Source organism: Hippoglossus hippoglossus, chromosome 3 (genome assembly GCF_009819705.1).
Source record: "Hippoglossus hippoglossus isolate fHipHip1 chromosome 3, fHipHip1.pri, whole genome shotgun sequence".
NCBI lineage: Eukaryota > Metazoa > Chordata > Actinopteri > Pleuronectiformes > Pleuronectidae > Hippoglossus > Hippoglossus hippoglossus.
The window spans coordinates 14,498,362-14,561,048 of record NC_047153.1 but is presented as its reverse complement, the minus strand read 5'-3'; the positions used below and the strand labels follow the sequence as shown (position 1 = coordinate 14,561,048).

At 42.2% G+C, this 62,687-nt stretch overlaps 2 protein-coding genes and 1 non-coding gene across 7 annotated transcripts; 2 read left to right on the top strand and 1 right to left on the bottom strand.

Moving 5' to 3' along the window:
- The first annotated feature begins 2,547 nt into the window (after positions 1–2,547).
- crispld2 (cysteine-rich secretory protein LCCL domain containing 2) lies at positions 2,548–16,478 on the top strand. 4 transcript variants are annotated; one of them, XM_034581286.1, is made up of 15 exons: positions 2,548–2,946; positions 5,134–5,507; positions 6,604–6,722; positions 7,676–7,808; positions 9,680–9,795; positions 10,230–10,330; positions 10,418–10,597; positions 10,680–10,740; positions 10,847–10,913; positions 11,010–11,140; positions 11,244–11,287; positions 11,384–11,456; positions 11,561–11,636; positions 12,264–12,394; positions 14,414–16,478. In XM_034581286.1, exons 2-15 carry the CDS (start codon positions 5,229–5,231, stop codon positions 14,463–14,465), a joined length of 1,563 nt encoding a protein of 520 aa, XP_034437177.1. In that variant the 5' UTR covers positions 2,548–2,946; positions 5,134–5,228; the 3' UTR covers positions 14,466–16,478. The 4 variants fall into 4 exon arrangements, with proteins under 4 accessions (XP_034437177.1, XP_034437178.1, XP_034437179.1 ...); XM_034581287.1 differs by having other exon boundaries at positions 5,131–5,507; XM_034581288.1 differs by lacking the exon at positions 2,548–2,946 and adding an exon at positions 3,632–3,825.
- A 1,106-nt stretch (positions 16,479–17,584) lies between these two features.
- Positions 17,585–17,658, top strand: trnai-aau. Its single transcript has one exon. It is a non-coding gene; the product is annotated as a tRNA-Ile (tRNA).
- A 20,672-nt stretch (positions 17,659–38,330) lies between these two features.
- hnf4b (hepatic nuclear factor 4, beta) lies at positions 38,331–46,253 on the bottom strand. 2 transcript variants are annotated; one of them, XM_034581503.1, is made up of 10 exons: positions 45,911–46,253; positions 44,240–44,408; positions 43,382–43,476; positions 41,607–41,713; positions 40,599–40,832; positions 40,369–40,456; positions 40,104–40,256; positions 39,194–39,421; positions 38,970–39,043; positions 38,331–38,530 (listed from the first exon to the last, which is right to left on the bottom strand). In XM_034581503.1, exons 1-10 carry the CDS (start codon positions 46,014–46,016, stop codon positions 38,492–38,494), a joined length of 1,293 nt encoding a protein of 430 aa, XP_034437394.1. In that variant the 5' UTR covers positions 46,017–46,253; the 3' UTR covers positions 38,331–38,491. The 2 variants fall into 2 exon arrangements, with proteins under 2 accessions (XP_034437394.1, XP_034437395.1); XM_034581504.1 differs by having other exon boundaries at positions 39,164–39,421; positions 40,599–40,754.
- Between the last annotated feature and the right edge of the window lie 16,434 nt (positions 46,254–62,687).

Below are 62,687 nucleotides of genomic sequence, written 5' to 3'. Positions count from 1 at the left end.
ACACCTTTCAAAACCAGGTTACAACGTGCTTTACAATAACACAGATGGTGCAAGTGTATCTAAATAACAAATCTTTATAATTGATTAAAATAAAAAAATACAGGTGTAAGACAGTGTCTGATACTGACCAGACAAAAAGAAAAGGCCAAATTTGTGTTTGAAAAGGTCTGTGATCAGCCCCACTATGCCACCTCCTTTCAAATAACTACATGCAGATTTTATTTAGGTCTGCACCAAAATGCACACATACGTAAATATCAGCCCCCATCAAGATCCATGAATTATTCTCTGAGAAAATCTACGAATATTTTTTTAAATAAAAAATCTTGATTCACCCCCTGATCTGGATCTGTACCAAAATTTAATGGGTCTTCTTTTGCCCCACCCCTTCACAAAATTCCATGGAAATCTGTCAAGACGTTTTTGCATAGTCCTGCCAACAAAGGAACAGAAGTAGATGAAAACATGACCTCCTTGCAGGTAATAACAGGTGGGTGGTATTTATGAAGGGTCTCAGTTCAGTCACAAAGATAAAATGTGTGCTGGGGGGGGTGATTTAATAAAATATCAGGGCAACACAACTCAAGCTTTCCAGCGTTAAAAACACGTTTACAATCCTTTAACACCAGGACGCTCCAACGTTAAATATCATCTCTGAATTGAATCAGAGTCTCAGTCACACTCATTGCATCTCGTTATGAGTGGGTTTTTTGAGTATCCAGTGTTGTGCATGTAAACGTGGTTTCAGAAACCTTGAATACCAGTTTTTTTGGAGAAACCTGGATGTGCTAAATGGAATACTTCAACAGAACCAGATTGTGTAGGTGTGTCAAGTGCCAAGTTGATCAGGAAAAACAAAAAATGTTTGAGAAAATGATATAATGACGATCGTCACGTTAAAAAACAAAGGGACTAAATGTACTAACAGAGCAGGAGTTGGATGCTGTTGTGATCATCACATGTCCTGAGTGTGATCAGCACCAGGGTGAAGCCAGCGTGCAAATCTGCAGAGACAGAGGTTTGTCTTGGGAGTAAAATGATAATAAATAGTTTAATGCATCCTTGTGCAATCGCTAACCATAATGGCTCTGTGTCTGTTCTGATGGAGCAAACACGCACTCGCCAAATACTGTCCTCATATTGTTGGAGGAAAATGCCCCTGGTCTGCTTTAGACATCTGGATGCATCTAAATATCATCCACAGGTTTATAGAGTCTGTCGCGTAATATTAAAGGAATTGAAAAATTCCTGAATCCGCATCAAAATGTAATGGACACATGAAAGCAAAGACACGTTTCTGCCTCGACAAATGTAGATAAAGTATTTTCTATTCTACTCTATTCTATTCTCTTCTACTACATAAACAACATGTCTGACAGTCTAAACAGAGCAGAGAATGAGAGGACTCATGTGGTGTGGTGCTTCTCTCTTGAGGTCAGCCAAAATATGAAGGATTTCCAAGTAGTCTGCTTGCTAATGTAAATGGAGCCCATGAGGTCAAGCTGTGAGTCTGATCTTTAGGTTGTCTTATGTCTCCGAGATGTTATTTTCCTGTGAACATCTCGCTCTCGACCACAGCCACCCTCGCCAGCATCTCCGCAGGACGTTTAAGAAAGAGAGCAGATGCATGATGGGCCAGACTTCCTGTTAAACATGTATTTTGACTGAGTGCAAAGCACAAACTGGCAGAGTCCTTGTGGGAAGAGGAACTGTCTGAGGCCTCAGTTTGCTGGCATTCCTCCTGAGTGACCATGCTCTTGTAAATATCTGAAATCAAGCTGAAGCTGGAATAAAATGTGAACTATGTGGGTCACAACGCTGCAGGCTGTCTGTCCCAGTGAGGAGACAGGACCCTGACACATGATGAACCCCGGTTAGAAGCTGGGCTATTTCACTATGAAAACCAAAATGTCAAATTCATGCTCACCGGAATATGATTAGAAAAAAAAACATACAACAAACTAATTTGCTTCAGCTAACTTTATTTCTTGTGTAAAGTTGACCTCAATACACAATTTAAGTTGCCAAAACACTTTGCAACAGAATTCGCCCCAATTTAAGTTTCCCAGTTCATCTTTCCACTCAGTCTTTCCTGATCTCCTGAAGTGGATTATAACGTCCTAAAGGGGATTGTTTCAGGTTGTATCAGAAAGTTATATGGGCACAACTTTATGCAGCTATTTCATCAACTGTGATGAATGCAGGGTGGTAGAAATGTATATTGTTTTTAATTCTACGTATGTCCAATTCAAAATGAGTTTTGATAATTATGAAAGATAAGATAAGACAATAATTTGAGTTGAAGATAAAGAGTGGACACAACTTTTCTCAAATCTGAGATTTTTGGATTTTTTCTCTATCATTTAAACAATTTTAGAAGTTTTGAGTCAAAATAACTTAAAATGTTCATGAAGTCCAATATTATGAACTTTATTTAAGTTACTCCCAGTTGTTCTGGCTGCTGCTGTTCACTTTGTTGCAGGCTGCTGTTCGGAGCGTCTGTAGCCGTATGTGGAGATACATGTCCGGGTAATAACTGTCATCCAGAGGTGATCCAGAGAAGCTGAACCTCACTGGTTTCCCTCTCCGCTGATTTACTATATTTGCAGTTTTCCCGCTGACATTGGGCTGCGCGTCAGCGTGCGTACACACGCACGCGGAGCGCGTCGTGTGCCAAGAACTCAGGCTGCTTCAGGGAGGCAGGCTGGCGAGGGAGTGAGGAGAGACAGTCATTTTTTCCTCTGGTCATGAGGGGTCTCCTTCTCTATATAAGGCGCTGCGAGCGGAGCGGTGCAGGAGTTACACAGCTCTATGTGCTCCAGGAACACCGCCAACAAGCAGCAAGTCTCCTGCGCTCACAAGGGAATAAACCTGTGCGTCCTGCTGCTGCTGCTGCGCACTTAGGGGACTCACGCACCCAGCCCCCGGATACCCACTGGGAAATAGGTGAGTTACTATGACACATTTATTCACACGTTATTGGACTGTGGCTTCATGTAAAGCAGGGGGTCGAGATGTGATCTGTCTTTTCTATAATGCACACCACCTCGTTAGAATATGATGACGGTACCTGGTCAGACTGACTGACATCATTGTGTCACTTAGTGCTGTCAGACTCATTGGTTTACTCTGCGATCATATGAACTCAATGCCACCAACCATGTGTAGTGACATTTCATTGGTGGGTTACAAACCATGCCACTGTAGAGGAGGCGATTGGCAACACACAGCCATTCATTGTGAGCCTCTTTAATAAGGAAAATGTGAAAATACCATGTTTAGACATGTGTTTATTAGCAGTAGTTGCAAAAAAGAAAAGTATTTCAGAATATAATGGCACGTTTTAAGTTTTAAATACAATCAAATTTCAAATTTCACCATAAAATGCAAATCACTAAAGAACAGAGAAAATGTCCAATTATCAATTTTTTTAAATCTCATCAACAGGCAGAAGTTATCAAGCACATATGAGAATCAGACAATGTCTCCTGTGTCATGACTTGTGTTTACACTCAGCCTCATGCTGGGGTAGAGAGGAGGTCAGCCCCTCCTCAGATCAGAAGAGGCTCCACAGACGAGGCGTGGATATGTGCATGTGCCCGACTCTCCGGCTCCGTCTGTCACTTGGGTATAAAATTCATGAGAGCCGTGAGAAGGGCCCAGGCACAAGACGCTGATGGAGGTGCAGTGTGAAAAGAGGGGCAGCGGGAGAAGGGTGTGGTGCATCACGGGCTGCCCACATGGCTCTCGGTGCCCAGAGCTGGCACAGCATGTTGACTTGACACAGAGCCAGTGCCAGACCTCAAGCTGTCTCTGCAGCCAGAGGTGAAGGGATTCAAGGATAAGAGCAGCCAGCGCCGGAGCTGGGTTTGTTGTTTCTTCTCCGATCACACACTGACTGCTCCTCTGTCTCTGTAAGAGTTTGTGATAGTTGGTTTATCTTTAAACTCAGATGTCCTCCCTGTAGCGTGCTGCCTTCCAGTCGGAGGGTCAGATGCAGGGTCAGTTACAGAGTTTTACTCCTGCATGTGTCAGGAATGCAGTGGTTTTCTCGAATATGCTTTGTCAGGGAGAAGCGAGGTCAACGTGAACTCAGGTCTTCCTCCTCTGCATCCCACCCTGCTGCTCAGTTTGGTTAGAAAATAATCAGGAGATGAGGATGAAGCGGTGCACTTTCAGAATATTATACATCGTAATTTAGTGCAGCAGGAACAAAGCAAAGTCAGTCATATATCTTCTGCTTTATCATGGCTGTTTAGAAATGTTCTTAACAGGACTTCTAACTAAGTTTCTTCTTGTGAGACAGTGGGGGTTAAATAAAGTTTCCCTGATTCCTGAAAATCATTAAGTCAAATAACTTCAGTATCACGGTGCAGCTAAATGACGCACAGTATATTACAACACAGTCATCGTGACGTCAAACTCAATGGGGATAACATTTCAAAAAAGCTTATACTGTCAATACAGTCACCAGTTTATTCATTACACCAGTACAATCTGATGCAATCCAGTGTAACACCTCTGCAGGCTTTTAATCATCTGCTTGTGATGACATTGTATTCAACTCTATGGTCACTATTAAGGCTGTGGTTTCTGTAATGGGAAGTTGTGTTGGGTTGTTTTTACTATTTACTCACATGTGGAACATTATTAGCATCTTTCAGTAAAATGCATTCCAATGCAACACCACCTGTCGAGCCTCAGACACGATGGAGCTGTTCACACGTCAGGAGGACTTACTGCAGGGCAGTTGCATTGGATTGCATCAGATTCTATTAATAACATTCAATAACAGTTTTTGTGTAATTTGCAAAGACTCTATCAGCATCGGTCATATTGTGACATAATGCACACATGCGTTTCATATCAATATTTCATTCTGGTCTCGTCAGTAAAGCAACAGAGAGGCAGGTGACAGGAACATGATGGAACTTGTTGCTACTGAACAACATTTAGCGCTTTCATACATTTGGTCCTTTGTAAACCTGCATGTGTAAACTGACTGAACTTTTAGTCTCATAAACGTCCAGACTCTCCCACATTAGAGCCTCTGTGCTTGCATTTTGTAACATGTTCCCTCCTGTGTTGACTCACACAGTGGGAAAAGACTCATTAAACATTTCCTCCCAGCAGGTTGTGTCTAGGCCTTTGAGGAGCGGGCGTTCACCCAGAAACCCCCGTCTGTTCTGCAGCCCGCCAGTCCAACCCACACAGCCCAAGTTGTCAGAATGACCTGCACCGCCACCACCACCACCTCCTGGCTTCCTGTGCTCTCCCTCTTGCTGATGTGCGTATGGGACTCGGCTTCCCTCCACCTGCCTGACTCCAAGGAGCTCAGGCAGCTTCTGAGCCGCTACGAGGAGGATGCAGACCGGAACGGCACCAGCAACCCGGCCGGCGGTAGGACCCGACGAGCCATCCGCTGGTCAGACCGCGAGGAGATCCTCCAGCTGCACAACAAGCTGAGGGGGGGCGTCTACCCCACGGCCTCCAACATGGAGTACATGGTGAGGCATGTCCCGTAACCCACCGATCACTTATTCTTGCTTAATTCTTTATAAACAAAGGCTGTTGGCAAGACATTTTTTGGCTTTAGTTCCAATGTGTCAGCAACACTGAAACGAGTCTGGTAATTAGGGTTTAAGGTTTTATTTTGCTTAGAAAAAAAGGTGTTTTCCCTTAATAAAAACAACCTTTTCTCTCTGCTGGAAACATGCAGTCATGATGGTGATCTACTGCCAGTCTGCTGTGCTGCCCTTTAACAAGGCGGATAATAATGCTGAGTCTGTACTACCTGCGAGCAGCTCCTCGCCGGGGAGAAGACAGGGGAGCGAGGGAAGGCTGGGTGACAACAGGATGGAGAGAATAAGGCCAGAAAGGGAGAATTTGTGTGGCCCATCAATGGGTGAAGAAGGAGATGAGGGATTATTGTTGAGACACAGAAAATTATTGGAAACCACAATGTCCGTGAGGTTGAGAGACGCACTGGCGGCCTACGTGTCTGTGCACTGTGGTTGGGAGGAAAGTGTCTGTAGACTTACTCTGCCCAGTGCTCTCTCAAATTCCAGCGAACAGGCAGTGCGTGTGTGTGTGTGTTTGTGTTTGGGCTTACAGCAAAGTCTGTGTGTGTGTGCGTGTTGCAGCGACCACCGAAAGGCTGGAAATTTACTGAGGTACTGAGGAGATGTGCTTTCCTGTACGTATGCTGTCCTCCTTCCATTGACAGCGCCCCCTTCACGGTGGGAGTCAGGTGTCTTCTCTGCTTTCCAGCCTGCTCTCCGCCGCCGTGAAGAAACCCACTCAGGAAATGTGGATGATTCAGCTGTGATTGCTGGAGATTTGTAATGGAGCGGGGCCAGGCGCCAGCTGCTCTGCTCAAATGACACCGTCTAAGGTTAATGTTGTACTTATGTTCAGCTCGGTTTCAGCTCGCTGGGATGGAAGGAAGTGCAGGAGGCAGAGGCCTTGAACAGGTTGTGGTTTAATATCTACTGAGTCAGGACAAGATGTGAATTATACGGCTCCACATTGTTGTGGAGGCAGCAGGTGAATGTTAAAAAGTCTGCACCATTCGTATGAAAAAAGTAATTTCCTTGTGTGCAGGTTTGGGACGATGAGTTGGAGCGGTCTTCAACTCACTGGGCGGAGGAGTGTCAGTGGGACCACGGACCTCAGGACCTGCTCATGTCTATTGGACAAAACCTGGCTGTTCATTGGGGCAGGTGAGATGCAATGGCACACTTCTATCATGATACTATAGCATCTATAGTCCTACATGTAGCTTCTCAATCTAAAACTCTTTGAATCCTTGAATTGAAGAATATTATGTTTCTTTATTGTAGAAAACTTTTTTGAATTTATCATCAGTCAATTTATCATCAACTGTCAAGAACTGGCACAGAATAGAGCCATGTCCTGCAAACTAGAGACGAGTGTTCACCTTCAGCAGGAAAGACAACTTATCTTAGAATAAATTAGTTTGAACTGATCTGCTCCTTTAAAAAAGTCTCGGTCCATGTGAAGAGCAAGCTCGGGCAGTGGTCGTCAGTGGCAGCGTATTAAGGTCGATGTTTGTGTGTGAGTACACACCAGACACAGTGAGCCTCTGTGCATGACAGTGTGTAGCTATCGCAGCAGGTGCCCTTCCAGGAATCTGCTCTCATTCTCACAGCCCCTTTCCTCCCTCTCTCTCTCCCCTTCTTTTCTTCGCGTGCCAACAAACGTTTTTTTTTTCACTCCGCCCCTCTTACTCCCCATTTGTAAGATCAGCACTTTTCAATACCGTAAAAAGAGATGTTTATAATAGGAGCTACAACTGATTTGTTCGGCTGTGGAGCCATGTTTACTTGTGCTTTGATTCTTCTTCTTTTTTTTTTGGTATAACCTGATTTGATTTCCCTGTTATGGAGCATAACAGACTGCAGGTCTGTGTGCCAGCAGGTCATATTCAGACTCACCTCTGCAGGTCTGCAGGGAGGGGGAGGAGCAGGGAGTCAAGCCAAAGCACCTGGCAGCCCCCAAAAAATATTCCCCTTTTTGCCCCTGGTACCTGGATGGCCTGTGACTGAGCCTACTGTCTGTGTGTGTGTGTGTGTGTGTGTGTGTGTGTGTGTGTGTGTGTGTGTGTGTGTGTGTGTGTGTGTGTGTGTGTGTGTGTGTGAATGTGTGTGTGCAGACACCGCTCTCCTGCCTTCCACATCCAGGCCTGGTACGATGAGGTGAAAGACTACACTTATCCCTACCCCCAAGAGTGCAATCCCTGGTGTCCAGAACGCTGCTCCGGGCCCATGTGCACCCATTACACACAGGTGAGACATACAAAGAATAAATAAAGGCAGGAGGAGAGGAGGTGAAAGAGTTCAGCAGAGACATTTAGAGAGATACAAAAAAAAATAGGTGTAAAGAACTCACATCAAAGGCTCCAGAGGAAGCAGCATGAAGTCTGATAAATTGCATTGAGGATAACAGTCCAGTATTGCCAACCAAAGTTTTTGTGGTCGAGTTGCATTGTGGGTAACGTAGGCATCAGGTTTTGACAAGAAAGAAGACTGCATGGTGTCAAAAAAGCGGCAAAGCATGTCCCAGATTTAAAGGGAGAGTTCATCAAGTGTCAGAGTCCACAAAACACTTTTGGAGTTTCAGGGGTAAAAAGTGTAGCCGATAAGTGACCTATCTTCAGACGTAATAAAACAACAGAAAAAACATAACATGCCTCCATACTGCTCGTGTAGTTTCATCCAAGTGTCTGGAAGCCCCAACATTCACATTTGACTCGTAACGAGGTCATTTCCACCGTGTTTTAAGCCTAAAAGTCCATCAGAGGTGGCCAAGCTAGCGGACGTTAGCATTTCCGACGAACCCTGAATGCATTCATCAGAAGATATAAGCGGACGTTTAGGCTTAAAAAACGATGTAAATGACGCCGTTTCAAGTCGAAATTGAATGTCGGGGCTTCCTGACACTTCGATGACACCACACGAGCAGTATGGTGGCATGTTAGTGGCTGTTGTTTTATTACGTCTGAAGAAGGAATCACCATTGACTTCAATTGTATTGGATTGTGCTCTAACAAAGTTTACCCCTGAAACTCCAAAAGTGTTTTGTGGACTCAAACACTTCACCCACCATTGGCATAGTAGATAATGAGTGAGTTTTCATTTTTGGGCGAACTATCCCTTTAACAGAAACCCAGATGCTAGTGACAGAAAAAATAAGCGTTTGGGGACAGAGAGAAGAGTTGGCGATTTGATTGGAGAAAATCAATCAAAAGCAAACAGCAGTGGGTGAGCTGGCATCTTCTTCTCCTAGACTTTACTTTGTAGCTGCAGGGATGAGTTAACAGAAACATCCAGACTCCTCCCTCGGCCTTCACCCTGAAACCCGATCACTGCCATCTGGTAGTCATTTCCAGACACAGCAGACATCCCGCACTGCCTGACCTGGATTCTTGTGAGGATGCTGCAGTGTAAAGGGACAGTGCCCAATATGAGCATCATCCCCTTGTCTCTGTCTTTCATTCTCTGGATGCGCTATTGCATTTGTGATCCGGACAGATACGGCTGCTTTAGAGAGATCGTAGACCCTCTGGATCCAGAGGTCGTATAGTGCTGAACTACCAGCACTCAGCACACATCAGTCGATGTGCTGACTCACTGCTTCCAGTGGCCTGTAACTGCAGCAGGGGAAAAGATGAACATTCCTGAGGAGGGAGAGTGCACATGTTTGAGAGTTTGGGAGGAAAGTGAGGAGGAGTTATGGAACATGCTGCGTTGTATTCGCCGTCAAGTGGCACATCATTCATCTGTAACACCACCGCAGCAGCTTTCCGTTTAATAAGGTGTTTTATTTCGCCTTGGACCGTTTTGTGCCGACACTGACCTCTGTTTCTTCAGAGGGGTTTTTCCACCTCTAACGGGAGGATGAAAATGATTATGATTGCATCACAGAAGGCAAACTGGGTTTATAAATGATGTGCATCTGACAGAATAACAGGCCCGGCACTCCTGGATGTCCCAGTAGCCCTCATTAATCTAGTTTCTTCCTCTGGAGTAACACAGGCTGCTTGGAATGAGTGCTACGACCTCTCGGCTAAAAGCTCAGTAGTTTACCGTGCTATGTGTCTGTTCATTCAATAATTTTTGTGCTAACTTTGGCCCTTTTTTTATTTCCCTCTTCACAGCTGGCCTGGGCAACCACCAGCCGTGTGGGCTGTGCCGTGCACATGTGTCCAAGGATGAACGTGTGGGGGGAAGTATGGGAGAACGCCATTTACCTTGTGTGCAACTATTCCCCAAAGTAAGATCAGTATTCCTCCATGTGCCACTGTTCATCATCACCTCTGCTCTCTTGACTTAATCATGCATTCCCCCCCCCCCATACAGTGCTGACAAATAATATATTGCCTGTGCCTGATATAGATGTAAGTGTAGATATGGAGCTCTAATTGTTCCAGAGGTTTTGTGTGTGCCGTTAAAATTCCTCCAGGATTCAGAATAGAAAAATAATAATGAAGCACAGGGAAAGAAAAACAAGAGCAGAGCGGGCGTTTGTTTTCCAGACAGCCCACAGGATGTAACTGCCTGAGAGACACAGAGGAGTGTGGGGCTAATGTCTATTATAGGAGTGAGCAAAGAGTACTGAAGTAATTACAAGGCCTTGAGCCCAGTGATGCCTGACTGATGATTAATTTCCATTTTAGTCAAGCTGTTCATTGTGCACTACTTCTGCAGGGGTAACTGGATTGGAGAGGCCCCATACCAGCATGGCCGCCCCTGTTCCCAGTGCCCTCCCAGCTACGGAGGAGGATGCAGGAATAACCTCTGTTACAAAGGTGAGTCAATCTACTTTTTTATTTGTTTAGACATAATAAAATTAGAGATACTACCAACCTGAACTCCATCTGTTCATCCATTTATAGACACTCAGCGCTCAGAGACAGAGGACATGAACGAGGTGGAGAAGCCTCAGGTTGCACTGCCGCCTCGTACCACCACCGCCAAACCTGCCCCCAGACCCAAGAAACCGGCGACCAAACCCTCCACTCCTAAACCCACCACACCAAAGACACCATCTTCTAAGACCCCCAACACTAACTTAGGTATCTACAGGGATTGTTCTTAATAATATCCCCAAACTTTATATGTTTGTGTGCATCTCTAAGAAAATGTTTTGTCTTGCAGCTCAAAACATTAAGTGTGAGACCAGACTGCGAGATAAGTGCAGAGGAGCAACCTGCAACAGGTCAGGATATTTGAATGAATTTCACTATAAATATAAACTGCACATTCTGTATTACTGTGAATCTGTTTCTTCAGCTCACTTTTGTCTCCTCATTTTCTAACCACAGATATAATTGTCCGGCCAACTGCATGAATAAGAAAGGGAAAGTCTGGGGAACTCTCTTCTACGATGTGGTGAGTCCGTCCAGCGTAAACAACTAACACCACACGTCATTTATAGTATTTACTTTCAATGAATATTTATAAATGCGGGTTTTTCCATTGTTTTAGCAATCAAGTATTTGCAGAGCTGCTATTCATTTCGGCGTAATGGACAACAACGGTGGACTGGTCGACATCACGAGAATGGACAAGTTACCATTTTTTGTGAGAGCCACAAAGAACGGCATCGAGTCTCTCAGGTAGATAAATGAAACACAGATGGAATTCCCCTTTACCGATGCAGCTGTGACTCACACTCTATGCAATAATACTGGATTTCTCTGACATGATGTCTTTTTACAGTAAATATAAACCCAGTAACGCCTTTGTGATGGCCAAAGTGGAGGGTAAGTGAAGTATTCCCTTTACGAAAAGCTTTGCGTCGTGATCCTACAGATTCACACAGTCAGTATGTTAAGAGTTCTTCTCCTTCTCTGTGACAGAAACGACTGTGGACTGCTACACCACGGTGGCTGAAATCTGCCCCTTCAAAAAGCCCTACTCCCACTGCCCGAGGTGCCGTCTCCCATCCACCATCACGTTGTTCACTAAAGCACGAAACTGTTAAAGTTACGGTTTCTGATGAAAAACTTATTTCTGACGTCCGATTTCTTCCTCAGAGTTTTCTGCCCGACCAACTGCAAGAGTCAGCCTTCTTACTGGTCACCTGTGATTGGGAACAGCATCTACACAGATGTAAGTAATTCAAAGTTTCTTTGTGTATGTTCTGGATGAACTTTAGCAAATGTACCATGAGTCACACTGGGCCTATTATGGCCTATTATTGGAGACAGAAAGGGAAGGATACCTGGATGTGTTAAGGCTTTGTGATGCGCGGTAGCTATGGAAAGCCGTTGAATCACCATCTGAATTTGGGTCATGGAGAATGGGATTAATGGTGAGGTAAGCCAGCGACTGCCAGGGATGTGTGACCCTGCAGTCCGAGGGTAGGAGACGCAAACGTGCCCAAGGGCTGTGGCTGACGTCAGGCAGCGACTGTGTTTCTGCGGTGGCGTAGAAGCTGAAAACCGTCTGCTTAGAAATGTTGGAGGGGTGCATGGACAGTGTGATCCGTGTTTGGACTAGAAATGAATGTTTTCACTCCAGACTGTTGATAAGACCTTATGGTCTGTTGTGCCGCAGCCAGACTTCTGGCTCGGGCTGTGAATCAAACACTCGAGTGCGTCCGCGAGCTGCTGCAATGCATTTTGTATCGTGTTTGTGATGTGTCTGTGAAAGGCATTTACAACAAAGTGATAGTGATGAAGTTGTTTTTCCATCTTTTAAAAGCCCTTCCTCATCTGACACACTCTCGCCTCACAGAGCTCCAGTATTTGTAAAGCAGCCATCCACGCAGGAGCGACCGGCGCAGAGGGAGGTTTAGTGGACGTTCTGCCACTCGACAAGAGAAAGAGCTATGTTGGAGTCCTGAAAAATGGCATCCAGTCCGAAAGGTACTGCAAAGTTTTTTGAGGTCATCTACTTTTTGCAGAAATGATCTTCCCAGACTTTTGCGCAATAATAAAAGGTACAAAGATGGATGGATCAGGCACAGTGTCAAATGGTGGCAATTTATCATAGGGACATTAGAGATTGCCTGAAACCCATAAATCTATATTTTTAGATTTAGCTCCTTGAAGTCTCATTGTGGAGTATTTAAGAGACGTTATGTCGAAAAAAAGACGCGGTGTGTGACAGTTTCCATCAGCGAGTAACAATTTGTTTAAATGCTGTGAAACTCCAAACCTCCTTTTGTTGTAATAAGCTCCCAGTAATATGTTGTAATACAATACAATTGTAATACAATGTTCACCATTGTTGGACTGAAACACGAGCGTCTTAAATATTCCAGAAAAGGTTCTTTTACTCACTACACCCCATTGATTTATGCTTCCTGTAATACTGCGTGTAACGGGTTCCCTGCATGCACACCATGTTCCTCACATCACTCTCATGTCTTTGGCCGGCTCCAGCGCACTCGGCTCAGGCAAAGAAGCTGCTGCGGCCGCCTCAGCTGGCATGTGGGCTAGTAAGAGTGATGGTGTGGTTTGATGTGTGGATGGGCCACACGCGGGATCCGTGCTTACTTTACTCAGGCATTTCAATTGAGTGTGCAAAGTGCTGAATGGCCAAAAGCACTGCAAGTCTGAATGTACAAAACCTGAAGCGGAGCTGCGAAGGCCCCACTCAGGGCACTGGGATAGGAGGTCAGACCGCCGAGTCTGTGCCATGTGCCAGCAGCGTCAAGGCAGGGTGGGCAGTTTGGACCCGACTGGGGAAGTAATCACAGACTATCCAATTACTCGAGGATGGAAATGCTGTCGGCCACTTAGTCAGTGCTTCCCTATACGTATGTACAATTATCTGTGATCTGATACCAATCACTCCGGCCTATCACGATTATTGATCATGGCAGAACTTCAAGGTCTCTCCAATAATGAACTAATTACACAGTCATCAGGTTTAGCACATGTGGAAGCTGGGAAGGTCAGTTTCAGAACACGCCAACAATGAGTTATGCTGCCAGTGTCATTTGGCGGATGTGTGTTTTTTTTAAATTATTTAAATTTAATTTGGCTGATTGGAGGATTTTCCAAAGATGTGTTTTTATTTGACTTAAAGGGGCAGTCCACCTCTTTAACACTTGAAGTTCAGTTTAATCATCCCATTTCTACTCTTCCTCTGAACTCTGCTATAAGGTGACTTCTCTGGCTCCACAGGCAGAGTTCTGGGAATGTAACTGTGATGATGTCATGACGAGTGTTATCTCAGCTTGTGCTTGAGACTCACATTTCTTGAGCCTGTGTTACAAGCTGGGGCTGTGCAGTTTGAAGGAATCTGACATTTAGGAAGCAGAACAGAAGGTGTTATGAACAGAAAGGTTACTTCAAAGTGTTTTTGGACCGTCGTCCACACACATAGATTAAGATTCAGAATAAAAGGTTTGACCATTTTTCTCCAATCTCCCATTTAATTCTCACAGTTGAGTCAGAGTCTCCCCTGACTTTTCTGAAGTAACTACTAAACTACAGCATGTGCATCCTTAGTAGTGACCATAGACTTCTAGATGCACGCAAGATGGACGATGTGTCTCCACTTCCTCCCGATGATGCTAGAATATCCTGGATACAGGTGCCGCCATCTTGCGCTCTTGACGTAATTTGGAGCCAAGCTTTTTTTATAGCATCAAATAACTAATTAAAACCGAACTTACCGGAAATGAACACTTGAACGTACATCATTGTGATTCGATTTATATGAAATGACAGAAACCCTCATTGAGAAACTTTTATTTTACGTCAATGTCACATCTGTCAACATGGAGGAGGTGGGGTTTATGATCTATTCTCCAGCCAGCCACCAGGGGGGGGGCGATCAAGATTCACTTTCACTCTTCACTCTTCACTTTTAAGGAGACGTCATGTCGTCCACCTCACCAAATGTAACATGTTTTCTTTGTCATGTGTTTGCAGCAAGAGCAACACAGAGGGCGGCTCGTTCCGACTCTTTGCTGTGAGGGAGTGAGACGTGAGCTCAGACGTCCAAACACCAACAGAGTCACCTCAGCTGCTCTCGAAGAGCAGGAAGTGCCCACAGGTTGGAAACCATGGCTGTTCGTCTTTCTCCTCCATGTGCCTTCACTGGAAACAGATCGATTGCCACTTCTCCCTCTCAGATATCTAACAGTAGCCCCCCCAGTAAAAGTAATGGATTATGTTTTGTCAACTTTTAACTCCATAAGATAGAAGGATTTTTCTTAGACATACTAAATGTGTGAATACAGATGGTTTTTATATATAATGATGCATTGAACAGCTGGTGCTGAAAGTTTATAAGTTAGACATGTTTTACAGAAAGTACTATGTTTACATTGATGTTCTTATACAAATATATGTCGGTTTTCATACACAGGAATGTATACGGATCACACTGTATTTAATCAATGTGTACAGAATATATGATATTTTGTTTGTTTTAAAAATGGAGTACCATATATTAACATATTCATGTTTTTATTCTGAAATTTCTTTTTAATTTTATTGCCTTTGTCTTTGCTTTCCTGCTCCTGAGAGTTTAGACTGTGAAACCAGATCTCAGTCTAAATGGTATGTTTGAGTTAAGAGATGTGCTCGTTGTGAGTATGGAGGTTTTGTTGGAGAGGAAACAGAGTCGTAAATGAAAGTGTACAGAGGCAGCAGGCACTGCAGCGGGGAAACAAGGTTTTCCTACAGGAGGCAAGTGTCACTTCAGTGGGATTAAGTCAAAGTGTTACACTGTTGTGTATATTTTACAGATCAGTTACAACGTTTTGATTGGTTTAAGTGGTAGTTGGTTGAGGTGGGAATGGTGGCAATAGTGGCAGATATGTTTATAATAATGAGCAGTAATGTGTAATATACCAGTTTATATTTATTGTTGCTTTGTGCTATCCTTGTTTCTCTTTTTCTCTTGCTTCTCTAAGACATTTACACTTGGCATTCAAACGCATCTCGTATCCAGATTGTATCTAGATAAGATCACATTAACCCAGACAATACTTAGCAAAACCTTTATTTAAATGGAAATGCTATTCATTTAACACCCTGTTACGTTTTAATATGGCAGCTCAAACACGCCCACCAAAACCAGAGAAAATGTAACATTTCACACTGTTTCAAGGAAAGATTTTCAATCTGGAAACCGTAGCAAAACAGCACACAACATTTTGAGATTGAAAGTGCCCCTGGTAATAACATGTGTTTTAATGGAGTTCTGACTGGGAACTGTTTGCTCTGTCTAGCTCGTGTCACATCCTCTGGTTTGATGCATTAACACTTGTACTTTCATGTTCTCAAGCTCATTGCAATCCAATCACCCAAAACACATTTTAATCCAAGTATAAATGAGATCTGAGATATATGAACATTTTTAATTTCTCCTCCACACCAGACATATGAATGTTTCACAGTTTTCCCGTACAGAGAGTTCTGTTTTCTAAAGACCAAGCCATGATTTGAGGTATCCGCATCAAACTATAGTTTATGCCCTTTGGTAAATCCTTGATTTTATTACTATTTCTTTGTACATTTGTCTTAATTTAGGTCCTTAAAACATTTATTCAGTGTCAACAAAATGCACAGGAAAAAATGCTGCAGGGTCGGGGTTCCAGTTCAAATCATACCAGACTCATAATAGCACCATTATAAACCTTGTTATTGTACTAATTGAGGATTCAAAAGTCAAAGCCAAGATGAAATTAGATTTAACTTCTAAATCTTTTTCTTCCAGCATATTTAAACTTTATCTCTTTATTCTACCTCAGTCCTATTGCTGCGCTCAATATGTACGTCTTTTCTATATGGGAATGTTTATGGCAAAGATTTATGGGAACTGTAAATACTATGATATTTGTTTTTTGAATCATCCACTAAGCAGTAAGATTATAATTAAAATGTGTGAATTTATGTCATTTGTCTTGGTGGTATTGTTTTTATACAGGTGTGGGATGGGGTTTTATAATTTTGGCACAATTCAAAAATAAAAATTGCTTTACAAATACCACAGAACATGTTTTGTTTCATTGAAATATGGTAGTTAATGGTACTTTTTGCACACAAACAATCAAACCAATGGACAGTGATGAAAACATAACCTCCGGGGCTGAGGTCACCACAGCCTGTGAATTATCGTATCTCAAGGGCCGGAGTGAAAAGAGAAGAAGAAGAATAGATAGCTGTTGTAACAAGAGCTCATAACTTTATTAAACCTTCTTCGACCAGAGTTTTATCAGGCGAGAATCTGTGTGTCATGCATTACGGATGAAATTTAGACCCAGGCCGCCCAGGATTTGCCCGTTATCTTTGGACAAATATCACTGACCATGTTCATAACCTGGCTCTTCTCCCTGTGGTCAAACTCAAGCCAAACGAAACGGAACAATAAAGTAAAGCAATCGCTTTTTATTCAAGAACCACGTGCATGATCTGCCAATACTTAATATGTGGCTTTAGCTCATGGTGGAATTATTTCACAAGAAAGAAAGAAACAAAGAAGGAAAGAAACAAAGAAGGAAAGAAAGAAAGAAAAAGTCTTGGACTTGGCGAAAATTTCATCACCATGTAATACACCATTTCTGGGACAAGTTCACTCATATATATTCCAGTAATGAATTCCCAATCTACACAAACGGTGTAGAGAAGTGGGAAGCGGAAAGATGACTGGCAGGGAGGGAAGAGAAAGTGTGTGAGCACTAATAACTCTTCAAACCTCAGGTTCTTTTATGCGAGGCAGATGTTGATCCCAGGTTGGACGGGGCGCAGGCCGTCCCACTGATAAACAGCTGCAGCCGGCTCATGTGATGACTATTTTACTCCCATCGTCAATGGAGATAAAATGAAAATGTACTCGCACTGTAAATCCTCTGCTCAGAGAAAAGACCGTGGGGCTCAGTCCAGTTTTCACTTTTCTTGTCCTCAAATGCGCTTTGCAAAACAGATTGTATGATGATTGGCTTTATGACTTAAATGGGAATAGTGGTAATGTCTGTTTTGTTTTCTTTCTACTGTCATTAAAGTCTATTAAGGGGAGCTGAAGCCAACCCCAGCTGACATAGGGTGAGATATGTGGGCCAACATAGAGAGATATGTTGGCTCACCACTTCTCATGGCCGGTTAGCTCAGTTGGTTAGAGCGTGGTGCTAATAACGCCAAGGTCGCGGGTTCGATCCCCGTACTGGCCACTAACTTTTCGGACATCAGTGTGAAAGGTCACTGGTTCGAGGCCACGGACTGACAAAAACATCCAAGAGGACTCTCCCTACCCCACTGTCTAAGTGCCCCTGACCTTATTCCAACATCTGCTCCCCATGGCTGCCGTGTTGTGTTGTGTCCTGCTGTGTTCACATGGATGGGTCAAAAGCATGTAGTGTGTCTGTGCATGTGTGTGGGACCATTAAAGGAATCTTGAATCTTAGATGGAGTGTGGGAGTAAGCCGGAGTACCTGGAGAAAACACCCATACACATTCTCCTATTGGGAGAATAGGAGATTCAATGTGCTTTAAACAAAAACATGTGATCTCCGCAGTGGAATTACTACCTTATGTCTCAGCCACCTGTTGTGTCACCTCTCACCTGAACGCTCGGAGATGTTCTGATGTTAGTGTGAACCCGTCTGAGCGAAGAATCTCCTGCTGAGTGGACCAGATGTGGACCAGATGTGAAAGGTGAACACTTCAGTCCAGACCCAATCGTGTGGACATCCTCCTGAGTTCATGTATGAAAAAGGCTTTGGTCTGGCAGACATTGGTGAGTGATGGCTCTCAAAAAAGTAGCAGCCATATTTAGTGCTTTCAAATATTAAAAACCAGACTTAAATGAGTGTAATTTGCATGTAATGGATGAAATCATAATGTGGTGAACGTTTCCATTGTTCAAGTTCGAACCCTCCGTGAGGCCCGCTCTGTGCTCTCATGTGCAGTTGTGGGTGGTTGTACTGGGAGAGCCACGTGTGTGGCTGTGCAAACTGTATTATTACCAAAATGTAATATTCTGAATTGTATTAATGGGGTTTTGGAAGGGCGCACGAGAGCTTATTGCAGAAGAGTTCATATTCTCCAGCTAAGACCTCCAGGTAGAATCTCAGATAATAAGTAATGGAGTCCAGAGTAATAAAGGGTTGTGATGATATTGTTTTGGTCAGAGAGGCCTCACAGTGCAGCACATCTTCCAAAATAAAAGAACAGGAGGTGTGCTCATTACGACAGATTGTGTCAGACCTGCGTGTTTTTCTTAAAGACCTGGTGAGATTTGTAGCCTTTACTAAATCCATCAATCTGAAGGGAACATGTGGAATGTGTTATGAATCGAAAGGAGGAAAGTCGTCTGAGTCAAAGTGAAAAATGTCTTTTAGCGTAATTTCTCTCGATAAATGCTTTATCTTAAGGTTAAAGTGCAAACAGCGGTTACTGCAGCTCCCCGAACTCCCATTTTTGCTGTTAAAACGTTACATCATTTTCACTTTTCAGACAGAATATGTTTTCGTACAGTCTCCTCCTCAGCGTCTGCCACATTATGATGATCACAGTGAATACCAGGCTTCTCTATTACCGCTCTCTCTTTCCACATAGCAGGGACCTCTTTGTCTTTTTCTCTGTCCTCAGGAGAGTCACTGCAGTGAATCCCTTTGACTTCTGGCTAAGGAGGAGAAAACCCCCAGGCGAGAGAACAAAAGCTGTTTGGCAGAGAGATGATGAGGAATCTGTGCTGATGCTGCGTCAACCACTGATAACTGGAACACTTACACAGCCTGGATAGATCTATAGGCTCCATGCAACTGTCTGAAACGATGAGACCTGAAGGATCTCTCTGCTGTCAGCCTCACACACAGTTTTTCTTTCTCCCTCGTGACGCATGTCGGTTCTGGGAAGAGTTTAGCTGAAGAGTCAGAGCACATTGATCAGACATATTCACGTATGGCTCATTCGGCAGTCAGTGTTTTTGTGGTATAAACCACAATCCATGTTGTTCTGAACACATACACCAGTTTATCCCCTATTCAAGGACGGATTTATTTATATCGATGATGATTAAGAACAAGTCATTTTAAAATGATGAGGTGACTAAAAAAAACTAAACTCTCTTCCAACAGAAGGTCCTCAGTGAATAATCTTTGGACAGATGCTGTGTTTACTGCAGGTTTTCATAACTAGATCACGGATTCTGGACCCGATCGAAGGGATTTAACTTTTTCTGCATTTTACTTTGCGCATGAACTGATTCAAAGCTCAAGATTATGAATGAAACTTTACTCTTCAGTGTTTTAAAGGCATGAACTGTGGTCCTGTACCACGACACACAGAATTAAATGCATCAAGTCCAATACACCTTTATTTGTCGTTATTCATCTTAGAAAGTATTGGATTGAAAAAAATGATGTATCTCATGGACCAACGGACAACAATAGAGCAACATATAAACACACAACATTGAAACGCTGACATGCTGTCAATCACAATGTTAAAGGTGGGTTTGGTCATTGGGTTCTGAAACACTTCTTCTTCACGTCCTGACAGATATCGATAAATAAAGTCCTGTGACTAACTGACCTGCCTGAGTTGGCGTCTATCAGTGCACGTTTTTCTGTTTTGGGCACGTAGCTTTGAGAAGCGAGCTGATGGGAGGAAGTGGATGTGGCGACCTGCCCGGACTAAACTCTCACTTCCTGTTTTATTTTGTTTGTCATGCACTCTGCTCATGGACTCCAGCTTCACTTCCTTCCCATTATTCAGTTTCTTACCTATGCACTCACCTGCGTCTCATCAACACTCATTCATTCCTCGTGTTGCCTTCCTGTGTATGAACACCGCCTGTTTTGGTTTCCACCGAAAACCCTGTAAGTTTAGATTTTGTTGTTTTTGCCTGTGGATTTCCTGTAACTTTTGAATCGCTGACTACCTTCCTGTGTATGCACGGTTGCCGAGAGAGCTCAACGCACTGCAAATTAGGTATTGAACTACAGCCAGGTTCATCACTTTTTGGGGTCCCCTGGAAACAATTCCGTTGTCATTTTAGAAATTTGCAGCGCGTTTCTGTATTTGCACGTGTTTTTACTTTTTGCAACGCACTTGTCGTCAAATTGATGAAGTTGTTTTGTTCATTTGCACGTGTTTTTTTCTATTTGCATGTGTTTTCTTAATTTGCAGTGCAGTGCTTAATTGTCATGGACATCCATTCAGTGGTCAAAAAATGTTGTACCTGTTGTGACCAAGATGAAAAATCCAGAGACATGAAATGTGGCTATGATTTATCCTCTGGGCACCATGAGCATCTGCACAAAGGTCAGCCCGGATAATAGTGTTTTTTGTTTTACAACAAACAAAAAATGTCAACTTCACAGCGGCATTATCGGAAAAATCAGGGGACGACCACTAAATAATAAAACAGAAGCTGCATTCATTCAGTTTTTCCTGGGAACAGAATGAGAACCTGGAAGCTCACATTTTTTCCCCCCATTTCTTTTCACAACAAATGATGAGAATGATTCATCTGCTTCTTCCCTCAAAAGATTACCATCAGTCCGGTATTAGCCAAATGTCGGGTACATGAAACAGTGAGACACTGTTACATAAACCTGCTGTCAGAAAAGCCGTCTAAATATAGAGAACCTTGTTATAGACGTTATAACAAAGAGGACACTCATAGACCCGTTTGTTCTCCAGCATCAAACGGCGGGGCCGACGCCTAATCACATACTGCCAAATGGTTGACTGCTTCTTTTGTGCCCTCTGCCCGTCATTGCCCTGCTGGGTGAACATCTGAATCCAATGTGTGGCAGAGGAGTTTGTCATCACTTTGTTCTGACTGAAGTAGTGAAACGAGCTGAAAGTAAACAAGGCTTGAGGGACAAGCGTTAGTATCTGTTTAAATAGCTCTGAGCCACAGAAGAAAGAAAGAATAAACAGCCTTGGCAAAGCTCTACTTTGTTAAAGTTTGGTCTCTGTGAGAGGCTCTTAGAGTTTAGATGAAACTGACCCCGGCCTTCTATGGGGCTCTTAGTTTGTCCACTCAGGCTGAAGTCTTGACAGCGATGATCAAAACAAAGCACAAACATTTCTACCCTCAGCCACTAAAGAAGTGAGGCTGGATATAGCCATGGTGGTGCACGATTTAAATGGGAAAAATGCCTTTATGAAAAATCACTGACATTCTGAACGTAGAATTTATAAAGTGATAATATTCTGCAGCTGCATGATAGTGTTGAGGTATTAATAGCAGACAGATAACGGGGCGTATCTAAGGATATAACACATATGAGAAAAACCTGCTCCCTGAGATAAAGGCTGGAATTAGTTTAACTTGATATATTATATTTGTTTTTTGCGCTTTGCGTCTGTCTTCTTTTTCATCGAATAAATACATTAAAAACAACACAACAGGGACGTAATTAAAACAACTACTAGTTATTTCTTATTGATTCTTAAGTAAAAATAGTAGAATAACAAAATTAAACCAAAGAGTATTGTACTGCCGTGACAATATTCCTGTGAATATATAAAAAAACAATATAGGACAGAAATGTTGATAAAAAGAGAAAGAAATAGATTGAAGACATATTTCAGAAAGTAGCATATGAAGTAGAATAATACATTTCTTTGACTTTAACATTAAAAGGTCATTTTTTCCACATGTCCCTGCAGCATGTTGTCAGTGAACACATTGAGTGATTTTGTTTTGCTTCACCACCTCCCACTCAGAGTGTCACACACTGCAGCGTACAATATGTGTTGGAACCAGCAAGAGGTCATAAATCGCCTTCGTCTCTGCCAAGTTGTTTTCAAGAGTGGAAGACAAAAAGCCTTTGAAAATGAAGAGCTACAGTAGCTCTGGCTCCACCAGGTATGGAAACTGGCCCCACAAATCATGTGACCTTTCCCAGTTCGGAGAAAAAGGGATTCTCTACCTGTAACCGCTAATCTCAATTAAAAGACGTGGCCATTAATTGTTGGCACTTTGGAGCACACAGCACAGATGTGATGCATCCATCACACAATTTTGAATTATGACCATTTTACAGTATATAACAGATAGTGTAATGTCTTGTGCATACAGTACGCTGATCTAACCTCCTGCAATGGGTCTATGGAGGTCCGTGTTATTATTTTAAATCTGGTCATAAATTCAGACCAAGTTTCCACTCCAGATTTGGCTCGAACTTGTTAGACTTCCATCAAAATAATGGACTGTGCAGATTCTCATCAGTCTCTTTCGAAAAACCAACTTTGAGCTCTCCACTGTTTTGCACGTTATTAAATTGTGAAGTTTGATACAAGGTGAAGAGGTGAGAGGAGCTGAGACAGAGTTAATGTTTTAAACATTTACAATGAATGGATGGCTCTTTCTTCAGAGATGGTGCTGGGTGCGCAGACACCATTGTAATGGTAACTCTTGATGCCTTACGTCCACTTATGTAATGACTGACATACCTGTTATAACAGGCCGTTCACAGATTTATGACAAAAGTGTGATATTGATTGATATATCTTCCAGGTATACAGAGAATACAGTAGATGTTTCCAGAAGCATATTAGGATTTTTGTCCACCTTATGTTTAGGTTTTTCGCAAGTGTGTGGGCGCATGTGTGTGTGTGTGTGTGTGTGTGTGTGTGTGTGTGTGTGTGTGTGTGTGTGTGTGTGTGTGTGTGTGTGTGTGTGTGTGTGTGTGTGTGTGTTGGGTGTGTGTGGTTGGGCGTAGTTTCCAGACTTCATCTGTGCGCCTCAGATTCATTCTCTAATAAACTCAATAATCCTGCTGCAGTTCTTATTTTACCTCACTTCATCCCACCAGACTCTGACTGACCGTACAGTCACCCACAGTGGTAGGAACGCCACAGCCGCTCAGCCTTTTTTATCTTGTAATATTTAGTCTGCCTGTTCTTAGTCTCTGCTCGACTGACTCCCTGTCTGAGCCCTTTGGTTCCTCGTTCAACATTTGACTTTGATCCTGGATTCAAATCAGAACCGCACTTACCTGCCCTGCTCTCACTGAAATCTGACCTCTCACAGCTCGGACTCAGAATTAACCCCAACCCAAAATTGAATGGTTTTTTTCTTTGTCCATGTCACAACCTATCACCAAATTTCTGGGAAATTCGTTCAGTAATCAACCAACCAACCAACTGTTCAGAAATCCTACTGCCAACCAACCAACCAACCAACCGTTCAGTAATCCTGCTGCCAACCAACCAACCAACCAACCAACCAACCAACCAACCAACCAACCAAAGATAGGCAGGGGTGAAAACATAATCTGGAGGTAATAAAAATATATGTGCCTTTGAAGCAGGCTATACAGAATGAATTAAATTAACATATTTCAATTACAGAACCTTTTTTCAGTGCATATCTAATTCAGGTGTTTTTACATCTTTATAGCATAAATAGAAAAACACAGCCATGCAAGAAAATGTTATTACTTGTCATTGAGTGACTGAGAAATGACTGCTCTTCATCAGACTGAGTTTGACTTATGGTTCGGGATGAAAATGATTAAAAGCAGAGTCATCCAACAACACTCATCAATTTGTGGTCAGAATAAACAGTCTTTTTATTGGGCTGTTTGTTCCAGTTGAGTTTATTGTTTTGATTTATGCTGATATTTTCCTCAGCACCTGCTTTATATATTTTTGTATTTTTTATATAAGTTTTGTATTTCCAGTAGCAGAGCTAGTGATAATTAGAAACATTTGCTGATAGAGTCAGTCGGTTATGACAGAGTTGTAAAGGTCCATTCACACAAATCCTCCACAGCTGCTTTACATTATATATAAGACAAATGACCAGTTCTATATCATGATATAGCTTCTCATAGAGCCACATTGAATCAGCATCTCAATGAATACCCGTGAGGCCACTTTTCCCATTTCACTGATGTCATTGGTCTATCTGCACTACACGTTGGCACTCGCTACTCATGCCAAGACAAATGTCAGCCTGGGCCGCCCTGCGCTGCCCCAGCTTGGGGTCATGAGTTTATTTTACCAGACTATACTTGACTTGCTAGCTGCCTCCTGCACCATGGTACTGCAGGGGCTCTGGGAAAGGTTTTGGTTCCCAGACAGAACTGGGATTTCTAGACTTGTTGGTGACCTTTTTCCCGTAAGGGTTAGAACAGCTGACTTGTGGGAGCTGTAAAGACAATACTCTCAATTTTATTAACAATTTATTTGACGATTCCCACATTTTATCTCTTTATACATAAACTGTGAAAGACTCCAGAGCTTGTGAGCCCTTGTCAAATAATGTAACAGTCAGTTGTCCCATTAAAGGCTGATAGTGGCTTACGTGTAGCTTACACATACAGTTCAGACAGCTGTAATGGATGTATGTCTTGTTTGCTTTTGTGTGTGTAATTACGCACGATTTTGTACGAACAGCCTTCACTCTAAAGGAATGTTTCTCTAGCTCTATCTGCACTTTATTTGACACACACTGTTTCTAGTTAAGTCATCCAATATGTTATCATGGTTTAAAACACAAACCAGAAGGGTTTCTTTTTTCCTTGTGTAATTTATACTCACTAATTATGATAGTGGGTGGACGGCTGTATTTACAAGTGTAGTTATATTTGAAATCAGATTCAGACAACCAGGCTATAAGAAGGGAAGAGTAAAGACAAAAAAAACCTTCTTTCTCTCCCTCCGAGAACCGTAAATTATGTTTTGGGAGTGGTGGTTGGACTTTGACGTCTGAGCTAACCAACTTGTTCATTGTGGTGTTGTCTCTTTGGAGTGAGTAGTGAGGAGTAACAGGAGATCAGAGTGCTGACATGAGCGTGAAGCCATCCTGACGGCTGGCCTGCTGACGCACATCAATTTCAAGAGGACCAACATATGCTGCCTCAGCCTGGATGCTTTCTTGGAACTCGCGAGTTGTGTCTGACTGACGAGCTTCAAGGTCTCAAAACACTCCCGTCACAGCGGAGGACTCCATCCAGATCGCTGCATTCTTCAGCAAATGTTCCACCATATTTGACAGGTGACCAAGAGTACTCACTGTTTCTGATACAGGAATAATTCTCAGGTTACACGTAACTCTGGGCAGATTGAATTCTGGTTCGGCCGGGGTCTTTGTATGGATTTTGTATGTTTTCCCTGTGTGGGTGGGTTTTCTCCCACAGTCCTAATACATGGAGATTGGGGTTTGGTTGATGAAAATTTTAAATTGACCGTAGGAGTGAATGTGAGCGTGTATGGTTGTTTGATTCAGCTGCACTGGTGACACTGTTCAGGGTCTCGCCATCGAAGTGTCCCAGCTCTACCTCCAGTGCATAGACTATATAAATGTACAATCTAATGTCACTTCCACCCACTTTCCAGAAGTGAAGCTGAAATATCCCAGATACAAATTCTACCACCTTGTACATTTGCAGCCGAGTCTGCGTAGTAGCAATTGTGGGATGGAGCCACAGCAGTGAGGTCCCATCGATACACAATGCTCGACCAATCGTGACTCAAAAAAATGTGGATTTGAACATACATCAGTGTGATAAGAACGACCTAAAGTGAGAGAAAACATCTTTGAGAAAAAGAATGTATTTGGTGTATACTGTGAGATTTTAGTTTGGTCCATTTCCCATCCACTAACATGGAGGCTGGAATTATGACCCATAGTGCATCAAGCCTCCAGGTTGCAATTGAGACACTTTGGCTTCATTTTTGAGGAACAGTCATGTCATCCATCTCTATATACAGTCTATGCTCCACAGCCAAAACCGCCTGACAACAGATACCAGTTGTTTTTTTCTGTTTGGATATTTCCAAACTCTTTGTGGTATCATTTTGTTGAATGAAATCACCACTGTCACTTTCTCTACACCTTGATGAACTTGACAAGAATCAGATTCTTACAAAAAGGTTCCAAAATTATTTTTGACAGAATTTTGCCATTTGTGTGAACCTCTGGCTAAATGTAGTGGAAAGGGATCGTTTAAACGTTCAAATCGTCTCATACACACGATGAACACATTTTTCTGCTTGTGTCATCCCACCATGTCCCAGTTTTTTTTTTTTTTGTCCGTCATATTATTCCTGCGTTCATCTTTCCATTGCTCTGCAGTCTTTCCCAGAAAAACAGCATAACTTCCATTTAGCCCCGGCAGCTCCGGTGCTTTTGTGGATTTCGGTGTTCTGGATGTGCTCTATCACAGTACCATCTATCATCATCCCCCCATTTAGAATTAATGAGTCTCTGAAGCGATTATGTAACTCAGCGATGGAGGTGGTAAACAGTTTTGTGTGAGTTTGCTCATTCCAGATAACAAGTGGCTTTATCAGCCACCAAAACGTGCTTTTATTTTTCTGCCAAGCATAAATGAAGTGATACTGCATATCTGCTCTGTTCTACTCTGCACTCTTTAAAAGACCACTACAACTGTTTCTGCTCCCACTACAGCTAGTACTCCCACCACTTCATATTTCCTTCAGCTAATCCAGGTTCTGCTGCAGCCTGAGACGTTGATAACAAGCTAAAGGTCAAGAAAAATCAGAAACACAGTTAAATCCCTGAATGGAATTAAAAAAGAATTAAAACGGAATAATACATCCAATCCAAATACAGTAGTCATAAAACAAAAATGGTTTCACCACATAAACACACAACCTTAAAATGTGTTTGAAGATGAAGAGCTGGAATATGACTCATTCTGACAGCCTAAGCTCCTGGATGGTCCCGAGCCTTGACGTCCACGTGGAAAAACATCTGATTGACATTTAAAATTCGGCTACGTGGAAAGTTTTCTTCCACACTGGAGACTAGATGTCAAGTGAAGTTCTGTTTGGACCGACTTGAAAAAGACAGATGATGTACAGACATCTGTAACACAATCTATACCAAATTGTTAAATCTTGTATATTCCTATGACTACTATTACCACTGATTTAATCTAATGAGCCCAAACAGATGTCTCTTAGGAATATGAATTGTTTTTTTGTATCATTTGCGTGATTAGAAAACTCACCCACCTGCAAAAGGTCAGACACGTTTTCAGATCTTGGTCAGGTGTCGCTCCAAGTTTGAAAAAGTTCCAGACAGGGTTAAGGTGAGAAGAGAGCTGGAGCTAATAATGCCCTGTTTTCCTTCTATTTTCCTTGTTGAGTGTCCAAGAATTATGTGTTAACGTCTGGTGTTGCCATTGGCAAGTGTTGAGTGAAGGTGTGTTTTGTAATCGGATAATACCATGTGTAGGTTTGTTTAAGGACAGAGTTATCACAGTTGAGACAGATGTAAGATATGTTGAAATTGTTTGACTGTGGCTTAGAGGAACCAAGTGTAGGATTTAGTGGTATTTATTGACAGAAATTGAATTTAATATTCATAATTATGTTTTTCTTAGTGTATAATCATCTGGAACTAATATTTTTTGTTAGCTTAGAATGAGCTTATTATATTTAAGTTGGAAGCAGGTCCTCTTCCCACAAAGGCCACCATGTTGCACTGTTTTAACTTTACCCCAAGGCCCCTATAGGTTCTGTACACTTGGAAAGTGAAGGGTGAGGGAAAGGGTAATCTGTATCCTCACCACTAGGTGCCACTAAAACCTTATACACTGGTCCTTTAATAGTTATACAATTGTTTTTTTCCCTACATACTAACAGTCTTCTCAGTGGTTCTTCCTGTGAATTTATTTCCCTGTGAGTTTTTGACTTTGCTTTTTGCCTCTGTTTTTTCCACCACCTTCCCCGAATCAAATACCTACCTCTTCACCTAACCTGTGAGTCAAAATGAAGACACTTTCATTGGATCTGTCATTGTGTCGCTCTTCATTTGGGTCCTCACCTGCTCCTAGACGTAACACACCTTAAATTGTATGCACTTAAAAAATGAAGGGTGAGGGAGATGGGTATTCAGTTGGGTGCAATCTGAAACCTTACCACTAAAATCTTATATACTGGTCCTTTAATAGTTATGCGATGTAATTTTTGAACATGAATAGCAAATTTTATGAGCGCTATCAATGATCCTCACTCATATTTCCTAAACTGAGTAGCAAAAACTTTTAAAAAATGTGCTTAAAGGACAACTGTTAGTGAACCGTTCCTTTTTTGTTTATCTTTCCATAGACTTTTAATACTCAGTTTCAGTCTGAGACCAAAAACTCAGCTGCTTCTTCAACTCCAGCTGTGTTCCTGATGAGCCCCGACCACAAGATTTTAATAGTACTTAGTCTGTCATATCTGACATTTAAGAAATCCCCCACCAGTGACCAGAGTGAATGCCTTCTTAAACCATGATATAAATTCTTGTGACAGTTTGATTTGGTGAAAACTACTGGAAGACTTAACGCACCAAAGGACACATCCTGTGTCCTTAATTGCACTATTTATTGTACAGAAATAGTTTGTCTCATAGTGTGCTTCTGTCAAAGGATGTATGAGCGTGTGTGGTTTGTGGGTCTGCTCCTCCGCTCTATTGCCTGTGAGAATGTTCCTACTGGTTTGCTGCATAATGAGCAACACCTGTCCACTCTGCCAAGCAGAGACGTGATTGGTGCACTGCTTGGGTTCATGGCCGAGAGCTACGTACGTGTCCTAATTTGATTCCAGAAGTTGTGCTAGTCTCCTTTTAATATGGCTGCATATCTACAGTCACTTAGATTGACCTTATTTTTAGATGTGCAAATTGTGATTTGCTTTAGTTTGGTTTGGTTGTGGCCACTTTTTGTTTCTAAATCGCAAATTGTGTTTGAGCGAAATAACAGCTGTGAACTTAAGCTTTTATTTAATGCAAAGAGACACTTTTAAAGACTAAATGGAAATGGTTTGCTTTTATACAGCACTTTTTACTCTTATCGACCACTCAAAGCCCTTAGCAGTACAAGTCACACTCACACATTCACACGACAATACGATACAGTGCATTTTCTGTCACACACCAATCACACACCGTCGCCACAGCTGTCATGGTGAAATGTTGATGACACTTCTAACACGCAACAGACGCAAAAATATAGAAAACAAACATCTCCCGGTGAAAAATTGGTGCCACACACATAGAAGACACTGACGAAGATTTCAAGAGAGTTTGGTGTCGGTGTGTTGTAAACAAAAACACATGAGAGGAGCTAACACGTTACTTCCTGCCTCTGCCAGCTGTACCTGGCTGCACCACCCCTCACCTGAATAAGGATTTGGATGTTTTTGAACACATCTGTGCAAAGAACCTCCCGCTGCCTTGTGTGTGTGTGTGAAAGACAAACTCCGGATAAAGTCTGGATCCAATTCTCCGAACTTCATGCACAGGTCATGTCTGAAAACGTCGTACGACTACACTGCCCCTAACTGGGCCCCTCTACACATAGGGTCTTTCCATCTATCCATGCACCATCTATACTATGCTTTGATCCCAGGTTACCCTACATAGGGTCTTTGCAACCCTTAATTCCAGGATACGACCTGTCCTGGCCAGGCTCAACCACACAAGAGGAGGAGAGACCCTTCTCTGGACCGCCTCACCTTAATGTGCTGCTGATTATGACCTTTTGCAAAGACTTTCAAGTGAGTGCTGACCCATGTGAAACAGAAAAGGAAACAAACCGGAGGCTTCATCCCGTGTCACCTCTCTGCAGTGGAAAAACCCAAATTGTGAGGGCGTTGTGTTGAGGTTTGGTCTCACTGGAGAGAGTCTGTGTGTCTGTGTAAGCAGGTGCTCTCTGGGCATCATGGTGGCCAACAACTCCGTCCGCCGCCTCTCATCCAGTCTCCACTTGTTTGATGGCATCACACATCTCCAGTGTGTATATGTGTATCACCCAACTTTGTATGTGCAACTCATTCACAAGTGGAGCAACACGTCTGGCTAAAATGAAGCACCGTTGTGTTCTTCGAGGGTTTACAGGCCAGAAACTCAACACACATTTTTGCCTCGTCCACATAAACACAGCTGTTCTCGCATCCTCACGTCACCTCGCTGTGTCTGAACTGTTTTGGTTTTTTTCTTCCCAGAATTCCCTCTGCCAAACAAACCATGCAGGTCAACACAGCAGTGGCAAGTTTATGCTGAGCTGTGCTAAACAAGCATTGGTTTAGAGCTCAAAGGCTAAAGCGCTGGGTCTTCTGCAACGTGTGCGTCCGATATGGTTTTGTCGGGGATATCATCATACAATAAAATTCACTGCTCCCAACATAAACACACCTAGAATTATGAAATAGTGGTGACTCATGCATTGGCCTTGAATCACTATATAATTTAATCAATTTGATCAGGTTTCTGTGCAGTTTATGAGCAGTGAGGTCAGAATGAATAATGTCCTTGATTGTAATTGTTTGTTTTATGACTGTGTTTATGGCCATTTGTATTTGATGACATATCATTTACGTTGTTCTCAAACTGTTGCCTTAGATCTCATTATTATTATTATCTTTTTATATTTCCTTCAACCACAGTTTTAATGCTTGCTCATACCTCAGCAACTGTTATGGAAACAATTATGAGGAGGAATAAAACCAAGTGCTTCAAGGACACACCCGATTCACTGTCTACCGGGTGGACACACTGACGCAATGCATTCTCAAGTCCCTAAACCCAACCTAAAGTGTCAACCCTTAAAAAGAAACCTCTACCCATGGGAACCTCGATTAATTGTGCATTCAAGTGTTGTGGGAATATTCTGAAAAATCTGAAAACTTGCTGACATCACTTATAAACCAATTAACATAATTTCATAATCAGCTTTATATAATCGCTTCTAATGCGAGCTTGTCAAATTTTACTCTATTGTGATTTGCAAGCTGCACGTCCATCTATTACAAGCGCCTGACAACACTTTTTTCGCCAATACAGACATTTTTATTATTAATGTGCATTTTAAATGTACATGCCTGTCACTCCTGATCCTTTTTCTTCATTATTATGCAAATATTAGAAAGCATTGCGACTTCACAACACACTGAAGTCAGGGCAACGACTTCACATTTCGGGACAGGGGACCTTCTGAGGACCACACGATCAGTCCCCACACTGACACAAGTCCCCAGAGTCATGTTTACATCACTTCAGTTGATATTACATCGACCTCTGACCTCTAACCTCTAACCTGTAATCAAGTCTTTACCTTTAAATTCAGGGATTAGGTGATGAGGGAGGCTGAGTCTCCTCAACGGGACAGCAACAGATTTACGTCACAAAGAATGTGCGTCATTTACCACTGCTCTGTGGTCCGTGATCATCAATAGAATATCATCATCTTTTTTCCAGCTCGGCTTAGTGTCTCCTTTCACTGCAGCAGCAGGCCCTGATGAAAATTGCCCCAGTGACTCAAAACGCTGTTGTCTTGTCTCCTCCATTCAGTTGCATCTCTCTCCACCAAAAGCCAGACAGTCACAGACCCTGGTTTATTATGAAGAAAACAGTCTCCTGAAGCAGCCCTGCAGAAGACTGAGTGCTCTGTTTTCTGTTAGAGCAGCATCTCGCTCAATAAACACAATTCTGATTGTTTATGACACGATGCTATTATAAACTTACCCAGAAGCAGCTGCCTCTTAACGGCACTTTTGCTGAGGTAAATGAAATTAGATACAAAATGAGTTCCTCATCTCTCAAGTTTTTACTACTACACCAAGTGAGCATCACCATATATCCCAGATAGTGTCCTGCAGCTTTTGGAGAAAAACCAGGATGTGACCTTCACTTCAACAACACTTGACAGTTTAAAAAACAATTTAGGTTCCAATCATTGACTCCCTTCAAATATCAGATCACACCGATCAGACTGTCTGACTCTTTTGAGACATAAACTTATAACTCATCTTTAACTTTCAGTGACCTGTTACCATTCAGTACACAGCATTGTGCATACATATCAGTCTCCTAAATGTCCCTGATATAGATGTGTATTTGTATATATATACCAATATTCAATGGGTTCTAACCTGACTCATATCACATCCTTCCACCAACTTCTATAGTTATCTGTCCAGTGGTTTTGTGCAATGCTGCAAACTAACAGGCAAACAAACGAACACCAATGAAAACACAACCTCTCTGAGATAAAACGTATAGTAAAATTCATGTTGTCCTGCCGACCAGATAACTGAGCTTTCCAAGCGTGTAAACATCCAGGCCTCTTTCTCTCTCTGTTCCCAATGTTGTCCTCCCTGTCCTCATTTGTCTCTCAGCCTCTCTGTGCCGGACCGTCGGCCGCCCAGAGACCTCTCTTCCTCTCCTGGCCTTCGGGGGGGCCTCAATCCAGATGTTTTGGACCTGGATCTGCATCCTCCTGGAACAACAGCCTCCTCCTCGTCTCTCTCACTCCCTCTGCGAGTTTGTTTTCTTCTTCCAGATGTGTGAGTGATGAGCTTGTGTTTGGCCCTTGTATGTTTGTGTAATCTGTCCCTTCTCCAGGTCTTAATGGGGCGAGGAGGTGGCGTGGCTCGGGTCCTATCTGTTCGAAGTCCTCCCAGGTCACATTCATCAATGACATTTAAAGTTTATTTTGTTATTGTGGTAATTGTCCAAATCTACTTTGTTGCTCAATTCTGTGCACATGACATCTATTGCCCTCCTTTCCCTCCTCTGTTGCTCGTCCTGGAGTTTCTTCATGTCTCCGTGTCCGGTCCGAGCGTCTCAGGACAGTTGGTGTCCTAATGCTGCACAGATTGTTCTGCACCAAGAGGCAAATTTGTACTCTGTGATTTGGGGTTTTATAAACGCACTTTGACGTGACTCTTTTCTGCCTTCTACATTTATAAGAGCCCTGTGAAACTTTATACACCTAAAGCACAGGCCGGGACGTATCATAAAGAGCTGCTTCAAAGTTTGCTTGGGGCCATCTCATAAGTATCAGGACCACAGAGCTTTTGTAGCGTTAGTCAGCATCAGTTTATAGCTGCACTTTATAGCTGACTGATGTCAGAGCGGAGCCTCAATCTGCACTGGCATCTCCTGTTTGTGTCTGTCTCCATCCCTGTAGTGGTAGGATATTTATTGGGCTGTACAGTACACTTAAGTTTCGGCAAGTACTCAAAGCGGACATTCTTTCTCTTCTTGCCCTGGTTAAGTCCACAAGTCTGCAAACAATAAGGACCAGTTCCAGGGTGAATGCACCTTCTTTTTGTTTGCATTCGCTTCCAACAACGGAGGGTAAAAGATGGAGCTCATTTTCTCTTCAAGAGGATGAATTGTAGGGAACTGACAGCAGATCTTATCTTGCCCAGTTCTCTTCCACAGCATTTATTTGTACGTGAAGAAGCAGCTTCTTCTTCTTCTTCTTCTTTTTTTTCTTTTCTTTTGAAGGAGTTTGTTTTTCTTCCTGGATTAATTTAACTAATTCGCCCACGGTTGAGCGTTCAGGTCCGAACTTGAAGGTGCCACCTCTCCTTGCAGTGTCCCTGATTGAAATTCAGACCGTGGTGAGAGCAGCGCGCTGTGCACAGCTATATTTAGGTGGAGCGGTTTCCAGTCGTAAATCCCTGACACAATGAAGATGCTGTTTGTCTCTGCTACCTGAGAGCGCAGTGAAAACATCTGGACGGTGGAGCTCGCTGGCCGGACCGGGCATAAAGACACACACTGTCTTTCATTACCACCTAATAGTTTATTATCGGATGAATATTTATGACCATTAGCGACGCTGACTTCCTCACTTATCATCAGCTTCAATGCTTTTGGGTTTTCCTGCTGTCTCGATATGAGTCGCTCAGTCAGAGAGGGGCCGAGTTTTTTGAACTGGTGTCGGGGCAACTGTGGAAAAACCCCAGATTGAACTGAGCTGAACCTTTGTGTCGGTGCTGCAGCAGCGTCCGGCCTCCACCCACCGCTGAGAGCACTGACAGCAGTGGAGCCATCTCGTTCAGTCCTGACCTTCAATGGTGTCAGTCTCTCCAGGAGAGACGAGGCTGACCTACTGTTTCTGTTTCTTCTCTCTCCCAGGTTCAGTCTTCATATTCTCTAAGCCTCAATTTATGAATGTAGCAGAAAAGTAATTAAGTCATTTTTTAAATATTTGTCTTTTCAAATAGATCTGACTAATTTTTTTTTAATTGGTTGATCTTATTTAATGATCCTTATTTAATTGTAGTAAATTGCAATACGATTTCAAATGAAAATCAAATGTGATGAAATGCAAATATTGTACCGTTCAAACAAATATTCCTTTTTAAAATATTATTACTTCCACCAAGTGATGTTTTAACCTCTGTCTGTTTGTTTGTAAGCAAGATTACAAACAATTGTTGAAGGTTCAGTACGGGTGAAAGGTTTCACTCCAGGAACTTTTTAAAACTTTTTTTAACATTGTGAAATAGGTCATATTTTTAAAACAACATTTTCCCAGTTTTCCCAGGGAACAATTCATGGATTTTGATGAAAAAAGTCAGGCGTTGAAGTTTTGAGTCTTTGAAACGGCAACAGTCGTACTCAGCTGCTGTCTGTGAAGTATTTTCCATTGTTATTTTGAGCTGTGGCAGTGCATCTGCACATTTCTGCTTTGAAAATGTGAGTGACTGCAGAATTCTTCTATTCTGCTCTCAGTGCGCGGTATTTAGAGAGATGGGTTTCAAGTCATCCGTGCTGTTTACCGTTCACTTGCTTCATGTGGTGCATCGCCTTCGAGGATCAGACGTCCCTTTTGGCTCTAATGTACGATTTTCAAACTTGGACAGAAACAAATTTGATTTCAACAACCTCTAATTTGATGATGTCAGTGTTTCCCCCCACCCTCTCCACGCTGCCTCTCCGCAATAATCAAATCATAATGCGGCAGAGCTAAACCCCTCTCTTGCCCTTCAGCGGAGAGAATCGAGCAGGTCTGTGGGCAGCATTTGAGACGGCACATACTAAGAAATGTGCTCATCTCTGACTTCAACGATCAGAACAGACAGCAGGTCTGGGAATCTGCTTATCGTCAGTACAGACAGAATTCCTGTCTGTGGGCCTTCTCCGGCCCCAGGACGTGGAGAACGACACTGACGGCAGCAGAGAGCGAGTGTTCAGCTTTGAACAGCGATCACTGCGCTCTGTGCTGAGCCTGACAGATCAATAGAGTGTTCAGCACATCACAGCAGGCCCCTGGGAGGGAAACCAACATCACAGCAGCATCACTGTTCAACCTCTTAACAGCAACCAACAGTGAAACCTGAGTATGACAGGGAGGCCCATTTTCAACCATCTCGTGTCGCTGGTTAAAAGCCTATTTACTTGTGTGAGTCAATGCAAGAGTGAGCGGTGGGTGAGGAGCCAGGTTCTGTTCCGTGATCTGAGGAAGGTTTAGTGAGCTGGAGAGCAAAGACGTCTTTGATACACTTGATTTGCTCTGACCTTTGTTTAAAACTCAACTTTCAGCCCGTAATGAACAATATAAAGACATTTATTTGACAATGCGGAAAAAATGGAACAGTCCAAAACTTGACTCTTCACAACGACTACAATGAAAATGTCTTTCTGAAACTGTGTAAACATCTGGTTTATTCAGTACCTCAGCCAAGGAGGTTATGTTTTCATCGTTTGTTTGTCTGTTGGTTAATAGGGTGTTTTTCATCATTGTCCTTGATGTCTCAGAGAATATCTCTTGGATCTGGATGATACAAAATTTGACATGTTTCCGGGACTGATCAAGAAAACCCAGATATGGTGAATTTATATGTAGATTCATAAAGGAACTCTTGGGCCGTGTAGACTGCATTACATGAAGTAGTCTTACTGGGAATTCACTAAAAGGAACCCTGGATTTTCTTGAAATAACATCATTCTATGTGTTTTAGGTGGAAAGGAGAGATAGAAAATGCCCCTGAAAGGAGGAAACTCTGCTCATGAACCCTTTTCCAGTCCAGTTTTTCCTCCGACAGCATCTGACAGTGAAGGGATGTCACCTCTCAGTCCTCCCTGTCCTGCTTTGACTGCAGCTCAATGCAGATCACTTAACCTACATCTCAGACAAACCAAACCTAGAGTGGACAATCTGAAGATGAGCACATGACTGCGGTTGAACTTTAAAACCTGCGTCAGAGAGGGTGATGGGCAAGTTTTAACAATCCTAAATTTGACTTTTGTCATCCAGGAGAAGTTACTGGACAAAGGCAAGTTGTAATACACGTCAGTAAGGCCACACAGACACAGGAAAACAGACAGAGAAAGACGCAGCTCTTCAGTATTTCTGTATTTATAACTAAACTTGTTCATCATCGTAGTCCGGAGCCTATTCCCACGTACATGAGCACATTTAACAACTTTTGAGCTCTTCGGCCTTTATTGATACGGCAGAAGTTAAGCGGGGAAGGCGGGGAGAGAGAGCAGGGAAGACGTGCAGCTAAGGTCGGAATCGAACCTGCAGCCACTGCCTAACACTCAAGCCTCAGTTGTTTTGAGGACAATTAGGGGCGAATGTAAAATGTTCACTCACGCAACGAGGACGCAAAGAGGGATAACATCAACATAATACACTCTGAAAGGCTGAAAATACATCTTACTTCTCTAGATGTTTGTGTGTGCATGAAGAACTGATATCCCAGGAAATTATTGTTGCTGTACAGTGCAGCCTCATCAATCTCTCCCAAGCCGTCCTTCAGCAATGTGTCCCATTGTTTCGTCTTTCTCCAGCTGCAAGGAATCTGGCTGGTCCATATATAAATACTGCACATATGTAACTACAGTGTGTATGCTGTGTGTATGCTGGTGTAAGCTGGTGTAAGCCCAGCACATACTATGTATGAGGGAAATGTAAACTTTGAAAAAGACTTCCACGGTCTGCGGAGAATTGAACCACTTAGCTTTATGGGATTATATAATGTTATATAACGTACTTCACCGTCAGGGATCCTCATCTGATTGGGCAATGGGTAAATGCCACAGGCCTGATACTGAGTCAAATGGAAAGAGAACACGTCACCTTTCAGCAAAACTGATTACTGTGACGCATGAGTGTTTTTTAACAAACCCTGAACGCTCAGTCTTCAGAACAGAGGTATTCACTTCCAATATGTTGTTTAGATTATACACACTGGGCTGGGAATGGCAGCCAATGTCCTCAGGAAAGAATAAAAAGTTGGAATTAATTTTGTTTTTGTATGAAGTCAGTAATTAATTATGAAAACAGAGAAAGAGAGAGGGTTTCATTAAGCAGAGCACACTTTTGTCATTAGGTGATATTGAGTCATTGCAGTTCCTCCTGCACTGTTGAATGAAAGACGAATCACTCTGAGCATCCAGGTGGACGCTGTGCTCGAAGCTAAAGCTCCAGGTATCTAGCAGATAGTTTCTTCATTAGAATAGTTTCAGATCCTTGAGATCGATCTCACTTTTCATTAAATCAAAAATACTCTTTTTTTTTTTTTACTTAGATCCTAACCCTTGCAATATCAACTCCCACTTGGGCCAACAAATATGTTTCTGAACAGGCTTTTAGTGCCCTCTGCTGACAAGTGTTGGGTGTTGCACTTCAGCTCTAGATACAATGAATGCATAAACTGTAGAGTGAATTGTGCTTAGTTACAGTTCAGTGCAATGTATGTCAGACACGTTCATTGACAGTCATGAGCTAAATGTTGTTGATCCAGTGATTCACTTGAAACAGGTGGAACTTTATTTAAATCTTGTCTTAGATAAATGAACAATATTACACACAGAGACACAAGATGAAAGCTGTTGGGTTTTCTCTACAAACTCAAGGTCTCGACCTTAATATGTTATGATTTGGCTTTTAAATTAGACTGAACAGAATATGTTTTATTACAATGGATTCTTCATTTTTCCATGGACCTTTGTGTGAAGCACTTTGTAACCTCGTTTAGATAAGTGCTGTACAAATAAAGTTATTATTATTATTATTATTAAATTAGGAATGATTATAGCATCACTCCTGTGGATCCAAGTAAACAAAGCATTATTTAGACAGTAGTGGGTGACGGTACTAGTATGTGTATGTACAATGTGGCTGAGTGTGCATATTTTAGTATGTGTTGTCTCGAGCTCATAACAACCTTCCATTCCTTGGACAAGTTGTTGTTTTTTGACGTTTCTTGCAGACAGGTGCCACTGGTATATGTCGTGGGCCCGTTGGCAGCATTGATGTGTCCGTGCACCTCAGTTCAGTCTGCGTGGGCAGCAGGAGAACCACCTGCAAGAGACACACAGACATCAAGTACTTTCAACTCCCCCTCTTTCTGTCTCTCTGTCCCCATATTTATATATTTTAATACATGTCACATGTCTCTCTCTCTCTCTCTCTCTCTCTCTCTCTCTCTCTCTCTGACTCCAGAGTTGCAGGATTCAGACAACAACAACAATTATTATAAGTACTATTTTATGAATTGTTGCTGCTGTTGAAAATTAATTGAATCAGCAATGGCATCAGGCACATGAGGGTTCTGACTATTGGAAAAGGTCAACTGAATGAGAGCAGATGTCAGGAGAGACCGAGATGAGATGATAGGAAACAGTTTGACTCGAAAAGACGACTATATTAATAATAAGATTGAAAAATCAATGCTGCTTAAGATGTACAGTATTTTATGGAGAGATGCAAGTTCAGAACTGCTGTGATAGTTTGTTTTGTGAGTGCTCACATGTTGAGACGTGGGACATGGCAGAGGTGTGGTTTGTAGGTGAAGCTCTTTGCTGCTCCTGAGTCGCACCGTTGTCTGAAGGAAGAGGAGAAACTGGAGCACACGATCAAACTGAACAAGCTTCAGAGCTCAGCGCCAGTACATGATGGAAATGTCTTTTTAACACACTGTATGGTTGACGTCAGTGTCTCCTACCTGTGCTCATTTCATGCCCTGTCTTGGCTCCTTCTCCCAGCAGCATCTCCTGCAACAGGCTGTCCATTCTGGCTTCACCCAGCAGCTGTGCTAGGTGCAGAGTCTCCACCATCTGCCAGGCCACACTCTGCAGGGCGGGCAGGATCAGCAGGAGCTCCCCGAACCTTCCCCTCTGCTCACAGGTCGCCTCCTCCAGCAGCAGCTGGGCCTGGAACCGCAGATGTCGAACGAGGTGAGGACTCTCCAAACCTGGACAGTCTGCAGGGCCAAGGTAAGAGGATGTACGGTGTATTGAAGAGGAGAGAGGACACCATAACAGAAAAATACTATTAAATACAAATTCAATCAGTGATAGATAAATAATAAAGACACCAAGTTCACAGTGTACACAAGCTGTCAAAGGAGTTTCTCTGCTCACCCTGATATCAAATACATTTTAAAAATATATATTAGCAGGAAATCAACCTTGTCAGTGCATTTAATGCCAAATATCAGTGTATTTTGAGGTTTGTGTGCTTACAACATTGTGTAGACCAGTTAGTCACATAACAGCAGGTATGAGAACAGAAAATCTAGATAAGCATTTTCCCAGTTGGAGTAAAAAAACTATATAATTAGGATTAAATAAAAGATGTGTAATAATCACAAGTCAAGGTGACAGTGCCTTCATCTTTGCTTCGCTGTGGGGCAGAGTTGAATGAGTTATTCAGTCCTCTGGTCTCTCTGCCTCAACTGCCACTGACTCTGGTTAATGGGCCATTAGGTTCAGCAGCCGGACCTCAGACATCTTGATAATATCAGAGAATTTCCAGGAAACACTCTGAACCGAGACGACTCCGACCCAAACTACACATGCGGGTTCCAAGAAAATAAACAGATCTGAGGCAGAACATCTGGTGCAGTGGTGTGGTCACGTGACAGAGCAGGAAACACAACTGACCCGGGCTGAAGAAGACAATGGCTTTGAGGCAAGCAAACTCTGTGTCTGCGATGTCCAGCTCTCTGAGAGGTTTGACCAGCTCCTCTTGGATTCTGAAAGCCACTCTGGACACCTCTGTCTGGGCACCTCTCAGGGGGATCACAAAGTCGTTGCCTGCTCAATAAACCCAAACAGTAAGAGCGATTACAGTAGATACATGTGATAATTCAGGACACCACTGAATAATAAAACAAATAAAGAACACAACCAGTTTAACCTGTGCTACCTAGAAGAATGAGATTGTTGTAAGGTAAAGAGCGTCGTGCTGCCCCCAGAATAAGATGCTCTGCAGAGTGGGTTCGTAGCAAGGTCACCTGCAAACAGACACACGGGCTTCATGTCATATGCAGCTTTTAAAATGTAAATGAACAGTTGAAAGTGAGCATTGTTACTTTATCCTGCACAGGTATAGTGCAGCTATATAAGGTTCCTATAGATATTCTGGTCTTTTCTCACCCTATCGTCCAAAGGGAGGCTGCAGAACTCGGGGATGTGTTTTGCCCACTCCACCAGCAGGAGGAGTTGCTGCTTCATGGAGTGAAACACGTCACCCACGCAGGCCATCTTCTTGGTGTCGATGTCATGACTCATGGGTGAGACTGGAGCTGGAAACTGAGAGCAGCAAAAGCCAAATGTGTGAGTCCACTGTGGACGCAGGGGATGCTCGGAGGAGGAGGTGTGCGAGTGTGTCTGTGGGCAGGGAGATGAATAGGGGGGATGAGGATGGCGAGGGTGATGATGGTGATAGGTGTGTGTAGGTGCTCGGAGAAGAGATGTGAAGATTAAAGCAAGTCAAGGCAGGTAGAGGAGGATTTGGCAGATGGAGACCACACGATGACCGATATGGGAAAAACACCCCACATATATTTTAGTAACTTATTTTCCAATCATCTAATCCATTTCTGAGCATTTTCTTATACATGCAAAATTGAATATGTGGTTGTTATCATTCATTTGAAGGCACACAATCCCAGATCCTACGGTGCAATTTAATAGATTATTATTAGACGGGATCCCTACGGTGGCCGAGAGAGCTCAAATTAAGAAAACGCATGCAAATAGAAAAAACATGTGCAAATACGCTGCAAAAATATTGTAGCATTGAACTATAGCCAGGTTCATCACTCTTTTGTGTCCCCTGGAAACATTTCCGTTGTCATTTTCTATATTTGCATGTGTTGTGATTTGACGCGTGTGTCGTCAAATTGATGAAGTTGTTTTCTTAATTTGCACGTGTTTCTTCTTTTTGCCTGTGCGTTGATCTCTCTCGTCCACCATAGGTCCCTCTGCATTTCTAAGGAGCAACTAAATTCAGCCAATGGCTACAACTTTTGTAGAATTTAAATGTTGCCTGTCTAAAAAATAAATTATAACCTCTTTGTCTCTCATCAATTTCCAGAAACTGAGTAAGGGTCCCTTTAAAGTGTCCATTTCTGTTGCAGAACTACTTCATAGGTCAGTTACCTGTGTCACGCTGGCCTCTGCCCGCTGGAGCACAGTGATGGACAGAGTGCCCACTGTCTGTGCCTTGGCTCTGTGACTGTTGATGCAGTCTCTCTCATTCTGAACAGCTGGAGATTAAAGAAGGAAAAAAACCCATCAGAGAGGTTTCTTGGCTTCTGCAAGTCTCGTTTTCTTTACTCAGCTCAGCTGCAAACATGTTCTGAAAGAAAAGACCTTCTCTTTGCCTCCACAAGGTCCCTCTGTCCCCTGTGACATTTAAGTTGCTGTACACGCCAACCTTAGCCCAAATGTGGCCGAAATGAGAGGGAAGTAAAAGTCTCCTGTCCGCTGAAGTCTCCTTTTATTTGGTGATGTGAGTGTATCTGTTGCGGGATGTGAAATCGTATAGAAAAATGTAAATGTCACCACCTCAAAAGTTAACAAATTGGGGATGAAGTCGATGGAGGTGATGTGAACAGGTGAAAACTACATCTTGTAGAACAGGCCCCTTATGAAACCACATTTAAATTCTCTAGATCTAGATTTTTATTTGCACAAACTCATAAATATCCGGCCACTTAACATGTCCGACTTTTTTCATCAAGATCCAACAATTATTCTCTGAGAAATCAATGAAAACGCCCTATCTCATTAAAGATTCATGAATCCTCTTGGCCCTCGACCACAACCTTCCACCAAGTTTCATGGTAATCCGTCCAGAAGCTTTTGCATAATCATGCTCACAAGCAAACACGGAAGAAAACATAACCTCCTTTGCAAAGGTAATTAGGTTTAAATCTTGTCATGTACACCAGCGTATCTTGATTTAATATTCTGATGTTGACAACAGCCTCTTACATCTGCCGCTGACAATAAAAAAAAAGTGGGCGTGGACGCCTGGATGCTTGATGTTGTGGGTTATGCTCAGTGGAGGAGATGACATCACATGTTGATGATCCCTCCGTACAGGTAATAAGGAGCAGAGCAGTCGATGGCCTCCGGTGTTAGACAACAGAACGGAGTGTCGGAGTAATCAGTCATCAGAGCTGTCCTCTCAGCAACCAATCAGCAGGGTATTAATCAAACTATAGCGGAGCAGGAGCGGGAGGGTAACTGTGACATGGTGCTGCATGGCAATGACACAAATGATTCTTGGCTGCATCATCAGTTACACGTCTGGATTGGGGAGTGAACAGTTTCAGAGGTCAAGTATTAAAATGAAAATGCAGAGTCTGTTTCTTGTTTTATTTCTGCCACAGCTCTGCTGCTGGCCTGCAATGTGAAAGGGATCCTGCAGCATGTTATGCAAACCAGGCAAATTAGTGAAGTAAACTTTTAAATTTGTAGCCTTCCCTTCGGGGGATTGTGAGCAGCATCTCTTCAGGAAAAATGCAAAACAAATATTTACCCGTGCTCAGTTTGTGTTAATTATTCATGTGTGGGGACTATTCGTGGCTCCTCCGATCACATCTCTCTCTCTCCCCCGCTCAACTGTGCAAGTCAATGGGAGATAAGACTAAAGATTCACATAGTGCACATTAATACACATGAAAATCAGCACAGTTGCTCTCATTGTTTCCCAAGAAATAAACAGAAATATGTTTTTCTCTATTAAACCACCCCTGATCCCTCCTTTCGCCTTGCAAGAGGGGATGACAAATTCCTAAATGCAAATGGTATGCAGTGAATATAAGTTTAATTCTGAAACTTGTATGCAAGTTCTTGTAGTGTATTTTTTTTAGAGTTTAAGACACTGATAGTATTAAATTAAAGGAGATAGAAACGTTTCCTCTGACCTTCTTTTCTCATTCCAGCCTTGAAACACTTTTGCAGTCTGCAGTAACGACACTGGTTCCGTTTGTCTTTGTCCACCGTGCATTGGCTGTTGAACCTGAAAAGAAAAGTGCCGTAGTTCCAAGTCAAATCAAATAACATCACATTTTATTTGTTATTATTGGTGATGAAAACCACACAAAAAAAAAACATTTAAAATGCAGAAACAGAAGTGTAATGAATGTCATTTGTAAAAGAGCACATCAGGAAAATAACAAAATTTAAAACTTAGTCTTACATAAATGGAATCAATGTTTAAATCTTTTATGTAAAGAAAAAGTCTGACCTTCCTAAAACATTTGTCAGAAGAAGATATAGTTACAGTAAGATCGAATTGATGATATTTTGTACTTGAGCATTTCCTTGTAGTGACCTGACAATTCAATCTGCTCCCATGGACACTTTATTGTAAAAGCAAGTTAAGACATGACAGAATCTGTAGTTGTCAAACCATGCATCAATCAACACCTCACATGGGAAAAGAAAAAGAAGCTACAGCTATATCTCACCATTGATTTACAATTCGCTGTCATTAAATATATGTTATTGTTTCCATGCCCGGACTCGCCCCAGCCTCTGTAAGGTTGCTGTTCCATCGCAAGGTGAAGTTTCTATATGATACACGTCCCCCTGCTGTGTAATGTGATAACACCACAGTGAAACTTCTCACTTCACCTTGAATAACAACCTTTCTTTAAATTCTCCCTGTCACTCCCACTGTGTTCCTGGTGTGTGCATATTGATGTTGTTGGATATAGAGTGAATACCGTGTTATTGGTTAGTGATTTGTTGTAATGAGCAGGATGTATGACGGAGCTCACCTGCAGTTGTAAGTGTGGTTGTTGCGGATGCTCCTCCTGAAGAAGCCCTTGCAGCCGTCACAGCTGGAGGCACCGTAATGTTTCCCTGTGGCTCTGTCTGCACAGATCGAACACTGGGCCCGGCCTGTCTCCGGCTGTGGTGGTGGGGAGGGGGCTGACACTCCAGAATCTGACAGTTAAAAGATAGTAAACACTTAAAAAGATGTCTGAAGATGTCTTCTATTAATGGTATAGAAAAATACCTGATGAAAAGTTTGAATAGGAGACTTGTGATAGATTGATTCTCTTTGACCTTTAAGGCGGGCTTGTTTTATCTGGTTTGCATATGCATTTATAAATTGATCTGGGTCGAATCTAACTGACCCTACAAGCATCCGAGACAGATCACATCCCTTAAATTCAATCAAACTGCACCAAGTTTCACACCCTAATAGATATAAATCCCCTAAATGTGTCTGATTTTCATCATAAAACAGGAATTATTCTATTAGAAAATGGCGAAATGCTATTTGTCAACGTTGAACAAAGTGTCCTTATCTGCACCAATTTTGAATGGGCTCTTCCCGGACACACACTACATCCGTCCACCAAGTGTCGTTGTCATCCATCCGGTAGTTTTTGCGTAATCTTGCTTACAAACAAACCAGCCAACGCACAAACGTAAATAATGTGTCATATTCCACGTCTGTGAACAGAACACAGTTGCAGTGGGGTGATGATGAAAGACGGGTAGTACAGGTGGAGATATCACCACACTATGTGAGTACCGATATAGGCCCCCGAGGAAAACTGCTGGTTGTAACCCAAGAAGAAGAGAAAACTCCCCATGTAATTAAAGCAGTTGGAGGTCAGTGGTGGTGAGTCCACCATTCTCCTCTGGCTAATTTTACATCGGCTGCTCTGTTTAAATTCTCCCTCCATGTTTCTCTAAATTGCATCTGCAGCAGTGTTTGATTGCTGCAGGATTGTCTCCCTTTAAAAAGCACTGACCGTCAGAATACATGCTCTTGGAGCCGCGCGCCTGCACTGATGCCTGTACTGAACAGACCCCAGGCTATAATGTATGTAAATTGCATACTTAGTTTAGGGAGATGAAGCGGCTATAGGGATTACAGTTTAACAGGGAAAATGCTTGACTGTGGTCAAAGATCAGTTAGATTGAATTAAGAGATTAGAATACATTTGCCTCGCAGTTATCTGGATTTGATGAGCGGCCTGTTGGTAAAGCTTTTCCATTTAAAATGGCAGAGAGAGGGTCTGATTCAGCCCAGCGGAGCCCTAATTATAAGGATAACAGAGGATAAGACTATGAATATGAAGGAAATTAGATCAGACTGTAAACTTGTGTCCAATGCTGGAGCGATTAGTTGAAGGACAGAGGATTATTACACAGCAATTTTAATCATGGATTTATCTTTTAAATTATTATTTCCAAGAAAAAAAGAACAAACATTAGCAGTTTGCAGCTTCTCAGTTGAAATCATTCGCTGCTTAAATATTTGTAATATAAATAAATAATTGTTGGTTGCAGCCCTAAAACTCGTGTTTGTCTCTATCTGAGAAGAATAACTGCTTCAACTGTATCATTTTGTTCGGCAACAACCGAGGACCTCAAAGAAGCTTTTACTCGTGTGGTCCAGATTGATGTAGGCGACGTTGTTGTCATCTTACCTGTTGTGTTTGTTTGCAGTGGTGTCACCGTTGTGTTGTTTAAATGCTCGGTCTCTGTGCTGCAATGAGGGAACTCCAGTTTCAGGACGGTCCCTGTGAGCTTCATGCTCTCTGACGAGGCTCCAGGGTTTTTAAAAATCTAACTGATATGTGAAACTCCAGCAGAACCGACTGTAACTATAACTTCACACGCTCGCTCTTCGTCACGGGCGTCCCACGAGGGTGCCTGATCCTTTTCCTTCTTCCTCTCCCCTGTTTCTCGCAGCTTCAGTTTTTGTCTTCTCGACCCTTTCGATCTTCTCTACAGTGTCAGTCCTAATAATGTTGCGGCTGCTCTGGGATGGTTCACTCACAGCGCTGAAGTCTGGCCCGCTGTCTGTTTGCTTGTTTCTTATCAGTAAAGCATACAAAGGGGAGAGTTCAGAAACAGATAAACAAGACTCACTGTGAGGACTGAGAACAGATAAGACCTGTGAGAAACATGTGTGACACACATGTCAACATTACCAGTTCACTTTATTGGGAAATGAAAGGTCATCAAAGAGAAGGTCAATAAAGTCAAAGACACGTCCAAAGAATTGAATTGCTGGGATGTATTTTTATCGAACTTTAACTGAAAATTACATATATATATCTCAGAGCGTGAATAATCAATATGGGAAAGAAGAATAAATGTAGGACACACAAACATTAGGAGACTTTTGGGACAGTCCCCCTGATTAACCTTTGCTTTTAGTTTTAAGGTAAATGATACAAATTCCCATACAAAAAGAATAAAGAAAATAAATTGGCTATATTTACATTTGTTGACATCTGTATGGGGTTGTAGGCTGATAAGTCAGTGTGTGTTTCAGGACAGAGTTTTGAAAAAGTGAAAGACGGAGAAAAAAGGTGAACGTGGCCATACCTTTTTTTTTTTTTTTTTTTTCCACAAATTATAACAAATTATATGTCAGACCACATATGAGCTTTGCCAGTCCTGATATCCATCATACTTTGGTGTAATGGGATTTCCTGGGTGAGTAGCACTCCTTCCTTGAATGTCACGCTAGGCCGCAGGTCAGACCTCCCCTGGCAGTGGCTCACACACTCAAGCTTTGTGCAGGTGATTGATAGATCATAAAAAAAGCCCCGTGTTGTAGGATGACTGCAGAATAAGCTTCTCTGGTCTGTGAGATTCTGTCAGCGAAGAGTGACGGATGTATAATGGTTATAGTTGGTGAATTCAAAAACCTCAAAATAAACAACACATACACCAACCGCTGCATTATTTACTGCACTACACTCTAACTGCAAACCTTTTTGTCCAGTTAAACTCTGAACATTGCCTTTCGACTTAATATGACATTAATCGATTACAGCATAAAATGTTTGGATTTAATTTGGTCCAGCTTCATCGATGGACAAAGAAGTCAGTCGTACAGATGAGTGTCACTCAGGACAATATAGAAAGACAGGATTAATCTGTCCACTGGGGGGAGACACAGTACATCATATCCAGCCTCAATTTTAATCTGCTGTAGCAAAAAGCTGCCGCACGACTTCATCAGTTATAAAACACTTTTATAGGTTTTATCTACCTGATATTTATTTGTTTGTTGATGACCAGTCTTGTGTTTGTTTTGCCATAATATATTAAACCATCAGGAAGTTTCAACATCCACATGCATTTAGCCAAATGTGAGGAGTGTTTTGATATTATCATGACTCTTTGTCCTCAATCAGCCATTGTTAGATTTGATGCACTGCCAGCATGCTCTACATTTAGGTACAGACTCTTGGAAAACCCACTTTTCATTAATTTTGACAATTTTTTTTAATGATGTAGAGTTGCTACATATATTCATAAATTCACCAATAATTCAATAGATGTATATCTATACATCACCTTTCAAGAAGTCACAAAGTGCTTCAAACACAAAAACAAAGAGCGAGTACAGACCACGCACGAGCAGACAAGTTGCATTAAAAGCAAATGAAGATCAAACAGATGAGATTTAAGCCGCTTTTTAAAAATGTCTGATGAACGTGGGTTGAATGGAACAGACAGAGTGCTGAGAGAAATGTAGCACCAATCTCCTTTGGTCTAAGTTATGATGCTAATTACCTTGGAAAAAGACAGAAATCTGTTTTGATTTAAACTCACTATCTTACAGAACTGATGTCAGACTCTCTTCGAACTCATACACTTACTACCTGTGGTGAATTACAAACTATCGAAACATGGAGAATGATCATGGACAGAAAAAGAGGGACACCTTCACAAACACTGGATGAACTCCATTATGTAGCATTTTATTATACCTTAAGATTAAAACGGTTTCCCCTGTGGCCCTGTGCTCTGTCTGCCTGTCAGTCTCTTTATTCTGACCAACTCCATGTGTGTGACGCTCAGGCTCATAAATTATTTATATCTTTCCAGCAGTACAATAGACACATTCCTGCCTATTTGTCAAGTTACTTGTTGGTTAGAAAAGACGAGAGTGCTGCATAAACGATCGAGGTTAGGAAACAGTAAATGAATGAAATAATATATTCTGCAAGTTTTTTTCCCGTGTTAGACAAGAGCATCTCTCCCGTCCAAACAAAGTCTGACACATTTGTTTCAGTGAAGTCGACTAATATGGCCGGATCTCAGCTCGGCACCTGAATACCAATGCAGTGATAAAACCTAAAAGATTGATACGATGTACGCTGCAAAAAAAAAAAGAAAAAAAAAAGGAAAGATACCGGCCTTTGGAGTTTCATTCAACACAAAAATTGAAGAAGGTAAAACAAAGCAGCAAAAATTGGTCATAAAAGCATGGTAAGCACATGATTTAGTGGGGCGATAAAGAGTGGAAAGGTGGCCATTCATCATGGAGGCTAGCTCACCAGGAGAGGGCCTGTCACAGACACCAGCAGGTCTGGGAGGCATTTTGAAAAAGAGGGAGAGAGAGAGAGAGAGAGAAAGAGAGAGAGAGAGAGACTCCAGTTGCCCTTACAACCTGTTTGTTTCGATGTCTTTTCCAGATGGACACATGCAGCTCTCAGATGGGTGAGGAGTGCTCCGTCTCTGCCGCTCTGCAGCTCCATTGTCACAGCAGCGTTGAGGGATGGATGTTGTTAACTACAAAGTAGAGGAGCAGACTGCGGAAGGCTTTGAGCCTGGGACACACTTGATGGGAAGAAGTTTTATTGTGGTAACTTCAGATTTCACTGTAACAGTACAGGGTAAAGGAATGGAGACAGCGTGACCCTCGTGTTTGAATTGCAAATTACGCTAAGAGAGGATTTAAATTTGGCTTGTATCAAATGAGAAAAATATGAAACAGCAACAAAGAATAAAATCCTCAAACAATGGAGTTTTGGGGGCATTACATTTCCATTAATGAAACAGACAGCTCTTGTTTCTATTAACAGCTTGACTCAGGACTTCTGCATGTGTGTTATCAGGGAAACTATTAATTACAACAACAAAAGCTAAACTGTCACAATACATCAGAATTAGTTTATCTTTTATATATTTAATCCCTCAGGCACACATCAGGCGTGGGGACAGATTCCACTGGGTGACATCCTGGACAGAGGAGACAATGTCCCCCACACACTGAACCACTGGGGCCTGGTGTCCAGTGAGTGGGGACAGGTTCCACTGGGTGACATCCTGGACAGAGGAGACAATGTCCCCCACACACTGAACCACTGGTGCCTGGTGTCCAGTGAGTGGGGACAGGTTCCACTGGGTGACATCCTGGACAGAGGAGACAATGTCCCCCACACACTGAACCACTGGTGCCTGGTGTCCAGTGAGTGGGGACAGGTTCCGCTGGGTGACATCCTGGACAGAGGAGACAATGTCCCCCGCACACTGAACCACTGGTGCCTGGTGTCCAGTGAGTGGGGACAGGTTCCACTGGGTGACATCCTGGACAGAGGAGACAATGTCCCCCGCACACTGAACCACTGGGGCCTGGTGTCCAGTGAGTGGGGACAGGTTCCACTGGGTGACATCCTGGACAGAGGAGACAATGTCCCCCGCACACTGAACCACTGGGGCCTGGTGTCCAGTGAGTGGGGACAGGTTCCACTGGGTGACATCCTGGACAGAGGAGACAATGTCCCCCGCACACTGAACCACTGGGGCCTGGTGTCCAGTGAGTGGGGACAGGTTCCACTGGGTGACATCCTGGACAGAGGAGACAATGTCCCCCACACACTGAACCACTGGGGCCTGGTGTCCAGTGAGTGGGGACAGGTTCCACTGGGTGACATCCTGGACAGAGGAGACAATGTCCCCCGCACACTGAACCATTGGTGCCTGGTGTCCAGTGAGTGGGGACAGGTTCCACTGGGTGACATCCTGGACAGAGGAGACAATGTCCCCCGCACACTGAACCACTGGTGCCTGGTGTCCAGCACACAGGAAACTTGGAGCAGAATATTATACGTCTTGAGCAGAGAGAAAAAAGAGATTTCAGTGCAGCACAATGATTAATGATGATAATTAGTTTTACATTTTATAACTCTACACTGATTATTCAAGGTCACAGACAGGAGCTGTTCAAGGGTGCAGAAAGTACAAGGCAAACTCTTTTATTCATGTGGAACAGAAATGTTCAGAGGGATGCACACTGAGGATTTGTACACTTTATTAAAAGTTATATCAGATGTGGATATTAAATTAATTAATTCATTGATTATTTCATTGTATTATTCCGGTGTTGGACGCTGTTTTCCATTATGTTCATTTACAAATATATTTTTGATTACTTTTCTATAAATAAATGGTTCCGTGATTTCCTGCTGTCCTGTCAGTTTAAAGGGATAGTTCACCAGAAAAAAAGAAAATTCACTGACCACTATGTTTGAGTCTCTAAAACCCTTTTGGAGTTTCAGGGGTAAACAGCATTGCAGCCAAATCCAATACAATTGAAGTGACTGCTCCTGTGGTATCATCCAAGTGTCCGCCAGCCCTGATATTCATATTCGACTCGAAATGGCGTCGTACACAACATGTTTTTAGCCTCGATGTCCACAGTGATCCTCCTCCTGAGCTGCGTTCACATTCAAAAGGGTTTTGTGGACTCAAACACTTCACCCAACCCTCAATCAGCATAGTGGTGATTGAATGAGTGAAATTTAAATTTTTGGGTGAACTATCCCTCTAATAGCTCTTGAAGGTGTCGCACCTGTCGCAGCCTCGTGGGGAAACAGGTGGAGGCGGAACTGAGGGAAACAGGCACGTGTTGTTAAAACAGTTTGTAGTTCGAGTCGCGGGAGTTTGAAAGGTTTGCTTCATCCAAAAAATTTAAACTCTTCCACCATGAGTCGGTTCATCTGTGAAGAAGTTTACACCGGCGCATCAGAGAGGAACATCTGGACAACTCTGACTGAAGCAGGTAAACACTGCGGTGGATCTGTCACAGTTTGTTTACCAACAGAGTTAAAGAGCATGTTTGATAAGAACCTGCTGAATGAGCCTGTTCCTCCAGTCATCACATTGGCCACCAACCAAGTGGATGCTACTCTCACTATAGCTGTTCATGTTCATGTTGTGTCTCCGGGATTAAATCCTCATGTCTTGTTTTATGGGATCATTCAAATCCTGAATATGTTCAGTTCACTGTCGTCTGCAACAACAGAGAAGCAGCAGAGCATCACATCTGAGAAGTGGATGTATTTGTATATAAAATGGCTTAAATTATAATTTGAGTATTGAGTTGATACATTTTATTTAATCAAACATTTATTTTACAGCCATTTCTACAATGAGTGTCTAATATTATTATGAGTAAAGTGGGTGCCCTTCCGTCCAAGTGCTGTGGGGAAGTGTATTGTTTTAGAAAATTATTAAAGATGTATTCAGACAGTGATCATATTCGGCTACATGGGTAAAAATGTTTGCCAGGGGATGTTTCCATAATCATGGAATGTAGACCAATACAAAAGGCTGAGATTTACTTGTAATATTGCAAATGTCCCCATTGTGGGACTAATAAAAGATTATCTTATCTTCTCTCAACTAGCTGGTAGCCCCCATGCAGGGCTGCACAGGGAGGACTGCACAATCCCCAAATAAGTTTAAAAACACAAACAAAGCATTAATCAAACCACGTGTCTCACTTAGAGGTTTCAACACTGACAGTTTCACCAATGAGTGGATAATACAGCGAGCAGCTCAGTCTCAGTGTGAAAGGAGGCAAATGCTTTTATAGATGGTTTCCCTGCTTCAAAAAAAAAAGCTGTACTCCTAATTTTGGTGTCAAAAGGGTAAAACACATCATCATACATCCCAAAATGTCAAACTAGTTCTTTACTAGAGTCTGAAGTCAAGTCTGTCCTTCTCTTAAAATGCTTATTTAGTGCAAATGGTTGTTTTGTATATTCTTATATGAAACAGTGTTATTAAGTTTATGTGAATGAATATAAACCCCATAGAAATATTTATAGTTGCTTTTTTGTAATTCGGAGCAATTTGGTGACACCACAGCTCGTGGTCTGTTTCACTGTGACCTTGAGATTTTAATTTTAGGCTTCAAGTGATTTTGAGTTGAATAAGTAAGTTGAGATGTGGGTTGAACAGACTCCTGCTAACAGCAGTTCAAGAATGACTCAAGTAGACCCCCCCCCCCCCCCCCCCCCCCCTCCTCTGCATCTTTCCTTGTCAGAATCAATAAAGCAAATCTTTGTGTGGCCTTGGAAACATGCTTTCATATGCCACCCATCTGTTTTAAGGACTTTCTTTATTATCTAAACAGGAAACTCAACATCCTTAAAACTGTTGGTGCAAGGGTTTAATTACGCTTTGAAACTGTATCTTTAGCGTGTTTGCCGTTTCTGAAGTGCCAGTGCAGAAAATGTGATTTGATGACTGAACTGTGAATGAATCTGTATCACTTTCTTCCTGCTTTTAAATTCTTGTCTCTTTGAGGCTGGAGTGTGTCCGCTGCTGCCAATAAAAGAAAAACATGTGAAGAATGATTAACAAAAACTCCCTTTTCCAAGGTCCTCTGTGAAGCAGCATTTTAATTAAAACCACTTGTTCCCAGTACCTGTACTTACCATTAGTCATGTTTGAGGGATTACAGACAGTGCCACTGAAAGTCAGAGATTAAATGGAAAACGCAGATGTGTGAACAATGTGACTTATACGTTATAGCTATTGCAGACTTTTAGTTACTGTGAAAATTCAACCGGCATTGACAAGGTTTTCTTTAAGTCCACTTACAAATGAAGATGAACATTTTTAGTAAAGACAAATCTGGAAGGTTTTTTCTGAGGAGGAGAGAGATTTCTCATGAAGCATTGTAATAACTCCATAATAATGCGAGATGACATGATTTGCTTTTGTGATCATTTGTGTTGAAACATTTTAAGTAGAAACAGAATGAACAAAATTAGGTTTTTAACATAAAGAGTCCCCATGATCATACAGGCAGAGCTGTGCACTTTTCATGACCTGGTTAGAAAACCACTTAATCACCACTTAAAACCACTTAAAACCACCATAATGTTCCTGCTGTCAGGTGCAGTTTTCTTTAGCTTGACTGTACGATTAGGGCTGGGCAATAAAACAGTATCAACAATCACCAGAATCCTGATTTTCCTAAATAACAATATTGCAAAAGTCTCTTTATATATTGACGCAATGCTTACAGACTGTGGAAGAACAGTGATAATCTACTTCAGATCTGTGACATCCACTCAGGGGGCACAAATTTGTCTTTGTGATTAATTATTGATATAGACTGAAATAAAAAAATGTAATCTTCATATATCTTTTTGCCATATTGCCCAGCGCTATACTATGCATTGTGAATTTTTTGAATATCCTTGATCCAGGGTTAATATCCCTGTCAGTCAGTCCTGTGGTAGCTTCTTTCTCAAATGAACAGGAAAAAAGGAAAGACTGGAAAGTTGCCCTCTCCTGATTTTCTGCAGTGCCCTTCGCTCAAATATCATAATCCACACATGCATGGACCTGGCGGAGGGTCAGTGTTTTTAAGAAGTGTGCTTTCATTATGTGCTGCATGTACCTCAGGTATAAATCTTTTTAAATATGCACTCCTTATTGAAAATTTCACAGAAGTTTCTCTTTCAAACCCACCACCTACAGAGGTGTATCAGCAGCATGGTTCAGCATTTAAAATGGAGAAAAAGTTTCCTTCAAATAGAAAAGAGAAAAACCTGTTCTCTTGATGAGACTGGGAAAAAAGTGAGGGATTAAAGAACAGTTCCATTTCATACTGCACCCATCATTAGAGGAGAGGAAGGTCTGATCAGTTTATAGTTTGACCGTTGGCCCTCTGTGATCAATATGAATTGATAAAACAAATACTTCCTTTCCCTCTGTCTCCTTGTTTTTGAATTAGCACCCTGTCAGAGAAAAGAAGAGCAGGCAGAGAAAAAGAAGAGGAATGGTCCTGCAAGGATTTCAAAACCAGGTATGCAAGTTTTTATTCCTTTTTAAGATTCTGGCATATTTATGGAGCATTACTTTCGGAGCGGGCCATTTAATGTTATTTGCAGAAAGAACACATTGTTCACATCAGGCTTACAAAAGCCGAAGGCGCAGTCATGTGATCGTGACCTCGCAGCTGAAGGGGCCAAGCTGCATGAAGCAAATGGAATTCAGTGTTTGTGAAAGCTCCACACAAATTAATAATAGAACCAGGTTATGAAAACAGAAAGATGTAGGGACGTTACTTGTCCTAAAGCTCGGCGTTAAGCAGCCTAAGGCGCCCACACAATGCTGAACTGGAGAGGCCTGATATGATGCAATTGCTTCGTCTACGAAAAAACACTTGCTCAGTAAGTGGTGAGAGAATAGACCTCGGTAACTTGTGTGTAGGGATGATCAAAAAACTTAACGGTGATCCGTGCTGGGCTCCCTAAAGATGTTGTATGTGTGTGATTGTGAATGGGCAATACTGCCTGCATCATCACATTATCTTGAATCACATTATCCTCCGTCAATAGTGTGCTTGTTTGTTTTTTTTCCTGCAGCATTAAAACACTCCAGCACCAGTGTTTTAATGCTAAAAGCAACATGAAATATTCAAAGCATCATCAGGGAAACACCTCAAATGTTGTCTAAAAGGGCCCAAATAGCCCCCTGCTAAAATAAAGTAACAGTTACGGAACACTGTTAAACTTTGTAATACCAACATCATGTCCGATTATTCCCATCTGGTGAAATGATGCCATGTTATACAATATCTGTGTGAACCCTAAGACGGAAAGCTAGAGGCTTGCATTGTCCTGACTACAGACATCTAACCACTGACTCTTGGGGCTGAGTCAGACGAAAATGTGGTGCACTTTTACTCTGCTCGGCCAAATGTGAAATAAATAAGAAGAAAGGAAAATGGCTGCTCTCTTGGCTGTACCCTTAGTCCCTTGCTCTTTGTTAAAACCATATCTCTGCTGCTCCATTGCCCCCAGATACATTAAATCCCATTAAATTCACCTTCATTAAAGCAGTCCTCTCTGCTCCTCGCAGCAGCCCTGGTGCGGGCCTCTCAAGGACAGAGCAGTAATGAGGGTGGACTGGGTTTAACCTTGAAGAGTGCAGGTTTTCATTTCCAAATCAATAACTTATGGTTCAAAACTGCCACTAGATCCAGGCTATAATTTTCAAGCATTAATTGCGTGGATTATGTTTCTCCTGCAGTGAGAAGCTATTTGACTTTATGCTGCAGTGTAGATTGTGCATTTATCATTTCCCCCCCCTTTTTCGCGATAGGAATTGACAGCCTGGACATTTTTGTATATCTGTGAGTTTGTGTGCATGCGTGTGTATATGCCGCACAGATGGGATAACTTAGGGAGATTGTATTTCAAAGAGTCGGCATGTGCATAAGTTATTATACTGTTGGTGCAATTTTCGACAGCGAAACCAAGCAGTGGGCAGTTGGCTGGAGTTTCTCCTCGATCCTGTATTGCAGTCAAGTGTCGTCATTCACTCTAAAGAGGTAGAAATATAAGAAATCTCCCTCACAGCCGGGTAAGACAAGTTTTGGCTGTCACCTGCTGTCAGAAGAAGTAGGAGAATATGAATTATGAATGAACAAATTAACACGTGGATGATCGACAGACAGCAGGGACAAGGAGAAAGGAAAAAAAAGCCTGACCTACAGTTAAGGAGTGAAATTGTTCCCACTCCTGTCATTTTTCACATTTTACTGGGACATTCTCCATGTGGAGTTTGCTGTCATTGTCATATGATTGTATGGAAAACATTAACTTGTCCTGCGGTGCTAATTTCTGCCCGACATGTTCATAATATGAAATATTGGATCTTTTCATGAAACGGGGAGGGCTGAGGCTGGGGTGATCACTGGAGCTTAATTTTTTTTTTAATCAACTTCTCTCTTAAATGAAGCTTTATTAAATTACGAGGCTCACACAGTGGGAGGAGGACACAGGAAAAAAGAAAAAAAAGAAGCTTTGTGGGATAATTAAATAAAGTTAATAAAAAACCCTTCAGTAGCATAGACTGAGTAGAATGGGAAGCAGAGGAGACCCGGTAGCTGTTTTCATGCTACGCTTTTCTTTCACTCTCTCCCATTAGGGTCTCAGGAAATTTACCATGTGGAATTATGAATAGAAGAAAGGGATACAATATCTGCACAATGTTGATGGATTTCATGTGAGGACACAGTTACATTAGTTTATTCACATTTAGATTCATGCACAGTGCACACTGAAATAAAATGGGGCCTATTGTTGCTACTCTGTCGGGGAAAGTACATCTGATCGCAGTTAGTTAGGCTCGTCTATTACAACTTAAAAAAATCTTTGAGCTTGTGTTCTTTGAGGCTTCGGGAATAACCTGTCAGAGAAATTCATGCAGGTAGAGTCTGGGACATTTTGTGAATTGTCCTTTGTCTCTTAAAACACAAGTTAAAACATTAAATTGTATTTGTTATTGTCTCATCCACTAGCTTGCTCTGTAAATTCTTATCAATGGATTCTTTCAACATTCCTTCTGAACATGTATACGCTTCTCCTTTAGCCTGTATGCAGCTAACTGTAGCAGTGATATATTGCTGTCTATCTGTCTATTTTCAGCACCTTATCCAGGATCAGCTCACAGTGATGTTCCTCCTCTCAGCAACATTTTCCAGCTGCTTGCATCCATGATCTCATTGTTCTGGTCACTACCTAAAGCTCACGGCTGTAGGTAAGAGCCTTCCAGCTCACCACAATGGTCCAGTACAACACCTGTCTGCTTGTCAATCTTCTTTCTTCTATCAGGACTTGTGAACAAGACCCAAAGAAATTCTGTCTCTAAACAAAAATTTGAAAATCCACTGATTTCCAGCAGAAAACCAGTCTCAGAGTTGGCGGTTCTGACTCTCATCCCAGATGAAAACCTCACCAGTGCATACTGATGGTCACACACCAATGAAGCCATAAGGAACATGTCATCTGCAAAAAGCAGAGACAATTATAATGGTTTCAAACTGGAAATTCTCCTCTCTCCACTTGTGCCTTACATCCAGTCCATAGAACTCACAAACATGAGGTCAACACCCACTGAAAATGTGTCTAACTTCCTGCCGAGAACGTAGACACAACTCTTTCTCCTGTTATACCGGCACTTGAGACTGGAGGGCTCCAGGTCCCCTTATACTCCTGGTAACCTACACAAGATTCCTCAACAGACTGGTTCATAGGCCGACTCTAAGCCCATAAAGCACAGGTAAACCTAATGGCCAAACTCCCATGACTCCCATAAAGAGGTGGGACCCTGTATTGCAGCCAGTGTGGAAGCTGTGTTGCTTCTCCTGACTGAGATTTGAAGATCGGTCGGAGCCTCCGTTCCCATGAACAAAGGTTGAACTGACTGTTCAAACAAGAAATAATGATTTCAAAAACATTTAGAATCAGCATACGCCTTAGCTGTTCAGAGCTGACTGGTGACTTGGCTAATAGTGGGAGAAGCCTTTGCTCATTGCTAATACAAGCCTCTTTATAACTGGTTGATAATTCATAGTTTTTCTCAAACGTGTCCATAATTAGCAATTTAGCCTGCTAGCTAGGTAGACCATTGTTGTTTTCGTTCATTGAAAATTAAAATTGGATCCTAGACAATGGCAGGTATAGTACAATTTGCCAGTGGGACACAGCAGTACACTAATCAGCCTGGGTTGACTCTGATATTTTTTACTGGGACTATTAGTAGATTTTCACATCAGACCTGATGTAGATTGAAAAACTGATATATGCATATCATGTTTTGGCTGATACTCTAACATGTGAGCTGCAGTTTTATCTCTGCGTAGTGTGACCATGTTTCTATATCTTTATTTGAAAAAGGCAATTAAATGTTCCCCCTCAGTCTAAAATCGTCTTAGTCAGATAAGCTGGAGACTCACTGAAGAAACTATCCAAATGTTTGAGTGATTGTCTATTTCTGCCAGATCCAGCTTGTGCACCTGTCTTCTGCACAATGCATGCTTGGCTACACTCTAGCCGTTGTCATGCTGTGAGCCGAAATACAGGGGTAAGAATATATTTTGACAAGAATGCATCTAAAATGGATGTAAATTGTTTGAGAAATAGATTGTATCTCCAGCACATTTCCAATAGACACTCTTAACCTGACCTTGTATGTTTTCACAGCTTTTTCCCTCAGTATAAAGTTGTCACGTTGTGCATTTGGTCACTGGGTTTGAATAGTGCATTTACTCACAAATGTCAAAACTGAAATGTGACCATGAAACCCTATACTTACCCATGCTTTTAAAGAAAATAAAAACACCTTTGGTGCACAGAGTGCAGCTAGTTCACTCATCCTTGCATGGAATGTTATCTAATGTCACTCACAAAATCTTTGGCCGGACTTCAAAGCTGAAATACGGTCAAATCATATTTCAGCACCTAATGTTGCGCTTATAGTCACAGCAGAGCGTGTAGTTGGGCTAATTTAGTTAGACCAAATCTCTTCCAGCCAAGGCTCTGAAGTTTTACACTTGTGCCCAGTATGTTGTGAAACGGCAAACACTTTTATGTCCGTCTGTCTATCAAACTTTATAATGCTCTGATTTCTTCCCCACTGGCAGTGTCTTTTAATTAGATTATACTGGAGGTATAACCACAGTCCAGGATGCCAATTTGTGTCCCAGACGGTGTCAAATTTACTGTTACGCTGCTGTCGAACAGAGCAGGTGAGAGCAGACAAGGTCCTTGGGCAAAGAGCAGCCGACTCTCTCTCTCTCTCTCTCTCTCTCTCTCTCTCTCTCTCTCTCTCTCTCTCTCCCTCCCTCTCTCCCTCTCTCCCTCTTTTACCTCTCTCTTCCCTCTTCGCAGTCAGACATTTAAGACATTAGAGGATAAATAAAAACCCTTTTCAAGATTCCGACAAAGTAATATACAGAAGTATTGGTCCAGATGATGTCTCCAGGGTAGACTTTTCCTTACTATAAAGAACTGCGATGTTGGCAAGCATGCATGTGCAGTGTATGTGCTGCATATTGAGGCCGACGGTGTGTTAGATCACTCAGTTGTTCTACTGATTTCTGACTGAGCAAGAGATCAACCAAGTATCTGTGTAGCTGGTTGCACAAAAATGTTTGGAAAGTTTATTTCACCCAGTTAATTTCCCATTTCTGGATGGATGCCACTAAGTGCCATGAAGGTACCATGATTAAAACTATGCCACATTTTTTTGAGCGCTCAGCAACTTGTATCCAGTGTGTTTTAGAAATCGACATCTTACATAGAAACCACCGGTCGTGTGTTTAAAGCATATCGCCAATGAAAGCAGCAAAGTGAACAGCTGCAGGTAATTAGAGCTGGTCCGGGAACGGCCAGGGATTCAAAGTAAACATGGACGGTTTCCACAATCAACAACATTTACAAACGCAGGAGAAGGAAGCTACTGAATTTGTGAAGAATGCGCAGTGGGAATGGAAAGCATAGAAGCATGAAGCCAGCAGATGTTGAGAATTAAATACATGCGGCATGTGGCTAACAGGACTGTGGGCTTATTCTTCTGATGGCAGGCTCTGGAGTTGCCGAGGGCTAGAGGACAGCTGTTCCGGGTTAATACTTACAGGTTTACATCCAGCCAGCCATTGCCATGTTTTTTTTTTAAAAAGATTATTTTTTTGGTATTACTGCTTTATTGACGGTGACGGCAGAGAGAGACAGGAAAGGTGGGGAGAGCGGGGGGGGGGGATTTTAAAAGGATTTCCTCCAGGGGAAACTGACCCTAGTTTTGGTGCATATCTACGGCCTGCTACTGTTGTTGCTATGGTACGTACATCATGCGTGACGCCTTGAAACTGGTCAAGATTTTGCAACGGACTATAATTGGCTGTTGAATTGATTGACTTTAAATGGCTGGATGAAACCGAACTCTTATAGAATCAGGGCCCCTGAGAGCTCGGACTGTTTCAGGCATAGTCCTGAAATACTTTGAGCCTGAGAGTGCCAACTGGTTCTACTTTAAATTGCTGAAAAGACTTGAATTATAGATGATTAGCAGAAGGAACCTGATGCTCACTTGCGTTTCTTTGCGCGCCCCCAGCTGATGTTCACAAAGTTTGAAGTGAATCGCAGCACCTGTGAAGTATGTGAAAGTCTTGGAGAGGTCAGCATCAAGGAAATGTTCAGGCAGATACATTCTTAAGGGTAACACTGCAGTACAACATGACCTGCATAGCCGACATTAGCTGTATCTTTCTTTATTGCTGTTTGTTTGGATCATACACAAACTACAGAGCCTATTTGAAACTTTGTGGAAGGGTGGGGTATTGGCAAAGGAAGAACCTAATCATATTCAATTAAGGGGATGGATTCCCTTTCCTAAACAGGGTGAGATTGGGAATTTAGCCTTGGCGGAGGTTTACACTCTCCAAGCACCCGTCTAGTTTAAATTTGGCATCTAAAAGAGAAAGGTAATGGTATAAAATAAAACCTTATAAAGTGTTTTGTGTGAAGTCGTTCATTATGGGGCATACCTAACTAAATATTAGCAAACTGGCCGGGCGCCCTGAGTGTGGTTGTTCCCTCACCAGCTCAGACTAAAACAACCGTACTCTGTTTATTCAAACTGGCTGCCTGAGATTGTACTGTCAGACTCTCTGCCTCTCTCGGCTCTTTGGCTGTTGCAACAAAAACATGTCAGTAGTATTTAAAATAGTGGTGTCATAGATGATTTGCACTAATCTGTGTAGGTATTCGTTCTGACTCATGAAGCAGTGGGTGATTTCGGGCGGCAGAGTGTAGGTTTTGTTTTTCAAAGCCAGGCACAACTTCACAGAGATGAAGTTTTAACATTTGCTTTTTGTTTCAGGGCCCGGCAGAAAGAAAATATGGCTTTTTTGCTGGGAAAGAAAGCACTTCATTAGAACAAACATCCAGCCCGGCATACTGTGCCCAATTCATTTCACTGTTAATATTTCAAACCCTCAGTGTGTATTGGTTATTCTTTACAGCAGTGCTTCACTTTTCTTGTTTAAGAACATGGCATATTCTTGGAATCCAGCAAAGAAAATAATCTTTACATATGAGTGGAAAGTGATTTAAAAAAATATATATTTTGAGTTTAGAAAAAGAACAGAGAGTAAATGTTGGAAACCTTTCCATGACGGCAATGATGTACTAATTTTTACCGTTGCCAGGAGGTTATGTTTGCCTTTGTTTGTACGTTTGTCAGTTAGTTAGCAGGATTATGCAAAAACTGCTGGACAGATTACCATGAAACTTGCAGGAAGGATGCAATATGGGTCAGGAAAGGACCCATTAAATTTGGGTGTAGATCTGGATCAAGGCCCAGATTCAGGATTTTCTTTTAACTTTCTTTAACGTTGCGAGAGAGGGTATTGATTTCTCGGAGAATTCTTTGTTCATCTTGATTTTCTTTTTTAAAAGACTCAGGTGTTTAGGGGACTGTTAGACCTTGCACTGTGAGGGCCATTCAAAATGTTTTACTTTTGTTTATTGAGATAAAGGAGAATTTGTAGTTTTGATTTCACAGTTGCATGTAAGAGTGAATCACTGCGAGTGCAGTACTGGACTGAGAAGAGATTTCTACTTTAAGATGAGACATTTTCAGCACTGCATTTCAGCAAAAAAATAAAATAATGATGTATGATAAGTGACTGCAAAAGTGCCTCTGATGAAGTGCTTGCATTTACATTTCTCGCTTCTGTCCTTCACCTCATATTAGTTCATATGTCCACTCCTGCATATGGGAACCAGGGCAGTGTGTCAACTTTCCCCTCCCTGCTTTCCATCCCTTCCATGTCACACCTCACACCTCTGCCCCGTCTGACCAGGTGCTTCTGTTCAGTCTTACCACTCACAACAGCAGATTGGGTAGCATATTATTACTAAATTGCTCCCGTCAGCTTCCATCAGGGTTTAAGATGAATGCTGCCAGCTGTTTCCCTGCTCTAGTTATTTCTCTCTTTTTTTTTTTCTGACTGTATCTTTCTCGTCTTCTCTCCTTGTCAGATTTGCTCCTCATGCAGTTGCCACTCTGTGCTGCTGAAGCTCCGTCAGTGGTGAGTACTCTCCTGCAGTCCCTGACTGTGAACCCGGCAAACAAGTTTTTTTTAATTCTCTGAACAAGTCCAACATACTACAGTGCAGATGAAAGAGAGCACAATCTGCAGTGTCTCACTTTAAAGGTTTATATTGTACATTTTATTTAGCAAAGATGGGTCGAGATGTGTCAGATAAGACGGCGCATATTCATCGCAACTGCTCCCCTGTGTGTTCAGTTATAGGGGGATATACATTATGTATTTCATGTTAAATCACTTTTAAATGCAGTGGA

What these genes read in the sequence shown, in the direction of transcription:
- crispld2 (XM_034581286.1), top strand. Translation starts at nt 5,229, where the DNA reads ATGACCTGCACCGCCACCACCACCACCTCCTGGCTTCCTGTGCTCTCC. An exon ending in GACCCCCAACACTAACTTAG is followed by an intron (nt 10,598 to 10,679) that starts GTATCTACAGGG and finishes TTTGTCTTGCAG; the next exon opens with CTCAAAACATTAAGTGTGAG. An exon ending in CCCTACTCCCACTGCCCGAG is followed by an intron (nt 11,457 to 11,560) that starts GTGCCGTCTCCC and finishes TTTCTTCCTCAG; the next exon opens with AGTTTTCTGCCCGACCAACT.
- hnf4b (XM_034581503.1), bottom strand. Translation starts at nt 46,016, where the DNA reads ATGAAGCTCACAGGGACCGTCCTGAAACTGGAGTTCCCTCATTGCAGC. An exon ending in CAGAGGCCAGCGTGACACAG is followed by an intron (nt 40,833 to 41,606) that starts GTAACTGACCTA and finishes CCCTGCCCACAG; the next exon opens with ACACACTCGCACACCTCCTC. An exon ending in GGAGATGCTGCTGGGAGAAG is followed by an intron (nt 39,044 to 39,193) that starts GAGCCAAGACAG and finishes CTCTTCCTTCAG; the next exon opens with ACAACGGTGCGACTCAGGAG.